Here is a 71,423-nt window from a genome sequence, read left to right as displayed (position 1 = left end):
CCATTTTTATATCAGATTTTTGGATTCTAAAAAGAGAGAATTAGCCCATTCTGTGATTAACCTATCCCGCATGGGAGTCTTATCTCTTAGTGTGTGTGTTAGGGGAGATATTTCCATAACTTTTAGATGGCCAAGAGTGTGCTTCTCTGATCCACATGTGCAAAGAGCATCATATCCCCCCATAACTGCCATTAGCCATTTATAAAATTACATTTTTTACCTAGTTATTATACACCAAAGCTTTTTTATGACGTGAAGTAATTTTTGATACCCCCAAAAGTCATAAATGTCAGATAACACAATGCAAAATAGAATAGAGCCTTAGATTTTGAGAGGGACGTATCCATTCTTAATTCCTGGGGTTTTATGAGAAAAACAGAGAATTTTTCCAAAACGGTGTTTGCGGTACCTCCTCTGTTTTTCCCAAGGAGTTCCAGGTGGTTAGAAATTGAACATCTGCTTTTAATTAAGCTGACTTTTAACCACAGAGCTCTTTTTTTTTTTCTTTTCTTTCTTTCTTTTTTTTTTTTTTTTCTTTTGAGATGGCATTTTGCTCTTGTTGCCCAGGCTGGAGTGCAATGGCGCGATCTCAGCTCGCCACAACCTCTGCCTCCTGGGTTCAAGAATTCTCCTGCCTCAGCCTCCTAAGTAGCTGTGACTACAGACGTGTGCCACCACACCTGGCTAATTTTGTACTTTTAGTAGAGACAGGGGCTTCACCATATTGGTCAGGCTGGTCTTGAACTCCTGACCTCAGATGATCTGCCTGCCGCAGCCTCCCAAAGTGCTGGGATTACAGGCATGAGCCACCATGCCCAGCTGAGCTCTTAAAAAAAAAAACAAAAACTTTTAAATTTCTTATTACCCAACTTTAGCCAGGCCAAACAGTCAATATTTCTGGCTTTTGAAATTTACCAAAGGTAAACACCCCAGGAGCTTAGAGAAAGGAAAATTTAAAACCATTTGTGGAGGGGAAGAGAATTAACAAATGTTTACACAGATATTAAACCAGAAAGGACTTATTTTTTAAGGCAGGAATTGATCCCTGAACCTGGGCCGCCACTGTGAAGAGACAAAGCCTTAGCTACTGACCTACAGCCTTGGGCAGTCTCCATTGCTCTTCCGAGAAGGAGCTCAGAGCAGCCGATTTTGAGCTTGTAAAGGCTTTTAACTGAGATGATTTTTAGGGCTAACTGACATGAACTCCAACATTCCTGTTCTCCACATGACAGAGACCAAGAGAAAGTACCGCCACATGATTACAAGAACAAGCTCCCAAGGACATGAAACAAGATGAGAGGAAAACATTATTCAGTGTTTTTTCCTCAGGAACCTGCAGCAAAGTTTGTTACTGACCAGTTTGCAAGGCCATTTTGAACAGCAGGCTTATGGCGTCCTAAGCCTGCATTCTATCCTAAGGTACCCCACTTTATGACAGAACAATAGAGAAAGATACACAAAGCACACCAGATTTACTACAGCTTAAGACTAGCCTTACAAATCCCTTTTCCTATTAATCAAAACTTTACAGAAGAGGTAAACTGATTTTTACCATTCATTCAATGGGCACAGAGAGAGAGAGTAGCTTGCAGAGAGAGAGAGAGAGGACAGAAGTCCGACTGGTAAGAAATCCTTTCCCTTTTGCTGGCATGCCAGGTTTCTGTGTTCCCTTTCCCTGAATGGCCCTACTGATCTGGCTCGCTACTCCACAGCCCTGGGGGCAAAGCCGCAACACAAAGGAAAATTATCTTTTTCTCTTCTGGCCAGAGCAAAATACGTGTGACAAAACACGGACATTAGCGTCTCTGCTTAGCACTCAATATCAAACTGGCAAAGCTCAAGCTTCCCCCGGTTGGGCCCCATCACTTTTAATCCAACCTCCAACCGGGAGTTTCAACTTGTGGTCTCTGCCCAAGACGTTCGCCCTGAGTAATACAAAAGATAAGAAAGGAAAAGGAGAGAGAGAAAAATCATCGCCTACGGCAGGGTGGGGAAGGTGAAGAGCTCAGGGAGGCCAGAGAAATACCCACCCAGTGTAGGGACACTGAAAAGTTCAGGCAGCCACTTGTCAGTAGCAAAGGGATCTTTTCCAGCAGTCCCATCAGCTCTCGAGTTTCCCCCATTAGTGAGCAAAAAGCCCCCCGTGTCCCATGATTCTGTACATGCATAATTCTGTCACCCATAGCCATCAGCAAAGAGTGCAAGGCAGATTAATCCAAAGAGAATAGCAGTTAACATCTCTTCGTGCCAAACACGTTCTTAGCCGAGAGGGACTTTACTGAGAAGGGCCTCTCACCCCCTAAACCTTAGGAAGAACTCTAACCCTCCTAAGTTGGGCCTTGAACCCAAGTTTGGTCAAGCTTTCTTGCCTTTTATTAGGAGGTGCCTTTAACCCACTGTGTCTTAGGAGAGACTCTAACTCCCCTAAGTTGGGCCTCTAACCCAATCCCATCCTTCACCCGGGTAAATGCAACCGACTTACCCAAGGTCAGCCAATCGGTGTGCAGTCTATTTCCTTTGGGTTGGGGGTCTCCTTAGTAACATCTCTTCCACGGTTCACCAGAAAGATTTTACCAGAAAGTGGTCCCAATCTAGACCCCAAGGGAGCGTGCTTGGATCTCACGCAAGAAAGAATTCAAGGCAAATCCATAAAGTGAAAGTAAGTTTATTAGGTAAGTACAGGAATAAAAGAATAGCTATTCTACAGACAAAGTAGCCCCAAGGGCTGCTGGTTACCCATTTTTATGGTTATTTATTGATGATATGCTAAACAAGGGGTGGATTATTCATGCCTCCCCTTTTTAGACCATACAGGGTAACTTCCTGACATTGCCATCGCATTTAGAAACTGTCATAGTGCTGGTTGGAATGTAGCAGTGAGGATGTCCAGAGGTCACACTTGCCATCTTGGTTTTGGTGGGTTTTGGTCATCTTCTTTACTGCAACCTGTTTTATCAGCAAGCTCTTTATGATCTGTATCTTGTGCTAACCTCCTGCCTCATCCTGTGACTTAGAATGTCTAACCTCCTGGGAAAGCACTCCAGCAGGTCTCAGCCTTATTTTACCAAGCCCCTACTCAAGATGGAGTGGCTCTGGTTCAAACGCCTCTGACAGAGGTGCATGCATTGTGGGAGCTGTCACGAAGGAGGTCAAAGTGTTGCTTTCACAAAAGGAGATGTGCCCTCTTACTTTGCTTACCTCAAAACAGCTGGGTGAGCCTAGACATCCTTGGGACCAGGACATTGTCTCGGCCTCTCAAGGGGTGATTCCAGGGACAAGGAGGGCAGGTTCAGCTCAGAGCTCCTGGGCAATCATCCTCCATCCTCACAGCCACCCCGGGGATGAACATTTCCCCCCATTTTCCAGACAAGATGCCCAAATCCCAAAGAACTTTCCCAGGGTCATCTCTCATGGCCTGCAGGAGGGACTGGAACTCAGGCAGGGCTCTGTCAGGCCTCTGAGCTGAAGCTAAGCCATTGTAACCCCTGCGACCTGCACGTATACATCCAGATGCCCTGCAGGAGCCAAGAAGTCTGGAGCAGCTGAGAAACCACAAAAGAAGTAAAACAGCCAGTTTCTGCCTTAACTGATTAACCAACCTTATGACATTCCACCATTATGATTTGTTCCACCATTATGATCAGTCGACCCTGTGAGATCAGTAGACCCTGTGACATTCTTCTCCTGGACAATGGATCTCATGATCTCCCCACCATGCACCTTGTGACCCCTCCCCTGCTGACAACAGATACCCACCTTCAACTGTAACTTTCCACTGCCTACCCCAGTCCTATAAAGCTGCCGCTCTCCTATCTTCCTTCGCTGACTCTCTTTTCGGACTCAGCCCACTTGCATCCAAGTGAATGAACAGCCTTGTTGCTTACACAAAGCCTGTTTAGGTGGTCTTCGATAAAGACACGCCTGATAGGCTCTTTCCTCTAGAGGGGGCTGGTGGGCACCCCCAAAACCATATCCATTTAAAGAGAAGCAAATGCAAATTCAACGAACATTGTTAAACTATAGGGCTTTTATTTACCCCTAGGTTCAAGTTCTGGCCTGCCGTCAAGTTTGTCAAGTTTTTAAAAATATGGATGACGATATGGCCACAGTATTTGGTAAGGAAGCCCCTCCTATCAACCTCTGGCCTGTATATGAAGGGGGCTGGATGGTTGTCTGTGGCTTTTTCCAAGATAACCTGGTACAAGCTGCGGACAGTGGAGGGAACTGATCGGTTTGAGGCTAGAATCACCTTCCCATGGCCCATAGATTTAGTGCTGACATCTAAGAGTCAAACTCAAGAAAGTAAGGAAGACAGAATTTTAGACCATTACACCTAAGAAGTGCCTGGGAGCCAAAGTGACGTCCGAGGACCCGCGGCATCTGCATCACCTGGGAGCTTGTTAGAAACGCCCAGCGGCAAGCCGGGCCCAGCCCTCCAGCACCAGCGCCACATTCAACCTGATGCCGCTGATTCCTTGCACCTGAGAGGCCCCGTGGCTGAGCTGTCCCCTCCTCCACTGCCTCAGCCCTACGAGCCCCCTGAGAAGATGGTGGAAACCACCGACCGCCTGGCCTCACCCCGGGGATGCAGACCATGCTGATTTGGCTGGACCTGGTGCCTCTGTGCTTCTCTAGAGTTCTGCAGGTAATGCTAAAATACAGCCGCTGTGTTTCTATTGGACGGCTGGGCCAGGGCCACTCAACAGAAACACAGCGCAACCCACAGATGTGCTTTTCATTGTCTAGCGGCCACATTAAAAAGACATAGATGATGGCCGGGCGCGGTGGCTCAAGCCTGTAATCCCAGCACTTTGGGAGGCCGAGACGGGCGGATCACGAGGTCAGGAGATCGAGACCATCCTGGCTAACACGGTGAAACCCCGTCTCTACTAAAAAATACAAAAAACTAGCCGGGCGAGGTGACGGGTGCCTGTAGTCCCAGCTACTCGGAAGGCTGAGGCAGGAGAATGGCGTGAACCCGGGAGGCAGAGCTTGCAGTGAGCCGAGATCTGGCCACTGCACTCCAGCCTGGGTGACAAAGCAAGACTCCGTCTCAAAAAAAAAAAAAAAAAAAAAGACATAGATGAGGCCAAAGTGGGCAGATCACGAGGTTAAGAAATGGAGACCGTCCTGGCCAACATGGTGAAACCCCTGTCTCTACTAAAAATACAAAAATTAGCTGGGCGTGGTGATGTGTGCCTGTAATCTCAGCTACTTGAGAGGCTGAGGCAGGAGAATCCCTTGAACCTGGGAGGCAGAGGTTGCAGTGGGCCGAGATTGCGGCATTGCACTCTCACCTGGCAACAGAGCGAGACTCTGTCTCAAAAAAAAAAAAAAAAAAAAAGACACAGATGAAACTCACTGCAATAACACTTTATTTCGTGTGATGATTTCAACATGTGATCAGTGTAAAATCATTACTGAGATGCTTCAGTCTTTCCATCACGCTGGATCTCCACAGTTTGATGTGTCCTTTGCACTTCACGGCCATTTCCGTGTGGACAGCCACACTCCAGTGTGTGAACGTGTGGCCAGTGCCCGCAGTTCTGGTCTGACCTCTCATTTTACATGTGGGGAAACTGAGGCCTAGAGCGCTGGGACTCAGAGCACGCGGTCCTGACCCCCACTCACATCGATGCCCTTGGGAAGCAGTCACTTCCAGGACCTCTCTGCCAGTGTCACCTGTGCAGTGGGGTCAGGAGTAGGGGCTGGGGGCCACCTTCCACCCGGCAGGGCCTGGGACTGCGGCTGCGGAGGCTGCACGGCCTCGAACAGGGGCTCCCGTGGGAACGCAGGGGCCCCCAGGTGCTGGGCCCCTTTCCAGGAGCTGCTGCTGTCAGAAGTCAGGCTTTGCTCCATTTCCACGTCTGGGTGGGAGAGTCTGGGAAAAGCTCTGCCTGCCAGCGTTCTGATGGGTTACGTGGATGGATGAGTGAGTGCCCCCGTGAATGAATAGACGTTCTCATTCTCGCTTCTGCCGCCCCGTCCGCTTTCCGGGTACTCAGTGGAACTGTCCCAGGTGGGAGTTAGGCTCCCCAAGGTCAAGGAATGGCTGTGACTGGACTCACTTTCCTGGTGAATCTGGCGGTTGCCAGATTCTGAGAGTTTTAGTCCTGAGACCAGCACCTGCTCCAGCCAGTGGCTCAGTCACCACCGACAAAACAGCGGCCTCAGGAAAGGACTCAGGAAGAGGAAAGACTGGCTGGAGTTTCTGATCGTTTTCCTGGGTCCTGACCAACTAAACCTAGAAGGAGGCGGCAGCTCCTACCCCCATCTGCACCCCCAAATTTCCTCTAGGTAGAAAGCTGAAAGCGTTGACGTGAGAATTCAAATCCCCATGGACGTCAGCAAAGCCCACCCAGGCAGGCCAGGCCCAGACTGTCCAGAGCTTGCCCCGGCAGGGGAGTTGCCACCATCACCTGCAATTTCAGAGCCTCCGAGTCAGGCAGGGGATGAGGCCTCACTAGGGCAAGAGAAGCCCAGGTCCCAGGCAGGCTTTGGCCAGGGGCGCTCGGGGCGGCTCATCAGACAGGCGGCGGGTGTTGGTGAGGGAGCGTGTGTGGATTTCTCTGGTCGGCTCTGAGTTAGAAGCGAGGACAAAAGCCAGAGGAGCTGTCGGTGATGAATGCACTCCTGGCCCTCTGGAGCTGGCTGGCACAGGGGTTGTGGTTTGGCTGCCTGAGTTATTACTAGAGGAGCTCTGATTTCCTGCAATTTGACTGTGGAGCAGGCCAGCCCCCTGGACGGGCTGCTGCAGATGTGATCAGCTCTGTTTCAACGGATGCGCTCGTCATTGTTTGTATTTTAGCCTCTCCTCTCTCAAAAAATTCAACCATCAGCAATTAGACATGGTTTTAAAACCTTGTTCCACCTGCTAGCTTCATCTCTACCTAAAGCATTTTTCTATCCCTGACCAATCTCCCCGTGGGTGGGAGGCCTGTGGAAGGGTCCAGGCAACCTGTCACTGTGGGCAGCTCACCGTGGGTTGGCTCGGCCTCCCGCCTCTCCTTGGCCCCCAGACCTGTGGCTGCTCTCCGAGCAGGAGCGCACCTCCCGGCAGCTGGGCCTCTATCCACCCATCTCAAGGACTCCCAGGGTGTCTGCAGCTTGAGGAGTTTGGGTCCCCAGGAGGCCACTCCCAGCTTCGGCCATGGAGTGGACTGGTTCACACTGGGCCAGGTCACGGACTGTGGGTGCAGTTGTTAGAGATGAAGAGTTGCAGAGAAAGCCCATCCTCATGGACAGGAGTGACTCCCAGTAACGATGGGGTAACTGAAGCCAGAATTGGCCAGGAAGTTCAGACAGTGCCCCAGGAGGACCCACTTCTTTTTTTTTTTTTTTTTTTTTGAGACGGAGTCTCACTCTGTCGCCCAGGCTGGAGTGCAGTGGCCAGACCTCAGCTCCCTGCAAGTTCCACCTCCCGTTCACGCCATTCTCCTGCCTCAGCCTCCTGAGTAGCTGGGACTACAGGTGCCACATCGCCCAGCTAGTTTTTTGTATTTTTTAGTAGAGACAGGGTTTCACCATGTTAGCCAGGATGGTCTCGATCTCCTGGCCTTGTGATCCACCCGTCTCGGCCTCCCAAAGTGCTGGGATTACAGGCTTGAGCCACCGTGCCCGGCTGAGGACCCACTTCTTAGCTAGTCAGCTGAATCCTGTCCCCTGCCTGCCCCCATCTGCCCTGGGGACCCATCTGCCCTTGGTGGGTGTTCTGTTACTGCTGACCTCCTGTGCCTGCTCACAGCTATAGAATCCTGACTCCTGGACATGGCTGGCTGGAGTGGGACAGAGACCAGGGACCAAGGCTGGGCCATCCTTGGCACCCCAGCACCTGGGCAGTGTCTGGTTCAGATGAGTGCTAAGTAAATGCTTGCCATTCAAATGCGTATCCACTCTTCTCCAAGACCCCTATCTCACTGGACACCATGACTGTTTAGGAACTTGGAATTCCTAAGATTGGTGCTTCTGTCCAATCACTGGCCAAGGTCTCCTCAAGGTGGAGGCCAGTGTTGCCAGGGCAGTGCCCCAGCTGAGACCACAGCCGGCCCCAGTGGACAGAGTGGGTCCTGAGTGGTAGCACCCAGTCCGTTGGCTGGGATCTTGGGGCACCTGAAGCTAAGAGGGAGGTGGCGCCGCCTCTGGTCTGGCAGTTCCACAACACGAGGGCACGTCCCTGAGGTTGTCCTGGCCTCTCCTCAAGCTCATGCCTCATGATCAAGGATGGTATCCACAGTGCCAGACACCTCATCCACTCCCAGGGCAGGAGGTGGGGGTGCAGGCCTGGACACTGGTTCCCCTTTTATCAGGAGGAGCAAATTCCTCACAGAGCTGGTGGACTCTTGCCGACCTTACAGGGCTGTAGCCCACCCAGCTGCAGGGGCCTCACTGGGGGCACACATTGCCAAAACCCAGCGCCGGGAGCGAGGCAGAGGGAGAGTGCGGCTGCTGGACGAGACACCGAGAGCCCAGGACGAAGCATTTTTCTCAGGCGTGTTGGTGGCATCTTCATTTCCAGTGGCATTTTCAGCCTCTTCCCCTTTACCCTCGCATTCCGCATGAGCTGGTCCTGGGGTGACCAGACACCCGCTTTGCCTGGGGCTGAGGAGCTCCTCGTTAAGGGACTTTCTGTGCTAAACCCAGAGGGCCCGGCAAACCAGGACCCACTGCCCAGGCCAGCACTGCAGCCTGGCCTGGCGACTGTGCTGCAGAGACAGCGGTGATTGTCAGGCGCTGCAACACCTGGCCATGGCCCAGGCTTCGTGCTGAGCGCCTCCTGCATACACTGCTTTACTGGACCCTCAGAAAAGCCCACAGGCAAATACAAACCCCTGTTTTACAGACAGAAAACCGAAGGTCAGAGCCGTGAGGACGCTTGTCCAAGATCACATTCTGGTGGAAGCAGAGCCCGTGTGATTTTTCTGGGTCTGTCATACACAAAGCTCAGGGCTCTCATGGTAAAAGCTCCCCAGGAGGACTCATAGGGACGTAAAAGAAGAAAATGAGGCCGCGTTGACGCAGAGATCAGGAGCGACGTTCGCTCACATGTGGAGGGCAGCTTCGGGAGAGCCTCAGGGATGGGACAGAGGGACCCAGGGCAGGAAGGAGACTTAGGACCACATGTGGGCCAAGCGTCCAGCCTTGTACCTTTGGGGGGCAATGTTCAGTGTCCAAAACATCCCCGTGGTCTCAGTTTTTCTGAAGTTATTGAGGGAGGCAGCAGCCTGCCCACCCAGAGAAGGTTCTTTCCAAAGTCAAGTCCCACATCCCCTGGGGTCCCGGAGTTCCTGTTTCCCATTCACTGTGTGCACAGATGACCTTGGGGGACAGGAGCACAAGGGCCAGCCCTGCAGGGCCAGCTCTAACGTGCTCTTGTGTGCTTCTCCCAAGATGAAATTCTAGTCCAGGAGATTTTGGATCTGAATAAAACAACATGGACCGAAATGCCAAGCACAGTATCGATATTGTCAACAATACATAAGGAAAACCGTGAGCACACCCCTTTCTAACCCGCTAATTGCACTGATTCCTGGAGCTCTGTGCTATTGAGTACATGACCTACTATTTGAGCATTAAGACCAGCTATTTCCGGGGCAAGGGCACATGGAGATGTGAACAATATGGTGTCTAAAACCATTTCTACAGCTTCCCGAGACAGAGGAAGTCAACCCTAGACTGGCAGAGATAATTCCCTTTACTCTGGGATCTCTGGAGTGCAGGTTCAGGCACGTTCTCGCCCTTGGGAGCCACTGCAGAAACGCAGGGCACAGGAACGTGAGAACCCTGCACTAACCAGCAGTTTCCAGTTCCTCCCACACACGCCCATGCTCTCACTTCACGCTCACCTAAGGCTTCTGAGAGAGCAGGGCAGTTATCATTACCCCATTTGACAGAAGGTAAAACCAAGGTGTAGCAAATGACTTGCCCAAGGCCACACAGTGAGTCATGAACAAACACAAAGAATGTGCCTTCACATGGGCAAAGACATATGCAAGTAAATAGAACACCACGTTTAGAACCAAGACAGAGTACTGAATCCACAGTTGCCAAGGAGAGAACTGGGAATCAGAAATCCCCACACAGTGCATGAAAATGTATTCAGCAGCGGGAAAGTTCAGCCCTCTCTTGAAATCTTGCGCCCAGATGTAAATTCCAGTTCCTAGGATTGGTTTACCTGCCATCTGCCAAGGTCCACACTGCTGGTTCAAGGGAGTCAGAGGACACCTGACTCTGTTTACACATTCACTTGCCAACGCACATGTCCCAATAGAGCTTGCAAATCATATTAGCATCCCATCCCTACATTTTAAAATAAAGCATGGGCCAAAAATGTTTATACCTGTGTAATCACGAAAACTTTTCCCCATTTTTTCCACGGTCTTCATCAAAGAAGTCCATATTAAAGAGGATGATGACAACAGCACTTCTCAGAAATATCAGAAAAAGCAACCCTCTTCTGGGAATACAGGCAGACTTTCCTTTGATTGTAATTTCAGCCTTGCAATTACGCCTGCCCAAGTCCAGCTGTAACGGAAGAGGCATGAGGCAGGCAGACGCAGGCAGAAACATCTCCTTTGTGAAGGATAAACCCTTGGTGGGTGAACGTGCCTGCTGCCCCCCGTTGGGCAGATCTCCCGGTCTCTGTCAGGACTGAGGGACCCCTAGCACCCCCCACCTCCTGCCGTGGGGCCAACCCTGGAAAAACCACAGCCCAGGGAAGCACAGCAGAAATGTCTCATGGGCAGGCAGATGTCAAGACAGGGAGGCAGGCACTGCCACAATGCCTGGCCCCCTCTCCCAAAGCTTCAGCTAAGTTACTTCTCCTTCCCAGGGCAGGTGCAGAGAAAGTCAGAGTGTCCCTGGAGGGTTCCCTCAGGAGCAAGGAAAAGCCTCCCTCCAACAGATGAGTTTGCTGCAAAAAATACAAGTGTGCAAAGGCTCAGAGGGTGAGGCACTTAGACTCCATAGGGTGTGAAATATCTCCTCTTTACCCTAAAGATTTAAATCCAGAAAGGACATCAGTGTATAGCCAGAACACATGTGCAGGATGTCCGTCGTATACCCCACACTCAGCACCAGGTCACAGCTCCCGAGCCTAGTCATGCTCCAGGCACCAGGGAGGAGAGCTTACTAAATACACATCCCTGGGTCAAGCATCTCTGTTGGAGCCCAGGAATCTGCATCCCAACCCATTCCCCAAACAGTCTCCCAGTGGGACAGCCTCCAGAGCTGGGAAGGATTGAACTGGAGATTTCCTGGGCTTATGCAAGAATAAGATTCTATTTAAACCTACCATTCTTAATATCTCTGAATTTTTCCCACTCATTGGCTTGTGCAAATTGCCTGATGGTTATCGGTTAAATATCACTGGGCATCTTCTTGCCGGTGGGCCCCATGGCAGGCGAAGTCACAGGCGAGTCTACAGGAGGGACCTCAGGATCCAGCTCTGTGAGTCAGACCCATGAACACACTGAAGGAATGAAAGGAAATAAGAACAGACTGAGGCCCTGAGGCCGAGGCTAAGATGGAGGCAAGGGGGGAAGGTCTGAGTCTGGGGAAGTGGTGGAGGAAGAGGGGACAGCATAAGGCACACCTTGCTGTCAGAGAAGCCACGGAGAAAGAGCCCTCCAGGGCCCCGGGGCCACAGCCACCCTCCGAGGGCACGGTGCTCATGAGGGCAGCCCAGGAAGTCAACCCACATCGTCCTGAGCCTCCACCATGTCGTTGCTGCCTCCTCTGCTCAGCCCTAGAGGCCGCTTCAAGGCCTCCAGGTGGAGCCTCCCTCCCTACGCAATTCCTGAACTCAAGACAGCACCAGACTCCTTTGAGCCCCAAATGCTACACTCTAGTGTAAATGAATCAATTGAATTGAATTGTTTTGCTCCTAACCACCAAGCCAAGACCAGCTGCATTAGGGACTGAGAGAAAAGAAAGGTAAGTGATGAGTTTGGGATGATGGGGAGGGCCAGTCTAGAAGAGGACGTGGGGACACACAGAGGCTAACATGACAGCCTGGTAGACTGGGGAGAGGGAAGGCGTGGTGCCTAGAGATACCAAGCAAAGGGAGGACAGAGGAGATTGGAGAGGAGGCTCCCCACACAGGGTCTGTGGTGAGGAACAGATACTCGGTGACATGGTGTTTCAGTCTGTTCTCGCGCTGCTATAAGGACATACCTGAGACTGGGTAATTTATAAAAGAAAGAGGTTCAACTGACTCACAGTTCTTCAGGGCTGGGGAGGCCTCAGGAAACTTACAATCATGGTGAAAGGGGAAGCAAACACGTCCTTCTTCACATGATTGCAGGAAGATGTGCTGAGCAAAAGGGGGAAAAGCCCCTTATAAAACCATCAGATCTCGTGAGAACTCACTCACTCTCATGAGAACAGAAGCAAAGACCTTCTGAGCTTCCCTCAGTAATTCCTCAATCGGTTTCTCATTCCATCCATCAGTGTTTTGTAGTTTCTTAGTAATTTTACTATCAGGCCAGCTTTTAGTTACAAAATTAGCCTTTAAAACGCCTTGCCCTACTGGGTCCTCTGGATCTAATCCTGAGTATTTTTTCATTTGATCCCAGAGCCTCTGCATTTCTGTCTCCTCTTTTTCTTGTTGAATCTCAAATGCTTTCAGGGCATTTTGTGTCCTAGGAATGGACTCTTTAATCCCCCTGATTATTTCCCTAAGGTCTTGCATTTGGGCCTGATCCCTGGGGTCATTGTTATCCCATCTGAGATTCGCATTTGGGAATTTCTGCTCACCCGGCAGGACTCCTGGCCCGGGATGATGCTGTCTCACCCAAATGGTCATGGCTGCCCTTCTCATTATTGCCCTCTCTTCTTCAGTAAACAGGATATTTGTGATAAACATTATCTTAGCCCAAGTATAAAAATTGGGTCCTAAAAATTGATTTAGCTGTTCTTCTAATCCAAGGGAATCTTCTAAAAGTGGCCTCATTTCCTTTTTAAAATTCCTAACCTCAGTACTTGTTAAAGGCACGCTCGTAAATCCAACTTCTCCCAGTCCCATAGGGCCTTCTTTAAGAGGAAACATGTTGGACATCTCCTATTTAGAGCGAATAGGGAAATTCTTAACGTTCTTCTTACATTGCTGTAATTCTTTGCTTAAGTTCAGATAAGGATTTAAGGGAGCAGTGGGTTTAGTTTCCTCATGGCCCCCAGATTTCTCTTCCTCCAGCCTTCCTGTTGTCCCCTGATCTCACTGTTCCTTATTTTGTGAGATGTATGGTGGGCGCGAGGGGAGGGTGCCCAAGTGTGTTAGGGCATCCCAGGGCTTTTTATCGGGTGAGGGCTCTTTACTATGCTCTTTTTCTTTTTCTTTGAGGGGAGCATGGGGGCTAATTCCCTGACCCAACAGATAGCATAACCTGTCTTTTCTTGTGAGGATAAGGTTTTATTATTCACATGTAGAATTAAACCTTGGCACACCCAATCCTCATCTGAGCCAAACTTAGGCCAAAAGACCAAAGGCTTACGAATGGGATCTTTGGGCTCAATAAGACAGCGATACTTTATCATCTTTTGCTTTTCCTTGTCCCTGGTTTGAGGGTTATACCTGCAAACCTGCAGCATTCTCCCCAATGGACTATCTGTGGGAATGTCAAAGGGAACCTCCTTAGTTCTCTGTTTCCTTTGTTCCCTAGGCCTAGAATTCCTGTTTCCTATTTTCAGTTAGTCTCTGTGTCTTTTCCCTCGCTATGCAGCCCCTGCTACAAGAGCTTTCTTGCACACCCTGAGAATTGCTTCGTCTGTCTCTGGCTGTTTCCCTTTGCGAGAGAACAGAACCACAGATTGGGACTCCACACTTGCTTTTTATTTAAGATACGTCTCAGTCACACACACTTGACCTCCAAAAATGCCCCACCACCAAGGCAATACTTACAGTCCGATTTTCCGACCTTGGCTAGTGCAAAAGGTTGCCTGGTTTCTGAGATGCCTGCTTTTTTCCCCGTGTCATCTCCACTGCCTCCTGGATAACAGTCTTGGGTTTGTCTGTGACTTCTGTGGGGAGCTGCTATCCCCAGACAGAGTGGGCCACCTAAAGTGGGTGGGACGTGTCTCCCCTCTAGGCTGGAGTCCCACTCCATGCAAGCACAGGTGTCCCAGATGAGCCCCCAGGTTGTGAGAAACAAACTCAACCCTTCAAACCTAAAGAATGGACTTAGAGACACAGGGAGCAGCAGAAGTGAGACTTTTAATGACAGTCTTGCAAGATCGAGGGTCTGGTGGACAGGCACACTCAGCACGGTTACCACAAGCAATTTATCCCCTAGTGTGCAGGTCCTTCCCCTGATTCCTCATAAGATGAGTACTATGGGGTCACAGTCTTCCCAGATGTTGCCTATTGGTCATTGGGTAGGGGCTTTTAGGTATATTTTTTAGGGTCACCTCACTACATTCTGTTGCAGCCCACAATGCATTGCAGTTATAGTTAGCTCAGGGGCTTTTTAAATATTTGACCTATGACCTAGGTAGGCAAGCTGGTAAAAATAGATAAAGCGAGCTATTTTGGAGGCTAATAAACTTTTATTCTAGACTAAACTTCTTTGGTTCAGGTGAGGGCAACTAAAGGGCCACAGCAAGCAGGCGCTGGCTATCAAAGCAGAGGCCTTATGTAGTGTGTTCTTCAGTAGTTTGTAGATCCAAGCCTATTCAAGGCACTTTGTCTTGGAAATGGACCACCACATACATTATTTCCTTCAATACCTATTAGGACAGCTAAATTAAAATACAGTGATAACACCAAATACTGGTCAGGAGGCAGAGAAGCTGGACCTCTCATGCATTGCTGGTGGGAATGTAAAATCGCACAGACACTTTGGAAAATTATTTGGCCATGTCTTATCAAATGAAGCACACAAATACCATACAACCCAGCAGTCACACTCTTAGGCATTTATCTCATAGAAATAAAAATTTATATTCACACCAAAATCGGTACACAGATATTCAGAGTGCTTTTATTCATAATTGTAACAACCTAGAAATAACCCCAAAATGTTCAACTTTGGTATATCCATACAACGAAATACTACTCACCAGTGAAAAAGTAACAATCTATGATACCAACAATCTGGGTAGATCTCAAAGGCAATTGTGTTCAGTAAAAAAATCACAGGGGCATTACTCTCAGTGGAAAAAGCCCACCTTAAGAGGTTATATACTGTGTGATTTCTACAACATTCTCAAAATGAAAAACCAACAGAGATGGAAAACAGATTGTAGTTTCCAGGAGCCGGGGACTGGGAGTTGGGGTGCAAATATAAAGGGGTATCATAGCCTGGGAAACATGGTGAAACTCCATCTCTACAAAAAAAAAAAAAAAAGAAAAGAAAAGAAACAGTATTCTCCTAGCAGAAGAAACAAAACAACTAGTTATGTGATTTATTGATAGATGAGATACACATTAGTCTCCAATATCCCAGTGCCATTGTATTAGTCAGAGTTCTCTAGAGGGACAGAATGAATAGGATAGATGCTCATATAAAAGGGAGTTTATTAAGGAGTACTGACTCACACCATCGCAAGGTGAGGTCTCACAATAGGCCATCTGCAAGCTGAGGAGCAGGGAAGCCAGTCCAAGTCCCAAAGCTGAAGAATTTGGAGTCCGATATTCGAGGGCAGGAAGCATCCAGCACGGGGGAAAGACGGAGGCCAGAAGACTAAACCCGTCTACTCTTTCCATGTTCTCCCGCCTGCTTTTATTCTGGCCACACGGCAGCTGATTAGACGATGCCCACCCAGATCAAGGGTGGGTCTGCCTCTCCCGGTTCACTGATTCAAATGTTAATCTCCTTCAGTAACACCCTCACAGACACACCCAGGATCAATATTTTCCATCCTTCAATCCAATCAAGTTGACACTTAACTATCACAGCCACCCAATAAAAATAAAATTTGAGATATATATGTTATTTAAACCTTTTCCCTAACCACACACCAAGAAAAGAGAAACAGGTGAAATTAATTTGAATAATATATTTTCCTTAACCCAGTGTATCCTAAGTATTATCAATTTATTATATCAACATATTTACACTTTTTTTTTTTTTTTTGAGACGGAGTCTCGCTCTGCTGCCCAGGCTGGAGTGCAATGGCCGGATCTCAGCTCACTGCAAGCTCCGCCTTCCGGGTTCACGCCATTCTCCTGCCTCAGCCTCCGGAGTAGCTGGGACTACAGGCGCCCGCCACCTCGCCCGGCTAGTTTTTTGTATTTTTTTAGTAGAGACGGGGTTTCACCGTGTTATTAGCCAGGATGGTCTCGATCTCCTGACCTCGTGATCTGCCCGACTCAGCCTCCCAAAGTGCTGGGATTACAGGCTTGAGCTACCGCGCCCGGCCCTATATTTACACATATTAACATACATTCAACATTTAAAATCATTAATGAGCTGTTTCATATTCCTTCACTTTTACTAAGCCTGGGAAGTTCAGTGTGTGTTTTACAGCACATCTCAATGGGGCACTAAAGTTTCACTGAGAACAGTGGAACCTTACTTAGATTTTAGACCATTACATTTGAAAGAGTTCCACGTACAGATCTAAGTTGTTCCAAACCTACTTAAGAATTTTCCGCCGGGCGCGGTGGCTCAAGCCTGTAATCCCAGCACTTTGGGAGGCCGAGGCGGGCGGATCACAAGGTCAGGAGATCGAGACCACAGTGAAACCCCGTCTCTACTAAAAATACAAAAAAAAAAAAAAAAAAAAAAAATTAGCCGGGCGAGGTGGCGGCGCCTGTAGTCCCAGCTACTCAGGAGGCTGAGGCAGGAGAATGGCGGGAACCCGGGAGGCGGAGCTTGCAGTGAGCCGAGATCGCGCCACCGCACTCCAGCCTGGGCAACAGCGTGAGACTCCGTCTCAAAAAAAAAAAAAAAAAAGAATTTTCCAATAACTGAATCAGGCTTCAGTTTTTAAGTTCACATTTAAATAAGTTAAAATTAAATAAAATTTAAAATTTAGTTCCTCAGTCTCACAGGCCACATTTCAAGCGCTCTAAAGCACCCTGTGGCCAGCAGTTGCTACAGACCACACAGCTTTCTACTGTCCCTTACAAGCAATTGAAAGAGATTTGCAAGTGTTACAGGAAAGGGGTCCCGAACTCCAAGAGAGGGTTCTTGGATCTCCTGCAGGAAAGAATTCAGGGCAAGTCCCTAAAGTGAAACCAGGGTTTTTAAGAAAGTAGAGAAATAAAAGAACTGCTACTCCATAGACAGAGCAGCCCTGAGGGCTGCTGGTTGCCCATTTTTACAGCTATTTCTTGATTATATGCTAAACAAGGGGTGGATTATACATGCCTCCCCTTTTTAGACCATATAGGGTAACTTCCTGATGTTGTCATGGCATCTGTAAACAGTCACCACACTGGTGGGAGTGTAGTAGTGAGGACCACCAGAGGTCACTCTCATCACTATCTTGGTTTTGGTGGGTTTTAGCTGGCTTCTTTACTGCAACCTGTTTTATCAGCAAGGTCATGACCTGTATCTTGTGCCAGCCTCCTATCTCATCCTGTGACTTGGAATGCTTTAACCACCTGGGAATGCAGCCCAATAGGTCTCAGCCTCATTTTACCCAGTCCCTATTTAAGATGGAGTTACCCTGGTTCACACGCCTCTGACACAAGGGCAGTTTTGACTGGGAAACAAGCAGCAAATGATTTGAATTTGTCACTCAATCCCTAAAGGCACAACTCCACTGTAAATTTAGTTTTACCTAAATTTATTCGTTAAAGCATTTAGTTAAATTCTGAGTATCCGCTGTGAAGGAGGCCTTGTCTCTCTGGGCCATCCATTCAAGGGGGCCAGGACAGTTAGTGAGAAATCAGATCATTCCAGAGGTATATGCTGGGAAGAAAGCAAAGCAGGCACTGCAGAAGACGACTCGGGCTGGGGTTCAGGCCATACCATTCCTCCGAGACGACATTTGAGGGGAGGCCTGAAAAACAAGGAATCAGCATTGTGAGTCTCAGGTGACAGCATTCCCAGCAGATGGAGCCCAGTCCAGGAACAGGAAGCCCGAGGCCTGCATAACCCCAGTGAGGGCAAGAGAGAGCAGTAGAAGGCTGGGCCAGAGGGGCTGCAGGTGCCCAACAGGGCACCAAGTCTCTATGCCGTTTGGATTTTGTTCCAAGTTCAATGAAAAGGCATAGGAAGGTTTTAAGCTGGCGCTATTATTAGATTCATATCGTAAAAAGATCCTCTGCCTGCTGGACAGGAAAAGCCGAGAGGCTACCGTGTCAGTTGAAGTGAGAGAGAATGGGTCAGGGAGATAGGAGGGGAGAAAGAAAGAGGCACGTGGACTTGAGATATATTTGGAGGTAGAACCCACTTGCAGGTGGTTTGCACGTGGCAGTTGGGAAGGTTTTGACCTGCAGGTGCTGGACTCAAAGCCCCTGGATAGGTGGTGGTGTTATTTACAGAGTTAAGAGAACACTATGTATGTGTGGGATGGGCAGCAGGTGTGGGGAGGGTGACTCAAGAATTTCATTTGGGGCATGAGTAGAGATGCCCCTCAGAGATCCAAATAGAGGTATTTACTAAGCCATGGGATTTGAGTCTGGAGCTCAGAGGTCAGGTCTAGACACATAAATTTAGAAATCACCAGCATGTAAGTAGTGTTTGGAGGTGTGGGATTAAATGACATTGCTTAGGAAGGAAATACAGAAAATGGAGGATTGAGGACCCAGTCCTGGGGTCTTTAAACATTTGGGGGTCCAGCAAGAGAGTTGATGTGTCATGGAAGCCAGGACAGAGTGTTTCAAAAAGGAGCTAATGGTCAACTTGTTGCGTGTTCCAACAAGATAAAGCCAGATAAGAATAGAGAATTGACCATTTGGTTTGGTAGATTTGAAGGACTATGATGAACTTCCCTGGCTATCCCTGGGAGTGTTGGGGGCTGATGTCCAGTTGGAAAGGGTTGAGGAGGGCCTGGGAGACAATGGCTGCAGACAATTCTTTGAAAGGGCAGAGGAGAGATGGGCAGGAGCTAGAACAGAGTATGATGAGAGCGTGTGCTTATTTTAAGGTAGAGAACCACTGTAAGTGGTTGCAGCAGCTTTGCCTGGTGAGGGGACTAATCCATTCAGTAGGGCAGAGAAATTACTGATTTCTGAGCATCTTGCTTATTGGACATTTAAATCTCTTTCTGGTAAATTGCCTGTCAATATCGTTTGCCCCTGTTGTTCCTCTCTCTCTTCTTGATTTGTAGAAGTTCTTTTTATATGCTGAATAAGAATGCTCTACAGTCACGCCCTTCATATAACCTTTTGGTCAATGGCAGGCTGCATATACAATAGTGGTCCCATGAGCTGATAATACTATTAATATATTTTGACTGTACCTTTCCTATGTTTAGGTATGTTAAATATGCAAATACTTACCGTTACGTCACAATTGCCTGCAGTATTCTGTATGGGAACATGCTGTACATGTTTGTAGCCTAGGAGAAACAAGCTCCACCATCTAGCCTTGGTGTGTGACAGGGCTGTACCATCCAAGTTCGTGGGGACGCACTCCAAGATGCTGAAATGAGGAAATAGCCTAATGGTGCATTTCTTAGAACGTATCCCTGCTGTTAAGCAAGGCATGACTGTATGTGTTAAATGAATTGCAAACAATTTCCCTTGTTCTGTAGCTTGTCTTTTGCTTTGAAAGAAGTTATGTTATTAATTAGTAACAATTGAAAGACATTATTATATTATTACTTATAACATAGGCAAGTTTGGACATTTCTATGGCTGTGCTTTATGTGTCTTGTTGAGAAATCCTCCACCCCCCTAAGGTCATAAAGATGTTCTGCTATGTTTTCTTCTAAATCTTTTTCCGTTTTACTTTCACATTGAAGTCTAATCCATGTGGAACAGATTTTTGAGTGTGTTTGAACTCTAATTGTTCCTCTGTCCTTGCCCACTACTCCTTGGAGTCAGGCTGGAGTGAAGCAGTGGGAAGGCACATCCAAGTAAACAGAAGCAACTCTGGGTTTGTGGCCCTGGTTATTCTCTGTGGAGTTCTCAACATCGTTGCCAGCACACCGAACCTGCAGTAAGTGTGGATCAAAGTCACAGGCTGAGGGCTGCTGCACATTGGAGAATGAAGAGGAAACAGCCATCCTACAGGGATGAACTCCCCACGGCCAGAGGTCAGAATGCTGCAGCCTCGGCAGCCTGTGTAGAGGACAGTGCCAGGTGAAGCAGTACCCCGGGGGCACTGGGTCCAAGGAGCAGGCCACAGGAGCCCAACAGGCACTGGGGACGCTCTCAACAGCTGGCCTGCACTCAGTGGTGCCCGTTTCTGACAACAAAGCCCCTAGCAGCCATTACCACTGCAATTTAGCCTTCATGAAAATGCAAAACGAACAAAAAAAAATCTAATAGCAATACCTAGTATCAGAAAGAATCGGGAACTGGGATTTTGGTGAATCGCTGTTGGCGGTGTAAATTCATAAAGGCACTTGGGAGAACAATTAGTACCCAGCATCTTCCTGGTCTAGAGATCCTTCCACACCCAAAAGTTCACCTGACCCTCACAATGACCTTTACCTGGACAGGAAAATTCTTGTCTTCCTTTAATAAATGAGGAAACTAAGGCAGGGCAGGGAGGAAACCCTTCCTCCAGCAGAAGAACCCCCTGTGCAATGTTGTTTGCAATATTCTTTTCAACCCAGCCTTCAGAAACAGGGAAAAGAAAAAGAAGGCTGTCACCACGAGAAACTGAACTGTCCCAGTAGTCGCCCACGGGCTCTGCACCGGGGCCGGAGCTGTGCTGTTTTCTTGTTTCCATCCCTGCTTCCGGCCACTCCCTAAAACACTTGGTTAGCCAAGCTTATAGAGTCAGCGCTCAAGTTTGGAAGAGCCAGGAGGGAGGCGGAAGGTTTTAGGCGCTACAGGAAAAAGGGAGACAATCAAACGTTTTTCTGCTAGGCAGAGCCCACACTGTGACACCAGTGATTTGATCTCTGGCTCCCCACGCCCTGGTGCTTCTGCATGGCTGGGACTGTTCTGCAGTCACTGTCTTATGCTGTGAGGTGTAAGTGGTTTTAAGGTGACATCCACTTCCTCTTATAATGAGACGGGTGGATTATTTTATCCTAGGCCATGAAGATGCCTATCAGGGTAAATGCTTTTGTTTTTAGAATGGTCTTAAGGAATAAATACAATAATGGCAATTTCAGGAAGGGTGAGGAAGATGTAAATCGCTTGAGTCACACAAGGTACCAGGGCCTGGTCCAGCCGGGAGCGGGTCAGTGGGCCCTGCCTCGAGGCTGGGCGCTCGGCTGGTGGAGGAGAGCATGTGTGGGGGGTGGGAGGGCACCAGCACCACTCCCAGGAAGATTGGCAGAAGCCATTTTAATAAGAGCAGTGACTCACTAGGGACTTTCCTCTATGGTAGCCACATGAGGAAGTTAAGGAATCGGTTGAAAACATTTTCAAGGACTGTATGGTTGCTAAATTAAAGGTCAAGATGTCAGCAAACCACCTGCGGGTCATCCTCCCCCAGCAGCTCCTCCAGCGGCTTGCTCTTTCTTTGGGGGGCAGGGACCAGCGGGTAGCCTGTTTCCTTTTCCTTCCTCCAACACCCTCGCCCACCTATCCCTCCCCACTCCACAGTCAGTCTCCCGCAGACAGGCCTGCCCTTGCTTCTGAGTAGAGCTGCGGACTTTTCCTTTTTTTTTTTAAATGGGTAATCGCTTTGCTAACTTAAAGTGATTTTGCTAATCACTTTTTTAACAAGACAAAAGCAAGACACAGGATGATTAGTAAGATTCTAGAATCTTCACATTCTTTATATTCAAGATCCCTGGTCCATGGTGCTTTCTCCCTTTCTGAAGGGAGCTATCAACTGATTTGAAGCTCAGTCTTCCATTTCAATTTCATGCCATTCAGGACATAGGCATTAAGGACTTAATATGGGCTGGGCACTGTCCTACTTCCTACGTTCGAGGGATACAGTAATGATGGAGAGAGAGAGAGAGACAGACAGAGATCCGTCTGTGACACTGCTCAGCAGAACACGGAGCATCAGCCAGAAGTATTTAATATTTTCAGAGCAGTCTCTTCTACCTGCTTAAGGGGCTCACCAAGAGCTCCCCTCCAGAGCAGACAGGGAGCAGCTGGAAAGACAACTGTTGGTTTCCACACTTAAAGCCCCCAGAAGCAAATCTCCGGTATGTTTCTAATCACAAGAGTATATGAATAGGGGGATGTAGTCTCAGGCACGCCTCTCTACTGTCAGGATTTTTTAAAAAATCAATCTCTTTCATGATTAGAAATAAGAGTAACATTTACTTGTCTGGTTTTTAAATTGTTTCATTTGGAGGTGACAGGAAATCCTGTGAGGGTAAATGCTTTTCTTTCTAGAACGTTCTTAAGGAATAAACACAATAATGGCAATTTCAGGAAGGGTGAGGAAGATATAAATCCCTTGAGTCACACCAGGTACCAGGGCCTGGTCCAGCCAGGAGCAGGTCAGTGGCTGGGCACCCGGCTGGAGGAGGAGAGCATGGCAGGGCCACCAGCACCCCTCCCAGGAAGATCGGCAGAAGCCATTTTAATAACTCGCTAGGGACTCACTAGGGACTTTCCTCTATGGTACCCACATGGGGAAATTAAGGAATCAGTTGAAAACATTTTCAAGGCTAGACACCTGGATCCTCCCGGGCCTGCCTGCAGGGGACGGAAGCTCCTGTCTTAACATTGGAAACAGCTTTGGAAAGGGAAGTGAACAGCACCGGAGAAGCCAGTGCACAGAGGCACCCAGAGGGTGGCTGGGGCCTCCACACCTCGGGCGAGAGAGATGGAACCCAGTAAGGACCAGCGTGTTATTTCCCGGAGCCGGACGGCTTCACAACAGAAATGTGTTGTCCTGCAGCCCCGCCAGCTGGAAGGCCCAGATGGAGGTGTCAGCCGTGCTGGTTCCTGCTGGGGCTGTGAGAGAAGGATCTGCTCCAGGCCTCTCCATGGCTTCTCGTGATTTGCCCTTGGGGTTCCTTGGCTTGTAGAAGCACCACCCCCATCTCTGCCTCCATCTTCACATGGTTGTCTTCTCCCGTGTCTGTGTTCAAATGTCCCCCATCCCTTTTGTTTTGTTTTGTTTTGTTTTTTGAGATGGAGTTTTGTTCTTGTGGCCCAGGCTGGAGTGCAATGGCCTGATCTCGGCTCACCGGAACCTCCGCCTCCCGGGTTCAAGCGATTCTCCTGCCCCAGCCTTCCGAGTAGCTGGGATTACAGGCATGTGCCAGCACACCAAGCTAACTTTTTTTTTTGTAGAGACGGGTTTTTCTATGCTGGTCAGGCTGGTCTCAAACTCGTGACCTCAGGTGATCCACCCACCTCAGCCTCCAAAGTGCTGGGATTACAGGCATGACGAATGTCCCCTTTTTATAAGGACACCAGTCATATGGGATTGGGGGCCCACCCTACTTCAGTGTGACCTCATGTCAACTATTTATATCTGCAGTGACCATATTTCCAAACAAGGCCACATTCTTAGTTCTGGGGGTTAGAACTTCAACACATAAATTTGGGGGGGACACAATTCAACCCAGATCAGAGGGAGTGGACTCTGGGACAGGGCAGGGAGCAGTCTTCCAGGCAGAGGTAGCCCTAGTGTCAAGGACGTGCTCTGGACAGCCCTGGGCAGTGACATAACAAGAAGTCCAAAGACAGGCAGTCGGCCCTGGCTGTAAGGACATCACCCAGCCAAGGGTCTGATCTGGGACTTTGCTTGCTGGGAGCATTTTCCCAGGTGTGGTCTGAAAACCTCAAATGGCAGAAGCCAATTTGGAAGGTTCACAGAACAAACTCTATTTTGATATCTATTTGTTTAAATGAGTAGGGAGAAAATGTAACTAGCACCACAAAGTAATGTTTTATTAATGAGAGGATATGAATGAAGTAGCTAAGTTTTAAAAAGGTGAACCAGTTTTAAGAAAAAAATATCAATCCTATGTAGATATAAAAGTCCACATAGGGCCAGGAGCCGTAGCTCACACCTATAATCCCAGTGCTTTGGGCTTTGGGAGGCCAAGGCAGGAGGATCTCTTGAGCCCAGGAGGTCAAGGGTGCAGTGAGCCATGACTGTACCACTGTACTCCAGCCTGGGTGACAGAGTGAGATCTTGTCTCAAAAACAAAAACAAAAAAACAACAACCCACATGCAGATGGTATCTGAACAAGTTTTGGAAACTTCTTGCATCCATTTTTAAGCAGATTTGCCCTCTCAAAAGATGGATCTGCCAGCGTAGTGGATGTGGATAGGAATCGAGAAGGGGCCAAGGAGAAAACAGCAAGGCTTGGAGGCCCACGTTGAATCCTGAAGGTGTCATCACAGTGGGCTCCCTGACCTCCATCCTCACAGCCAAGCTGCAAGTCTGACCCGGGTCCCCCCACTCCTCCACCCCAAGTCATCACTCCCTCCCTTAAATGGCACAACAAAACCCCTCATTGGTTCCCAAACGTTTTGAAATTAAAAAGCCACTCCTTAGCATGGCATGCTTAGTATGGAACATCAGCTGGGGCTTGCCTTCCTCTCCAACTCCACGTCCCTCAGGGCGCACTGCTCTGGTGTAATAACGACGCTCGAGATGCCCATCAAGGTCTGTCACACGTATGGACACTGTATCACTGTGCCATTCACACAACAGAGCCCTGCCCCATTTCTACAATTGCTCACACAATACAATCCTTTTTTGAAAAAAAAAAAAAAAAAAAAAAGAAATTCCAATCTAAAGGCAATCTTAGTATGTTTTGAGTTTTCCTGTTTTCTTTCACAGATTTGGATCGTATCTTCAAATGCCTAAGTTGGCTTGTGTATGGTTGCTTCATCAGATGAAAAAGATGTTATGACTCTACTCTTTTCTTCTCTTTGGAGCTTTTTAAAAATGAGAGTCCCAAAGGAAATCTGAGATTGGTAATGATTATGTTACAGGAAAGGGGTCCCAATTCAGACCCAGGAGAGGGAGGGTTCTCGGATCTCACTCAGGAAAGAATTGAGAGTGAGGCCACAGAGTAAAGTGAAAGTAAGTTTATTAGGAAAGTAAAGGAATAAAACAATGACTCCTCCTTAGTGCAGCCCGAGTGCCTTGGTTGCCCATTTTTATGGTTATTTCTTGATTATATGCTAAACAAGGGGTGGATTATTCATGCCTCCCCTTTTTAGACCATATAGGGTAACTTCCTGATGTTGCCATGGCATTTGTAAACTGTCAAGGCGCTGGTGGGAGCGTAGCAGTGAGGATGATCAGAGGTCACTCTTGTGGCCATCTTGGTTTTGGTGGGTTTTAGCTGGCTTCTTTACTGCAACCTGTTTTATCAGCAACGTCTTCATGACCTGTATCTTGTGCTGACCTCTTACCTCATCCTGTGACTTAGAATGCCTCAACCCTCTGGGAACGCATCCCAGTAGGTCTCAGCCTCATTCTACCCAGCCCCATTTAAGATGGAGTTGTTCTAGTTTGAATGCATCTGACAATTATAAGAGTTGGGAAAACCTGGGTGACCAACCATTTAGACCACTGGCATTGGGAATAGTCAGTAGACACCATCCTATCCACAATCCTCCTGCCACAGTTACAAGATCTGTCCTGGGGATTCATCACCATGTATATATGTCAGTCTACTCCAGTAGAGCTACATAAATATGTATACAGTCGAAATAATCTTTTAAAAAAACCCAGTCATCTGAAGCCAGGAAAGACGTACACTAAGTATCCCATCACTACAACCTATTTTATCTTCCTAGCCTTTAAGACTCGATGCAAAATAAATTCCAAAGTTAAAAAAAATCTAACAGTGGGTTGGAACCTAGGTCTGGATAGTATTCTAAGCTCTGCTGCAGGCATGCAGTTTGCCCTCGGGCAAACTGGCTGTGTTTCACCATTCCCAGAATGCAGCCTAGCCAGTAATCCCTCCCTTTCATTATATGGAGAACAAGATACACTCATGTCCCTTTGCAGAATGGGACGCCTCTTTCCTAAGAAAGATTGAAATCATTATCGGGGGATATATTTTAAAGAGATTAGATTAAAATAAACATGACATGTGAAAAGAAAAATGATTAAGTTCTAGAGTAAACAAAACCTGAAATGAGTTTATAGTCTATTCTCACCCTTTTGGTCCAAACAAAAAAGTATTGCTCGATTATTTTTTCCAGCCTCACTAATAGATTACAAACTCCTTGAGAGAAGATAGATTCTGTGTGTCATACTTTCCATTCATTAGCAATTGCTCACTGAACTGAAATATTTGCTACTTCCTCACTAGAGTGCTTCTCAATGTGTTTCATTCAGCATTGTACTCAACAAATGTTTGCTGTATGAAGAAATGTCTGTGTTGAGTAGTTACACCACTAGTTAACAATTTCCCTTTGTTAAATATTAGGTTTCTATTTTTTGTTTTACTAACCAATGCTGCAATAATGCCTTCTCGTGCATCAGTGTTTCCCTATACATCTAATTGCCTTGTTAAAGTTCAATTTCTGTGACGTAGAATTTTGCAAAAAGGAAGGAAATTTACACAGCGGAAAACTATATATACAAATGAAACAAAATACATGATTTTAAAACACCGCATATTTAGAAGGAAAGGAAATATTCATAAACATTGCGGTTATTCCTCAATAATGAAATCACTGATGCTTTCACAATCAGAATAAAATTACATATGTAAAAAAGTCCATGATACTGTCATTCGAAACAGGGAATTTAGTATTCCCTTACAGTTACACAGTTCTCAACAAGCCTTTTATTTTTTGCTCTGTCTGGTCTTCTGGCTCATCTCTTAAAGCTGCAAAAGTATAGTGTAGCCCACTGCACTTCGTTCCCAGGAAGGCGTCCCTCAGACAAAACCGAGGACTCTGTCCTGCTCTGTAAGGAACTAGGACTTGTTGATTCTCAGATTTTAATGCGAAGCCCTGCTCTCCGTAGGCGCTCCATAAATTTTAACCGGACATCTTCACCGCGCTCTACCGGGCCTCGGGGAGACCCGTGGCTCCCATCTGCTCTGGGCGCGGGCCCGCCGAGCCTCAACCTGCGCCCCGGGCAGCCGGGACTCCCCGCCCAGACCGGCTCCCACGCTGGAGACATCACGGTCCGCACCCGGGGCGCAGCCGAGACCCACAGCGCGGGCGGCCACCGGCCCCGCTGAGACCAATGCCTGGCCGCTCTACGCTCCCGAGCCCCCACACAGCCAGCCCCGTGACCTCAGAGCCCCGGAAGCCGCCGTAAGCAGCGGCCCAGCCAGGCCCCGCCCCCTGTACCAGAGCTCCAAGCGTTGATTCTAAACAGGCCCCGCCCCCGGCCGCCCCAGGCGTGGACTCAAGCCAGGCCCCGCCCTCTGTCTGCCTACTCCAGGCCCCGCCGCTCCAGGCCCCGCCCCCTGCCCGGACGCTTCAGCCGTCCCCTGGCCCAACCCCCTGCCCCGCTGCTTCCAGGCCTCCTCTGGTCCAGGTCCCGCCCCCTACCCGGCTACTCCAGGCATCCTCTGGGCCAGACCCCGCCCCCTACCAGCCGCTTCGGACGTCCGCAGCTCCAGGCCCCGCCCTCCACCCGGCTGCTCCAGGCGTCCTCCGGCCCAAGAACCGCCTCCTGCCCGGCCGCTCCAGAGGTCCGCGGCTCCAGGCCCCGCCCCCTGCCCGGCTGCACAAGGCGTCCTCTGGCCAGGCCCCGCCCCCAACCCGGTCGCTCCAGGCCCCGCCCCGCCCCCTCTGTGCGCGCTCCGCTCGGCAGCCTGTGGGACGCGACCGCGGCGCCAGTCTCGTTCCTTTGTGCTTCGGCGGCGGCGGCTTCTCGAGTCCTCTCCGACGCGTCCTCTGGGTTAGACAGCCCCGCGCTCTCCAGTGACGGACCATGTCGGCGGCGGGAGCGGGCGCGGGCGTGGAGGCGGGCTTCTCCAGCGAGGAGCTGCTCTCGCTCCGCTTCCCGCTGCACCGCGCCTGCCGCGACGGGGACCTGGCCACGCTCTGCTCGCTGCTGCAGCAGACGCCGCACGCCCACCTGACCTCTGAGGACTCCTTCTATGGCTGGACGCCCGTACACTGGGCCGCGCACTTCGGCAAGGTGGGCGCGAACGCTTTAAGGCGCCATTTTCCGCGGCTGTCCAGTGGGGGTCGGTGAAAGCGGGTCTGAGGTGCGGAGGGCGCGGGGCGTGCCGGGATCGCGGGGCGGAAGCGGGGTCGGCGGCGCCTGTGCCTCGCGGGGCCTAAGGCGCCTGTGCGGCAGCGCTCGCCGTCAGGGGCCGCGGCGGGGCAGCCGGGGGGCGCGGGGCGTGCCGGGAGCGCTGGGCGGAAGCGGGGTCGGCGGCGCCTGCGCCCCGAGGGGCCTAGAGCGCATGTGCGGCGGCGCAGTGTAGCAAGTTTCTAACAAGGCGGGCTCCAGGAGTCCCGGCGCCTGTCGGCCGGAGCCTGTGCGCGCGCGATGGCGCGGGGCCCTCCAGGCCGGGCGGGTGGCGCGGGCGACTTCGCAGAGCCGGGTATTATGCCGCGTAGTCGCCGCGGCGGCTTACGGGGAGCCGAGGCGGGGTCGGAGGCGTCTTTCGCCCTCGCGGTGCCGGAAAGAGGCGCGCGGGGAATGCCCGGGCGCGGTCGACGTTCTGGTTCGGCACACCCTCGCCGGGAGCCAAGGGCCGCGCTGCGGACGAGCTCAGCCGAGGACCGAGCTCCCCGGCGGGATTGGAAAGCTCGGGCAGCTGTGTGGGATGGAGGCCGGCTCTCCAGCTTCTGGGTTTGCCTTAAAGCTCGTAACTGGCCCCGCTTCAGGAAAATTAGTGACGGCTGTGTTTATCTGGGATCTAAATTACTGCAGAAGTGGTTAAATTAAGCAGAATTCTCTTCCCGTGGAGCCTTTACGTTCCCCTTTTTTTAAACTGAAAATTGTGAGGGAACACAGTGCTGCTTTAAGGTTTTAAAACATAGCTACAGTTTCCTCCTCTGTGAAGTCGCTGGGGTACTTGCTCAGAGAAATCTTAAAATGAGATTTCACCGTCCTTTTCAGAAGTGGCTGGTTTTAATGATTTTTTTTAATGATTAATATTTTTAATTCACTAAAATTCAGGAATATTTATAGTGTTTTTCTCGTAAATGATGAGATGGGGTTAAATGGTTTTGCAGAAATATGTGGGAGATAATGTGAAATAAGTTATTTTAAGAAGGCCTGGCCCTGGTAATGTCGTTACCAGCTGACAAAGTTGCGCTTTACCTTGCTGACCCTGGTGCTACATTCACAACGCAGTTGTATCTTTTGGGAAGCAGTTTCTGATTCTCCTTTTAAAGTGGAAAAGTCACTTTTCTTTCAACAAAAGAAATGAGAAGGAGTTTTGACTATCGGGGTGGGACAAGCAAGTTAATCCACCCTCAAGGGCTGTTAGGTTCCTATGGCACTGTCTCCGAAGTTGTGCAACCGTAGTACCAGCTGGAGGAAACAGGTGCCCAGGGGAAATGAGTTTCTTAACAAACAAAAGTAAAATGCCTCCCTGCGCTTCTGCCTGAGGCCTTAAATTTCCCGAGGTAGTCAGTAATCTGAGGATTTCCTCTCTCCAGAGTGTCTCTTGCTGTGGTTTATTTTTACACTAAACTTTAGGATTCCGTGCTTGCTATCCTGGTTGAGAATGACACATTACTGGGTGACAGTCAACAACGATCTGTAGAATGCTTAAAGCTTCATTACAGATGGTCACTTACAAAATTTAACCCAACGGCGCCGCCACTTGTCTCTGGGGATTAAAATAGCCATAACTGCTTTAAAATGGTAACTTTTAAGGTGTATTTTATCACAATTTTTATAAAAACACCGACTGAAATCACTTTTCAAAAGTCTGCTTCTATGGAACTTTGAGTAGTAGCTTTACCTTGGTCATCAAATGTTATAACAAGCAGTTACTTCATTGTTTTCAGCTGTCTGAATCATAGGGCTGTTTGGTCTTAGATACCGAAGGGGCCTTAGAAAGCCCCTGTCCGGGGTCCAAACATTCCCTTCTGAGAAGAAGCTGTTAGGACAGAAGTCAGGCCAGGACTCGGGGCTGCCGCTTGCGAAGTCTAGGCTTTCTCCCAGCCCTGCAAACGGCTGCCCTCTTACACAGGTTTCAGGCTCCTGTGCTTAGAAATGTGCCAGTGCTGCACAAGATCCCTAACCGCTGCTAAGACTCGTTTGTTTCCAGAGGACTAAACGGGTTGTTTAAAATCTCTGTTGTACTTTTTATGATACCATATTGAACAGTATTTTTCCGGAATAACAAATTCAAGTTTCTAAACTAAACCCAAGGGTAACGGGTTTAAGCCCAGCGAGCCCTCAGTGGATGATTTTTGGTACGCCAAGTGATTTTCATCCGTTTTATTTTCATTGGATTTGAGACTTGTTCATCTTATCGCTAGTTAATACTTCTATTTTCACCCAGTAAATTAATAAAGGCAATAAATAAAAATAGACGGCCGGGTGCGGTGGCTCACGCCTGTAATCCCAGCACTTTGGGAGACCGAGGCGGGTGGATCACGCGGTCAGGAGATGGAGACCATCCTGGCTAACACGGTGAAACCCCGTCTCTACTAAAAATACAAAAAACTAGCCGGGCGAGGTGGCGGCGCCTGTAGTCCCAGCTACTTGGGAGGCTGAGGCAGGAGAATGGCGCGAACCCGGGAGGCGGAGCTTGCAGTGAGCTGAGATCCGGCCACTGCGCTCCAGCCTGGGCCACAGAGCGAGACTCCGTCTCAAAAAAAAAAAAAAAAAAGAGAGACATCAGCCTGTACTCCCAGGTCCAAGTTGGTTGAAGAGAGTGTTTTGAGTCTGTGTACCCTTCATCTCACAGGAGTGTGTATTGAAAGCCTGACAGTGCTTAGAGAGATGGAAAAGGAAACCTTGAGGTGGGATGGGAGAGTGTCAGGTGATTTTGCTTCAGGTGAGGTCTCTCCTCTTCAAGAGACTTGCTTGCGGTCAGGCATAGCTTGTTCCCTAACTGCATTGTGATTGGAGTGAGGGAAAACGAGCCAGTGTAGGATCAGAGAAGGTGGGTTGAACAATTGCTTGGCACATGGTAGGCACTTGCTAAATTTGTTGAATGTGGTGAATTATTTTAGCCAGAGGCTATCATAGTATTGGTGCCTGGCCACAAAGTCTTAACTTGCCAGTGTTAGTCACCCACTAGGTGTGCTGCTCACTTACGCTGTAGGCTTTTTTGGGGGGTGTTTAAAATACAAATCATTTGAAAAGAGTAAAAAAATGTGGAGAATGGGGTTTCAATTGAGTAATCAATGAGTATTCAGTGCTGGCTTGTGTAAACGTGCACAGTTGTGCACACTATAGAAAATAGTGTTTGACTATGAGGAGTTTACTGTGGCTACACAAAGTTTGTGGGGTTTTTCGTTGTGTTTTGTTTTTTTGAGACAGGGTCTTGCCCTGTTGCCCAAGCTGGAGTGCAGCAGCGTGATCTCTGCTCACTGGAACCCCCACCTCCCAGGATCAAGCGATTCTCCTGCCTCAGCCTTCTGAGTAGCTGGGATTATAGGCATGCACTACGCGCCCAGCTAATTTTTTGTAATTTTGTATTTTTGAAACGCCAACATGGGGTTTCACAGTGTTGGCCAGGCAGATCTTGAACCCCTGACCTCAGGTGATCCATCCGCCTTGGCCTTCCAAAGTGCTGGGATTACAGGCTTGAGTCACTGCGCCCGGCATTACACAAAGTGTTGTTTGAGATGGAGACTTGCTCTGTCGCCCAGGTTGGAGTGCAGTGGCGTGATCTCAGCTCCCTGCAAACCTCCGCCTTCTGGGTTCAAGCAATTCTCCTGTCTCAGCCTCCCAAGTAGCTGGGATTACAGGTGCCCGCCACCACGCCCGGGTAATTTTTTTGTATTTTTAGTAGAGACGTGGTTTCACCATGTTGGCCAGGCTGGTTTCGAATTCCTGACCTCAAGTGATCCACCTGCCTTGGCCTCCCAAAGTGCTAGGATTACAGGCATGAGCCACCGCTCCCGGCCTACACAAAGTTTTTTAACCCACCAATCCCTTTAACATTTTTGTTTAGAATAGTCTGTGCAACATACATTTTTGTTGGAAGTCTTGGAACAGCGCAGTCTAATATTTTCTGATTTTGGCTTATTCAATTGTAGGGAAACCAAAATATTTAAATCTGTGTAGTATTATTAGTCTTTTTGCATTTTTCTATTTCTATCTTCCATTTTTTTCATAAGGACAAGGGAAAATGTTATTTTAAATGCTCTTTAAAATTTGCACGGCATTGGGAAAGAGTGACTTAATTTGATCTATTAAAAAACTGGTAACAATGCCATTTGTCACCATTATAGAATTTAGATTATTCCTGTAATATTGAACAGTGTACTGACATGTCTGCGTGTTTTCATTACCCCTCTTGTTTTCGAAGTTGGAGTGCTTAGTGCAGCTGGTGAGAGCTGGAGCCACACTCAATGTCTCTACCACGCGGTACGCGCAGACGCCAGCCCACATTGCGGCCTTTGGGGGACATCCTCAGTGCCTGGTCTGGCTGATTCAAGCAGGAGCCAACATTAACAAACCGGTAAGAGTGCTGGTGATGGACTTTTGCTTTTGCTTTTGGTTTTTGCAGTTATAATTATACATGGTATTGCTTTAAATGGAGGCCTTAATTAGAGTGTGATATCTTTACCTGAGGGCAAACTGGAGTTTATGTTTCTTCACTTGTTTGTGAAGGATAATAGACCCTTTCCATAGGAATGCTTTCTGTTCATAGAGTGCTTTCACCTGTTGTGTGATAAACTGATCCAGGGTGATGTGCCCAAGGTTATAGCTTGTAATTAAAGGAGCCTGGCCTTAAGCCCAGGTTTCCTGGCTTTCTACTCACAGCTGCCTTAGCCTCATTTCCACAGATAATTATAAAAACACTTTCATCCTAGAAAAAGCATGACTATTAAGTCAGCTCCAAAGTGAGCTTTAGATACAAGTTGATGCCTTGATGCAGATAAGTAGCTAAGTATCATTTACTAAGTCGGAAGAGTAAGTGACTTGAGGACTTGGTATTTAAGATTAAGCATACAAACAGGAACATAATCATGCCAAATTTTTTTCATGGTGTGTTTTCGGTATCAGTTCACCTAAACCATACACCCGAGCGTTCAGATTGTTGGGTACTTGGTTGTGTAAGACAAGCAGCATCTGATAACCATCAGGTTGTCTGACTGGGAGCAGTTCCTGGAATCAGTGTCCTTTGCTGAAGATGGATTAGTCCTTAGACTAATTTATAATTTTCTTCTCTTAAGACTCTGGGAGCTGTTTTTTATGCCTCTTTTACTCCTATTTTTAAATGCTTTATAGTCATCATGGTCTTGTATGCAAAGTCATCTTTGTATTTTTCTTTCCCAAAATTCAGTCCTTGATTATAACCAGGTATAAGGTTGTTGCTAGTCCCTCTCCTAAAAACTCAGCTGCCCATCTAAGCAGTAATTGAGAAAGATGATGTGTTTAGCCATGATTTAAAACAAGGATCAATGGGAAAGTGGGGTAAGTGATAAGAAGGCAGTTTGTCGCCTTAAGAGATACGAAGTGTAAAAAACAATGTAAGGGAAAGTGGCCAAGAGTTTAGGCCTGTTTGTTACTAAACTGAAACTTGGGATGTGGGACAACTCTTAAGGTTATGCTGCCACTTCCCTCCTTCCATCTCTGCATGTATGCCTTTACATAATGTATATTTCTCTGCTGCTCTGTTGCTTGTATTCATAAATTCAAGAGTTATGAATTAACCTACTCTATACCCTTACGTGCTGGGCATCGCCTTGTTTTTTTCCTTCTTCCCTACCTCTGTCCCCTGGTAGAAAGGGTAGTGTGGGCTTGATTCCTGGGGCAAGTCATTAACTTGATCTGTGGCTCAATCTCCTTATCAGTAAAATACGGTGAATAATTCCATGAATGGCAGTAATTAGTATGGAATTTGTATAATTTTTGTATGTTAATTTTCATGAAATTGTTACATAGCATCTTATTTAGAAAGGACTAGAGAAATTGTCTAACACTGCTTTCCAGACCTTTTTAAATGGAGAAGCCCCCTTTTCAAAGTGTCTTATGGCAGTTCAGTATTTTCGGTAGATAAAGGGAGTAGGGCAGAAAGTGTGCCGCTATGTCCCCCACCTTCCTCTCAGATGCCTCTAGATAACACAGATAACACCTTCTGGAAACCTGTACCACACTCTGCTTCTTCCCAGGCAGGATCCTAAAATCTTTTTCTTTGCAGCCCTCCCTGTCTACTCTGGGTAGACATTTCCAAGTCCTCACATGTGCCTAGGGCATATCATTTGGCATTGTTAAGCATCCTGGAATTTCTCCTTAGTGGGTCTTAGGTAGTTGTGGTCTGCTAGTATGTAGAGTTTACATCCGAATCTCAGGCATCATCTCACTTTATTATGTAGTGGGTGAATTTCGGCACCCAGTGACTCTTGAGGACACAATAGCCCTTTTGTTAGCTCCCCACCCTGCCTACCTGCTGACTCATCTCCAGGCAGATGGTTTCTCATTTCTCATGGAAACTCAGGAGGCCAGATCCAGGTCTTCTTTGTTGTTTGTATCCATTTAATTTTTTGAGCCTGTTGATGCAGTGTTTTAAGACAATTTCTAGTCTGTTAATCTTTTGGAGTGTTAGCTACTAACAGTTCTAAGTTCATTTTCCTCAAGGTTAATACCACAGACTTTTTTGGCAATCTGTAAGGTGAGCCTGTGAGATTACCAAAGCTCATATGCTGCCTGGAGGCCCATGTTCTCGGTTTCCCCAAGAGGAAATGAAGTCAGCTTTCCTGTGATTTTGTTTTTAGTGAATCTATATTGACTAGCCTTGGTGTGTAATTAGCAAACATTCTCTTTCATATGCCTCTTATAGAATTTTGCTGGCATTTGATGTTATCTTTAATTTTTCATGTCTAGATTAGAAATGAAATTTTTCTTTATGAAAACCCAGGGTGCCCAGCCTGTCTTGAGCATTCTGGCACTGCTCCCAGTTCCCTGTATCACTCAATTTGCCGTGGCTGTGATGTGACTGGGCTGAGCTGGAGGCCCGGGCACCTTCACCTGGCTCTTTGCTGGAAGTATCTTTTCTCTTGGCTACCTTCTCTCAAGGTGCCCGGGCTTTTCTTTAGTGTTTGCTCTGCCCTTAAAGATTGTCCCTGAAGAGCTTGGTAGTTTTGCTTTTTCTTTGTCATCTGTTAATATCCCACCATGACAGACCCTTACTTTTTTGTCTTGTTCAAGGATAACTTTAAAGACCTTTTTTCTTTTTTAGCTTTTTTCTTTTTTGGCAAAACTGTATCTAAGTCTCAGCTCCAGTTTTCCTGGGAATGTTTTTATGTAATTTTTATTTGTCTTTATTTTGTACTGCTTCTCTCCCCTCCCCACCTCTCTTTTGGGGAGGTTAGAGTTAGGTTTTCGCTTTTTAAGAAATCCGTGTTGGCTGGATAGTTTATAGCTGCATGGTTTTCTGTGTTTCTGTCTTCAAAAATGGATTTTTCTGTTTAGAGCTTTACATTGCTCTATATTCTCTTTAGACCTTTGTTTAAATAAATGTGCACACTTTTCCCTCCACCAAGCACTCGAGCCTTTCATACTCTTTATTTTTCTGTGAATTAATCTACTGCTGTTTTTTTAACTTTGGGTGGCCCTCACCTCATGTTTTTTCCTGTGAGTACGCGTTGGTGAAGGAGCTTAGCTATTTACTGAGTTTAGGAATGAACTGTTTTCTAAGTGACCCACAATTACTGCACTCCTTTTTATCTTGGTCTCTTAATTGTGTGGTAGTCTGCCCAGTTCAGCTTCCAGTGAGGTTTCTGTGTGAGTATTCAACAGGTGTTGCTGTGGAGCCCCCCAGGATTTCCCAGTCTTCGTTTTCCACCAGAAATCACTTTCTTCTCTTGATTGCTGTGTCTGATTGCCTTTCCTCTCTCTTGCTTAGCTGATAGCCTGTGAAGATGGTCTTTCACATTGTTTCATTCATGCAACGTAGACCTGGGTTGGCTGCTGATGTTCCCAGTGGCTTTCCTGGGTCTGCTCGCCTTCCTCTGCTTCTGTGTGTGCTTCACCTCCCCTCCGCCCCAGGGGCGGAAGTGCATTTTCTGAAGCAGGAATTGAAGCTTGGTTTGCTTTGCCTTTGTGTTCTTTTCCCTTTCCTCTAATAAATACTGAAAATAGACTGGGAATATCTACTAACTATTCCCTCTAGTAAATATTGAAAATAGATCAATCATTGAACCTTAAGCCATCTTGTCTAAGTTGTGGTCCCACTTCAAGTTCAAAGCAGAAGATTTATGATCGACATAGATGATGTTGACTCGGGTTGGCCTTGGGGTAGGCATAGGGGAAAGTGGGTAGCTGAGACCATACGTCAGCTCTTACGTGCCATTTCTTGGCCTCGATGACTATTTTAATGTGTGTGTGGTTGGTTGGTTTGGTTACTTATTCTGGGTTTATATAAAATACACATGTGCTAAGATCTGCTAACATCCAGCATAAAGTGATTTATAAATCACTGTTGAGAGCATTCACACTGTCACTACTGGAGAGGCCCCAAGATACTTGGTCATTGACCAAATTTTGCTTTTTGTTGTTTCAGGATTGTGAGGGTGAAACTCCCATTCACAAGGCAGCTCGCTCTGGGAGCCTAGAATGCATCAGTGCCCTTGTGGCGAATGGGGCTCACGTCGAGTAAGTGTTTTTCGTTTATTCTTTCCAGCTGAAGATGTAGTCGAGGATGTTTTGTTTAAAGGTAGTACCTAAGCAGCAAAAATCCTAGAACTTTGTTTTCAAAATTAGTAATGTAATTTTGCCTTTTAGAACAGTTGGTGTTAGTGAGGAAAATTGTGTGGATTAAATTGATCTCTAGAGGAGGGGGTTTGATTTCACAGCAGCCTCAATATTCTTGCCGAGAGAGTGTATTTGAACTGAAAGAACAGTTAACTATTTAGATTTGGAACTTGGCATCATTAGTTTGCCACCATTACTTTGCCACTAACTAGTTGTGTCACTGTGGTCTTTAAACTTTTCTTTGCCAAGTTTTGATTTCAAAACAAGAAGCTTGGATTGGATTAAAATATCTTTTCAGGCCTCTCTGGCTCAAAAGTTTCTGAAGAAAATTCACTTTTCTTTGTTTTGATTTCCACATCTTAGCAGATGTGAGAAAGTTATGTTTTAAAGCCTATTATAACTTAATGGTTGATAGTTCCTTGTAAAATAGGATTATTTCATTAAAGACCTCAAGCTTGCTGTAAGCTTCTGGTACTGGTGGCATTATTTTAAAATATCTTTTGTTTTAGCCCAGCTTACATCAGTTAGCTTATTTATGCTTTGATAGGACAATCTTAATGTTTACGTGTATTCTTTTAGAAGTGAGATCTTATATGCAAATCATTAGCTAGCCATGGCATTATACATTTATTTTAACTATTAAATTTATTTGTATTAACTTTTTCTTAAAGATTTATATTATAAAAATTTTTCTTCTGCAGTTCACAGCATTAACAAAATGGATGCGGTTTTCACCCTTAAATATTGAGTGTAAGCTATAGAGCCATAATAACCAAAATAACTGATATCAGCTTTTTTGTTTTACCTTAAATGTTACGAATAATTCATAAAGATTAATTATAAACCTCATTATTCTAATCAGAAATGTGAACATTTAGACTTTGGAGGAAATAAAACCCACAAAACTAGTTTAACCCTTTGGTTTCCATTTCATTGCTTTGACTCTGTATTATAGTAAATATTGAAAATAGATCCTAGACAGCAAAACCATACAGGTTCATGCACAACATGTGTAGGTACCAGAGGCTGTCAATCATCTGTGAATATCTTAGCTTCTGTTTTGTTAAGTTTATTGGCAAGATTCGCCATTAGTTTGGGCTGTGATCCTTATATAGTGATTTAGTATTATAAACATGGCCTCTATTTACTGTTACATTGCAGGGACTCTCGCGACTTCATGTATAGTTGTGACTAAAGGTAATGTTGAAACAATTGATAGTATGTTTTATACAATAGTAGAACATTGAGATGATTCTCAGTGGATTGCTTTAAAGCAAAGTTGTGCATTTTTCTTAGCTGTAGTTAGATTAAAAACTCATCTTTAATTTTAATAACAGAAGCTTTCATTATAAAATACGGAGTCATATGATTAAATTGCTTGTCATTTATTGAAACAGTGGATAATTAGAAGGTGATATTTTAATGACTTAACTTTCTAAATAATACTCTAATTGGTCCTGAACATTTTATTACAAAGGTGTTATATTCATTTTATGGATAGCTTAATCTTTTCAGCCAATAAATATCACAATGTCCTTTTTTCAGTAGGTGTCTTTTTAAAAATGAGAATCTTTTATTTACAATTCTGTCCTTGGTTACAGGGCCCTCAAGTGTCTCTTTTCCACCAGGTGTGGCTGAGATGGGCTCAGGTGCCAGTCTGTTTTTCCTTCTCAGTATAAGAGCCACCCCTCAAGACCCTGCATTATGGTGACTTCCCTGGACTGAGCTTTCATATTTTTTTTTACAAGAAATATTTAGCCTGAGCTACCTAGCCAAAAATAATTCTCAAAGTTATAAGCCTTTGGCCTGGAGATAGAGCACAAGTAATCATTATTCATTGCTATTGTATATGTGGTTATTTCATTTTAACATCTAGATAAAATGTCACTTTTGTCAGTAAGTTAATTTGTAAGTTGCTTCTTGATTTCTGCACATTTTTATACTTTACCCCATTTAGTCCACCAACGTGTAACAGTTTGAATCTCCAAAATAATGGTACTAGGTCTATTTTATTCCCTGTAATGCTGCTTATATGGTAAAGTGTAGTCCTAGCAAATCATAACCATTTCTTTTTTTAAGACGTTCAAGGAGCATAGAATTATTTAAAGTTACTTTTTTTTTTTCATTCAGAATGGACCAGATTATTAACTCTTCATATTACATGCTATAATATTTAGGAGATAACATAAATTTTTCCTTGTCCTGTGAATAGATTAAAAGCTGCCTTATATCAGTATTATTAAATTAATTTGCTCTTAATTCCTGCTTTGCTTTTTATATATCTGCTACATAAAGTGCCCAAAGTCTTCAATTGTTGTGCTTTTTTGGACATCAGGTACATAATTATAAGGGCAAGTACACTAAGTGTCTGTGGCTAGAACGGTTTGTTATATAACTTACTTGTTAATGTAGGTTGCATCTGTAAGATAACGCATTTCAGCTGCTGTGCATCGTATTAAATTTTCTAGCACCACACGTGAGTATGTTAATGGACTTTCTTTTTCTTTTCTTATTTTAAATCTTGAGTTTTGGTGCCAAGTTTTCTGTGTGTGAGGCTGTTTCTGGCTTATATGTTGGTCATTATTATTTACCATTGTTTAAATCTAAAAATTAAAATGCACAGGATTAAATCTAACTTGTGACCAAACTCAATGTTTGTATACTTTAAAGGACCTAAATCTCTGTGTGTGGAGTTTTCAGCAAGTACGTGAAGTTGTCACCATCCTTAATCTTGCTTATATAGTAGTTCCATTTTTCCACTACAGCCAGTATTTGAGTGCTGCTTGCTTGATATTCAGGTTTTGACTGGAAGAAGAGGATATATTACAAAAAGATTGTCATCTCATTTTTCTTTTGGACGATGGAACAAGTAACAGTATAACATTAAGTCTTAATGTGATTTTGGAAAAAGACTTGAAAACTTACTATCTGCTGATAATTAAAATCTTTTCACTACTAACATTGTAAATAGCAGAATTCGAGCCTTGGATTAGCTGTACTTTTAGTAATTTGGTACCAATTAATTTTGGCTAATTCGTCTTTATTTTCTTGAGATAAAGTGGAGGATGTTTCCATATCAACCAGCTAGTAAAATAGCTTTATACCACTGAGTAGAAATAAAGAGATTCAGAATGAAACCAGCATTCGTTGCATCTCAGGCAGATTTGTAGATGCATTTTAATACTACATTATACGGATGTTTAATGGCAAAGTCTCAGAACTTTTCTATAGGAGAAGATTTCTTTGGAAGCCATTTATTCTGTGGTAACCAGAGCTTCAGCTGGGCTACCTGTATTTTAACTTAATTATTTTTGTCTTAACTGGGATCATTAGATAGCTTGAGAAGCATCAATAGCCTTATATAAGCAAATTCAGTGACTAACTCTAGAAAAGTCTCCCCTGCCTAGTTTAGAAAGTGGCCACAGCTGGCTACAACAACAGCCTGGAATGTGATGTTAGTGGACTGTTTTAATGCCACGAAAACTGCTTCACTTGTAGGCATTTTAATTAAAATGGAATTGTCTTAGTTTGGATCATAATTGACCATTTATGACCCACCTTTGTTTACCATAGAGCCCGGTCTAGAAATCAGATTTTCATTAGGGCAAATACAGGTGATGAGCATATTTAATACTAGTGTTAAATTCATTTGTGACTTTTGCCCTTGGCAAAATGTAACCTAGATTTACTTTTAGCCGTTCATTTTGAAACTTGTGGTTTATTTTCATTTGTTCATTTTTTTTGCCTGTCAGAATAATATTTTAGTTACAAAACCTACCAGAATTATGACTCTGAATTCATATTTTCTGATTTTAGGTCCTCTGAATTCTGGTCATCCTCACATCCTACTTTTTGCTTCTGAGTTTTTGTTTTTTTTTTTAAAGAGACAGTCTCACTCTGTCGTCCAGGCTAAAGTACAGTGGCATGATTATAGTTCACTGCAACTTCAAACTCCTGGGCTCCAGTGATCCTCCTGCCTCCGATTCTTAAGTAGCCAGGACTACAGGCACATACCACCATGCCCAACTAATTTTTAAAAATGTTTTGTAGAGATGGGGGTCTTACTATGTTACCCAGGCTGTTCTCAAACTCCTGGGCTCAAGCAGTCCTTCCACCTTGGCCTCCCAGAGCACTGGGTTTACAGATGTGAGCCACTGTGCAGCAGCCTCCTTTTATCTAGTTGTCACCACAGCACACTTGTCTGGTCTTGGCTATTTTCTGGTTGTTAAAGTATTTCAGGATGGAGGAATCTCTTCCTGAGATAGCTGTTAAGTTCTGCCTGCTAGACAGGGACAGTAAGTGGGTTGATACCATTCCAGACTTAAGAAATTAAGTTTAGAATTTTGATTGTTTTTCACAGCAGCTTGATTAAAATACAGATAAAATTTCTTTACTGCTTTTGTAGATAGTGCTTTCAAATAAAACCAATGATTTCTAAATCCAAATGTCTTTTTCCCTTGCTAAATTATAGCAGGAGCATGCTAAATATTTCATCAAACTCCTGGAATGATGGTTTTACATTTTAATGTATGCAAACATAATTGTGGTTCAATTGCAGTGTAAAACTATCCTCAGTAACTTTGAACTTGAAAACTTGGCACCAAATTTATTTAGGTAGAAACTCTTTAAAATAGTTTCTTCCTGTTATTAACTGAAGGATATATTTAAGAAAGTCTTCATAATTAAATAAGATTTTGGATACCAAAGGGTTAAAAATACACGTGTTTCTTTTGCTGAAGATATCTTAGATGTTTGCTAATGTTTTGTCTGTACAAATGGACAATTTAGTAATGTTTTTTATCTTTTTTTAATGATTCCATGTATTTGCTTATTTCCATCTAGGAATAGTTACTAATGTATTTGAGATACAGCATACCAAATTTTAAAGTAACCAGAATCGTGAGTTGATGGTTTTTAGTCCATACTGTTAAACTTATGTTGAAATATTGACATATTTAAATTGGCTTCATGCTAAAAAAATTACCAAAGGTAATTTAAAAGGCAGTGTTTTAGAGCAATAGCTCATGGTCAAGGTGGTCACATGACAATGGCTTAAGCTCAGTCAGTGTGCTTCTGCACATTATGTGTGTCTATGTATTTTTAATCCAAATGTTGCCTGCAAATATGTGATCCCTTATTATTTAAGTTTCCTGTATTATGAACCATTGCCCGTTTTAAATCACACAGAAGATTCTGAATCTGTAAAAACTACACATGTCAATGTTTTACAGCTACGTAATTCGAATTGACTTGATTTTTTCAAGTAATCCTAGAAAGGGGGAGCATTCCATATAGAAACTGCTGAAACTGCCACAGGTGCTTCTCCGAAAACCTTACAGTTGTGGCATTGAATGTTCAGTATCGCTTCCTTTCTGCACACGAGGCATACTGTTGAGGTATTTGTTGCGGTGATTGGTTTTAACGCTAATCTAGGAATTCAGATAGAGATGCTTTAGATTTGCATGCTTTGCTTACCTAATTTATGATATCTACCTTTCTATTTGTAAACTAACAATAGCTAAGTTGAGATCAGAATTTTAACAGAAATATTATTTATATAAAAATTGTTATCTTTTATTGTCACATGGCATTAACAATAAGAAAACATCCTGGAGGTGATGTGACAACTTGGATTCTAAAAATTAAACTTCAGGTATTTCCTCATCCGTGGTTTTTCAAAATTAAAACAAAGTCGTTCTCATCAGAATGGCTTCTCCTTTGTTCTGGAATTGTGGCACTATAAGTGGAAACTGGTGGGACCCTGGCTGGCTTCAGAGTAGAACCTGATTTTTAAAGTTCTTTGGGGGAGAATTCTTAGATACAAATTTTAGTGAAAGTTCTTTTGGGGAGAGTTCTCAGATATCAATTTGAGTGTTTGAAGAGACAAGGTCTTCCTGTGTTGCCTAGGCTGGTCTCAAACTTCTGGCCTCAAGTGATCCTCCTGCCTCTGTCTCCCAAAGCGCCAGGATTATAGGGTTGAGCCACTGTCCTTGGCCTAGAGGTAATAAATTTTAATATTCTATTCAGAATAAGAAAATATAGCATATCAGCATTTGTGTCTTTAGTAAAGTTAATGCCGGTTTGATTTGTTTTTGTCAGTTATTTAACAGAACATGTAATTCACAGTAAAGATGATTCCGTTTTGTCCCACATTTTAATATTCCTGTTTTGAAAGAATAGTAGAGAGCATGTGGGTGGCCTGCTCAGTGACTGCTTTTCCTAGTCTTGGTGAATGTTACAGGGAGAGAATTTATAGATAAAAGCACAGCCATCATAGTTTCCACAATAAATTGCAGCACATTTAGCTTGCTAGCCTAAAAATCTGATCATGCTGAGTTTCTTTTAAAGAAAGTTAATTTTAGAACTTCAAACTAGAACCAGTTTGAACCGCAAGTTGACCGTTGTCTGAGTTTTAAAAATCTCTTCCCATTTTCAAAGATTTTTCAAATGGATGTTGGAGAGGACCAGGGAGGACAAGGCTATAGCTGTAGAACGACAGACTCCTATTCTCAGAAATGAACAGACACGCATTTTAGGTCAGGCACAGCCCGTGTATCCAGCTGCATCAAACTGGGAGTGCTCAGTTCAAAAGTGCGTGTTTTGAAGATTTCATCTGAAAATAATGTGTACACCTTCATTACCACCAGTTTGCATTCAAAATCGTTTTTGAGTCTTTTTAAACTCTTTCTTCTGGGTACTTTAATTTTCCCTTTGGAATAGTGTGCGTAAACACAGTCCAGATGAACTTTTGTCTTTACTACTGATACCTCACTTGAGGTTGACAGGAGTGGCCAGCAGTTAGTGCCTATGGTCACGTAATACACTAAGTCGGTACCTGTGGAGTGAAAATCCGGTCTCCATAAAAAACTTAAAAACAATGGCTGGGCGCAGTGGCTCTTGCCTGTAATCCCAGCACTTTGGGAGGCTGAGGTGGGTGGATCACCTGAGGTCAGGAGTTCAAGACCAGCCTGGCCAACATGGTGAAACCCTGTCTCTACTAAAAATATAAAAAATTGGCCGGGTGTGGTGGTGGGCGCTTGTAATCCCTGCTACTTGGGAGGCTGAGGCAGGAGAACCTGTTGAACCCAGGAGGTGGAGGTTGCGGTGAGCCGAGATTACACCATTGCATGCCAGCCTGGGCAACAAGAGTGAAACTCCGTCTCAAAAAAAAAAAAAAAACCCAGAAAAACTAGTTGGGCATGGTGGTGGTACCTGTGATCCCAGCTATTCAGGAGGCTGAGGTGGGAGGAGCACCTGAGCCCACGAGGTAGAGGAGGCTACAGTGAGCTGTGATTGCACCAGTGCACTCCAGCTTGGGTGACGGGAATGAGACCCTGTTTAAAACAGACAAAAAACCTGTGGAGTGAAGGGTAAAGGATGGAGTATTTAAAAAGTACTATGACAGAACAAAGTACTAGAAGTACTAGGTTTGAGTGTAGATAGAAACACAGAACCTGTAAATCAAGTGTTTCATTTATGTGTCCAACTCTTGCTGAATTTTAGCAATTAAAACATGAAAATTGAAATACTGCTTAACAAATAGGAAAGCACATATGAACATAGAATTTAAAGACCTGAACCTCTTTTATGATCTTTAATGATTATTTGCTCTAATCTTTGACTTGGAAACCCAAATTATTTTCAGTCTAACGTATTTGAAATTTAACTATTAAAAAAGTTTGAGGAACTCAGACTTTGAAGTTAGGGCTCCCTTTTTCCAGATAAAGCACATTGCCTGGTTTATTGCAAGGCACTTAGAACATGTAACCAAAAACACTCAATTTAGGAATAGGAATGATTGTTTCACAGCTAAGTGCTCTCTCAGGGTCTTTTTTTTTACGCCCCTCTCAAGTTTACCTTTATATATTTTTCTTGTTCTTTAATATTTTGTGACAGATTTGGCAACTTTTAAAAAGTTACTGTTTTATTTGAGTTGAATAGTGCATAAAATTAATAGATGTTTTCAGAAAATCCATTATTAAGAGTAGAGGAATATTAAGAGGAGAAATATTATTCTAAAGAGAATCAAAACCACAATGAGAGACCGTCTCATCCCCGTTAGAATGACAGTTATGAAAAAGACAGTAACAAATGCTGATGAGAATGCAGAGACAAAGGAACGTTTAAACACTGTTAGTGGGAATGTAGACTTGTACAGCCATTGTGGAGAACAGTATGGAGGTTCCTGAACACACTAAAAATAGAACTACCATATGATTCAGCAGTCTTACTACTGGGTATATATCCAAAAGAAAATTCATATACTGAGACATCTGCACCTGCCATGCTCATTCCAGCACTGTTCACAATAGCCAAGATTTGGAATCAACCTAAGTGTCTGTCAGCACATGAACAGTGGTATGTGTACCCAGTGGAATACTATTGAGCCATTAAAAAAACAAAATTTTGTAATTCTCAGCAAGATGTATGAGCTTAGAAGACATTATGTTAGGTAAGCCAGGCACAGAAAGATAAATACGCCATGTACTGTACTTACGTGGAAGGTAAAAAAGATCTCATAGAAGTAGAGAGTGGCTCATGCCTCTAATCTCGGTGCTTTAGGAGTCTGAGGTGGGAGGATCACTTGAGGCCTGGAGTTTGAGACCAGCCTGAGCAACATCTCTTTCAAAATTAAAAGAAAAAAAAGTAGCCAGGCATGGTGGCACATGCCTGTATACCTAGCTACTTGGGAGGCTGAGGCTAAGGAGGATCCCTTAGCCCAGGAGTTCCAGGCTGCAGTGAACTACGATTGTGCCACTGCACTCCAGCTGGGGCAACAGGGAGATACTCTGTCTCTTTAAAAAAGAGTGGTTACTAGATGGAAAGAGTAAATTCTAGTAGTGTTACCTTGCCCTGTAGGGTGACTAGTTAACGGTAATTTTTTATTTTTATTTTTTATATAGCTAATTCAATACAAATGAAAAGTGTTTGAGGTGATGCATATGCTATTTTGTTTTTTTTAATCCCTGTATGTTGTATTGGAATTTACAGTGTACCCCATAATAACAGAGGAATATTTACAGTATCTATTTGGTTAAATGTTATTCAGCAGTTCTGGCCTGCTGCCTTTTTTTGTATGACCTGTGGGCCAAGAATGGTTTTTACATTTTTAAATAGTTGAGCAAAAATCAATAGAATAATATTTTCTAGTATATAAAATCAGATGAAATTTCAATTTTAGTGTTCATAAATAAAGCTTTATGAGAGCATAGCCATGCTTAATTGTCTTGAGGCTGCTTTCAGCCTACAACAAAAGAATTGAGTAGAACTGAGAATGTATGGTCTTCAAAGTCTAAAATAATTACTACATAGTCCTTTTTAGAAAAGTGCCTTCTGGAAGATGATACTTAATGATCATTTCAGGCCAGTTTCTATAATGTGCACTACACAGTTGAGCGACCACTTGCAAGGATTTTAATGTGAGCAGGGATAGTGGAGGTGATGAATGTAGGTAAGGAGAGGAAATGAGAATGAAGACTTTCAGGGGCAAGAGATGGTGGTGTCGTTTTGTGTTGTGTTCCTGAGTCAGGTACCAACAGATTTCCTCAGAGAAGAATATAAATGCTATCAAGTTAAACTGTATGTTGTATACATTCAGCCCTTGGTAACAAGGGAAATGATGAGTTGAAATGTTCTTGTACCTCACTAGCAGCAGAGAAAGGGTGCTGGATATTTCTGTTTCTGATAATGCTGCATAGATAGTGCCACTTAAATGTAGAGCAAAATTACAGTCTCCTCTAATTCCTCCAATTACCGTGTATCCTAGATTCTGATACCTGTCCAATACAATTTCTAGAACTTTTTGATCTCCCCATCATGTCTGCCTTCTAGTGCCCCAAAATTATGTGAGCTGCTAGAAGTTGTTTGACCTGTGATTGTTCTTGCTTCCTTGGTCCTTATACACGAGTAGAGTATATAGCATGAGTGGGCCATAATCCATCTTTTGAGCTCTTTTAGTAAAGTAGGTTTTGAGATAATACCTAAGACCCCATGGAAATTTGGTTGGTCTAAGTAGAGGACAAGCACATGTTTAACTACTTTTGGTAGGGGAAAAAGTGAAGTGGGAGAGCTTACCAGTGCTATCTGTGTGTAGGCTAACACTCTCAAACTTCACAGTCTCCAGGAATCTCCATATGTTGGCACTATTTTGTTGATTATTTTTCTTTAAGGTTATATTTCTTTGGAAGATCAGTAAACTTGCTGTTTTAACCCAAATTCAGTGTAGTCTTCAGCTTCTGAATAAGGAATAAAAGTATTGAACGTGCTTTGGATGTTCTTTTAACAACTTCAGAATGTTGGCATGCCCGTTGAGCATCTAAACTTCCTTCAGCGAATTGGTATTTATTTATTTATTTAGAGATAGAGTCTCACTCTTGTCGCCCAGGCTGGAGTGCAGTGGTGTGATCTCGGCCCACTGCAGCCTCTGCCTGCCAGGTTCAAGCGATTCTCCTGCCTCAGCCTCCCGAGTCGCAGGGACCATAGGCATGAGCCACCACAACACTCAGCTAATCTTTTGTATTTTTAGTAGAGATGGGGTTTCACCATGTAAGCCAAGCTGGCCGCAAAGCTCCTGGCCTCAGGTGATCCACCCGCCTCGGCCTCCCGAAGTGCTGGGATTACAGGCGTGGCCACCGCGCCCGGCATGGTATTTATGATTCTAAGTGCCATTTCAAAAATCTGTTTGCTCTTTTTTATCCTCGGGTCCACTAAAGAGGAATCTTTACTGTGGGGTTTGTTTCATATTTTTATTTGTTCTAATACTAAGTAGTAGCTTCTCATGTCTCTATTTCTTGATTTTGGAGAGCAAGTCTGTGCTTATCTGTAGAAATAATCAGTTTATAAACTTATGTTCTCCTTGAAGAGTTTTTGAATTTTCATGTGGAAACTTATTTTTCTGTTCACATTCTTGACAGAGTAGACCCTCCCAGGTCATCTGCACTTCTGATATCTTTTGAAAGTGAAATAACACCATTAATAAAAAGTTCAGCTATATGATTAAGCTGTCACTTAGTATATTTTCTATTTCAATAACAAGGTGATCTGATTTTATACAAAGTGTAATTAATGTAATTCAGTCTGCCCAAACTTTGGTGCTTCCTTTTCATTGAATTCATATATCAAAATAAAAATATGCAATACTAGAAAATACGGCCGTTCATAGCCATGAAGTCTTACTGGCTAATAAAAATACCGACTTTAGTCTCTAATCATCCTGCACATAGCTGCCTGACATTTTTAAGAATTTTGTTGGTTTCTGAGATTCTCAATTCTCTTACACCTGATCAAATAGGATTTGGGTCTTTTTTCAAAATGTGTAATACATTTATGCTTTAAAAAGTAGAGACACGTTTAGTGAGTGTCCATGCCCACTTTTCATTTCTGAGGTCAGAGCTTTATGATGTCCAGAAATAACGAATACAAGAGTATTGTTCTTATAAATAAGAAAATATTATTTGTCCCTAATTCTGTAGTTTTCACTCTCAAATGCAGGGTTTGTTTTTGTTTTTGTTTTGTTTTTTTGCATTAACAGTAACCCCAAGAAAAGCATCAGGGTTTGAGAGACACAGCACAAGGCCTTTATTTCATCATGCTTTTGCTGTGGATGTAGTGTAGCTTGTTGAACAGGTATGGAAGGTGATTTTGCTGTTAAGTACTTCTCCAGTTTGTTTATCAACCTGCAGCTAACAGGATGTCTGCTTTTTTACAGGTTTATTTCACAGAGCAGTGTACATTCTTGTCTTCCAGGGGAACTTCAACATGGAGTTACCTTTGATCCCTCAGTTTTAATTCAGTGTCTAAAGGTTTACAAGTTCAACTTACTCTATTTTATTCAGCTCTTTCACTTATTCTGCCATCACTTCCTACTTTAATCTGAGTTTTAGCTACTGTAGAAATCCCAGACCTTTCCTTTTTAGTACTATTAGCCAGGTAAAACTTTGGTTCTTGTGAGTGATAAGGATGAGTTTTTAGGACAGTATTCAAAGCCTTTTTAAAGGAACCAACTACTCAAATGCTCTAGAATGCCAAAAATGTAATACTCTTGCAAGTTTTTCCAAGCAAGGCCAAAACAATCAAAATCTGACAGAAAAACACAGCTTTTCAGCTCTGGAGTCTGGTGATAGTTACTTCAATGTCAGGACATCCTTCTAAACTTCCACTTACAGTGTCACATATACGCATAAAGGCTGGCCTGTTGGTAAGCCATTACTTTTATTTTTAGGAAGACAGTTATGAATGCCATGGACAATTTCAGTACATGTTTGTTTGTTATGATTTTATTCACGCTAAAGGAATGGGTTATTAAAATTAAGTGCAGATAATATATAATTCAGTTTCAAGTCTGAAGTTAGCATAAATTTAGATTCTTCAGACTAAATTTAAACATAAAACATGATTTTGAGAAGTTAAATAGGAAGATGCCTTTTTAAAACGTTTAGCATATTTATTTTATCTCCCAAATCTTGCTTAGAAATCAAATGTGTATAAGAGAAGTTAGTTACAGAGCTAGATTGATTAACTACTTCTTTAATGAAGATTTGCTATGAATTTGTTTACTCTTTCATACCACCCTCAGATAGCTAGTCAGTTCAGCAGGAGCAGAGACCAGGTGAGCACGCGGACGGGGTGTAATTCAGTGTTTTTGTGTTGTACAGCCTGAGGAATGCCAGTGGCCTGACAGCAGCAGACATTGCACAAACCCAGGGTTTCCAAGAGTGTGCCCAGTTTCTCTTGAACCTCCAGAATTGTCATCTGAACCATTTCTATAACAATGGCATCTTAAATGGGGGTCATCAGAATGTATTTCCTAATCATATTAGTGTGGGAACAAATCGAAAGAGATGCTTGGAAGACTCAGAAGCCTTTGGAGTAAAGAAAGCTAGAACTGAAGGTGAGACCACTTTGTGGGTGGGAAGAGCACACTTATTTTTCCTTTCTTTAATATGTTTTCTTTTTATGGCTGAACGCACCTTCGAGATGAGACCTTCACTTCAGGTGGTAATGTGCCTGGTGGATTGTGCGGTGACGGTGGAGATTTCTCCTGTACTGCCACTGCGAAGATGGGACACTTAACAAAAGGGGATGTGAGGGAAATACAGCCCAAGTGTAAATGTCTGTGTGGAACTTTTTGAGCACCCATGTTTACCTGCCGTGAATTAGATTTTTTAATCTGTTGTATCTGTTCGAAATATATCTATTAAAGAAAATCTGCCACTGTGCCTGATTTTTTTTATTTTTTATAATTTGTTTCTTGTAAATGTTCCTGGGCTTATAAAAATTGCTGATGGTCCGGCAGTAAAACATTTTCACATTCGGGAAGGTAAATGTTTTCTGTACTATTTCTGTACTATGATTTGACCTCAGCTGGTCTCTGTACCCCACATGGTAATACGTGTTCATTTATCACAGCAAGATCTGGTGTATAATTTGATCTTGAGGATTTAAGTCCCTAAGGTAAGTTATTTTCATTGTAAGTATTTTTCCACCCTTTTTTAAAAAGATAGTCTTGCTCTGTGACCCAGGCTGGAGCGCAATGGTGTGATCTCAGCTCACTGCAATCTCCGCCTCCCGGGTTAAAGCAATTCTCCTGTCTCGCCTCCCAAGTAGCTGGGATTACAGGTGCATGCTATCACGCTGGGCTAATTTGTATTTTAAGGTATGTTTGAGTTTGCAAATAAGCAGCCAGCCAATCACTCTTGAAGTTGAAAACATCTCCCTTTCCTATAGGAAAATCATCTGTATCTATAAGATGTCTTAGGCCAGTTGTCATGGCTCATACCTGTAATCCCAGCACTTGGGAGGCTGAGGCAGAAGGATTATTTGAACTCAGGAGTTTGAGACCAGCCTGGGCAACATAGTGAGACCATGTCTCTTTAAAAAAAAAAAAAAAAAAAAAAAAGTCTTAATAAGGTAAATGTGACAGCTTGGCAGGCGTATTTAGTGGACATGGAAAGGGAGAGGTGGGAGTGTAAAGTAATGAACCAGATTGTGAGCTCAGATTTGCTGAGGATAAGCAGTTTTGCCTGTTGGTTTTAAAAAAAATCAACTGTACAAGTTATAGCATAAGAAAAACTGAGTGACTATCAGTTAAGCACTTAAAAATGTAGAGGTCTTGGTTAACTTTAAATTTCATGAACCAATATCATCTTTTCTACCTTATTTTAATGAGTGTGTCCAAGTGAAACATTTTTTTCCCTATAAAGTTGATAAAATGTCAGTATTATGTACTTCACAACTATTTAAATCTTGTCACCATAAAAATTCCTGTGATAAGACTTTTTGTAGTAATGTATAAACTTAACAGTTTTATAAAATTCAAGATTTTTATGAGTTAAGCATTTCCAGAAAGATGCTAAAATCGTAAGCATGACATGAAGATCTGCGTTAAATTCAAAATGGTCTTTTTTAATGGTGATGTATTCAGCATTGTCATTTATTTGTACCATGTTTTAACATATTTTTTCTAATGTGTTTTCAAAGCCTTTTAAAGAGCATCCACTTTTTTAAAAAATCCTTTGTCATTTCCTTTAAAGCCTGGTTAATATTGTAGAGTGGCCTTGTGCCCTCATGCACGAATTGTACATGTCTGTCCGTGTATGTCACTGTATAGTCCAAATGTCCTTGAAAAATGATTTATGCTTCATTTTCTTATTGCTGATAAATCTTAAATTCTGTTAGATCACTTAACATGCTAATTGGACTCAAAATGCACCTAGAAGAGTTTGTAAAACTAGTCTCAGGGTTTCTAAGGTCAGTTGAATTGGCCAGTACCACGTTGCTTAATTACCCTGAAAAGCATTTCTGAGGATTCCTTGTTTCCTAATCCTCGATAACTACATACATTTGGTTTAAAGAGTCCTGCTGATTTCCGGGGATTTAATTTTCTTCCTTTAGAAGGAGGATTTGTTTTGGTTGACCAGTGATTAGAAGTTCACATTTTGCACATTAAACTCGCCATGCGGCCTTCCCAGACCATACATTCCTGGTCCTAAGCCTGAGGGTGCTAATTTAGACAAACATAGGGTTGGAGCCGGCACTTCTGCTTCAGTGTTGCAGGTAATCCGCAGACCTAACAGGTTGAGCCACTGTTCCAGGTACACAGGACATGACTGATGTTTCTGTGATTATCACAGTAGAAATATTTCAGCCAACATGCACATTACTTTAAAGCCACTCATCTCTGGTTTTCCTAATTTGCATACTGACTGTGACTTGACTGATTTCCTGGAACTTCTAATGGTTCTGTCTTTTATGTAGTTGACAGTCCTTCGATTTGCCCCGCACGTCACAAGAGTGTGTTGTGTATATTTTTTTATTTTGTGTTTGTGTGAGTAGAGATGGGCATCTTCAGCTTACCCACACTCCCACCACTCTTTTCCCTGTGGGAAAAGGTGATTTTTCCCCCCCTTTTACATTGCATACTGAATGTGGTATGTTAGGTATTGGGAATCATTCTTGATCATTGAAACAGGATTTTTTTTCTCCCAATTACCTGAGTGTTCTGCATGAAATTGTTCTTGGTTTCAATAGATACATAATTATTTCCATTATTTGGCCAGTTTTTTAGTTTTGAATTAAAGATACATTGCTTTAGTTTTAATTGTAATTTCTGGCATCTTGTTTTGATTTTGTTTAAATGTGTGTGTTTTAAGTTTTGCTTAATCTGAATTACTAGGTTTTTGGTTCTCATGCCAGAGTTAAAAAAAAAAAAAAAAAAAGATAAATTGTTTTTTCCTCATTTAACACATGCATATAAAATACTTTGAGTAACTTCACATATAAAAATATTTAGAAGAGTTTAAGCTGGGTTTTTTGTTTTGTTTGGCTTTAAAAACAAGTTACAGGTGCCAGGGATAATATCGTGGCTGCATAACTTTTACCAATAAAACGTAGTCTGTTCCGTTTTCCTAGAATTTAAGAGTTAACAAATATTGAGGCTGTTAGTGTGGAATTTATATTTACAAAAGTAATTACTTTAGAAAGTTTTCTCTCTTAAGGAGATCCCTGTAAAATTCACTCTTAAAAAAAAGCCAAAACACTTGTCTGAATGTTAACCACTCTTCCCCACAAAAAGTAGTATCTCTGCTTTTAGTAAACTACCTTCAAGTATTTTAAATTGGAGGAATTTTCTTTTGGAAACTGATCTAAAAGATCTCAAGTGAAGAATAAAGACTTGGCCTTTCGTATTGCTTGAATATTACCTGTCTTGGAAGTTATGCTACAAGAAGTCAGACTTTAACTTTCATAAAGTTATTTGCATCTGTATCAAATGCAGTTTAGTCAGAACATATAATAGGTGTAGACATGAACTCTGGAGGGTGAAATACAATCCACAGTTACTTAAGCAGTTTGTTTTGATGGAAAGTATCTTGGGATAATACTTTACCCAGTGTGGGATTTCGTTCATTTTAGATGGCGCAAGGAAGTATCAGTCTTTACATTTTTGTTTTCTGTTTATCAATCATTTGCTCTGATGGTATGACGCATGGGCGTCGGGATTCCAGCTGCACTGTATAAAACTGAGTTCAGGTTTGCTAGTGTTCTTGGTTAATCTTCAGGAATAACCCAATGCAATTATTTTTATATGTACTCCTTGGAAACTTGTCAAGTTTTTCAGTGATCCTGGTTAGAAAAGAATGCCAGTCCCTTCCATGAGTGAAAACTTCATTTTGCTGATTGATAATTGTTTTGGATGGAGCTCAAGAGTTGTGGGGAAGAAGTGGGGGAACACAGTGTGAATTTAAAAACTGACCCAATAACTTCAATTTCACAATTGGGACAACATTTGCCCCAGAAGTAGGCTGTGGTGACAGCAGATCTCAAGCGTTAAACTGACTTAACAGCTCGGTTTTAATCATAGGCATATTATTGATTGTAGAATCTCATTCATACTGTGAAGGTATTGAATATAAAAACACCTTACAGAAAGAAATATCTACAACCTGATGATATAGAGGTAAAGTTACTGGTGGAAAGTGTTAACACTTTCCCAGAATGGATTTAACCTGGATAAAGGATCTCTGCCTTTTGTCCTTAACTGTTCGTGTTGAACAGGGTTAAAGACTATTGGTAAAGGAGGGCAGATATGACCGGCTGGTTTGTTAAATGATAGATGGTAATTGCTTGAAACTTGAGAGGAAATAAAATGCCTCCCAGGGGTAAATTTGTAATTTAGTTCCTTGTAGTTTAGTTACATATTAGAGCACTGTAACTGCTGACATCCTTACTGTTTTCAAATTTGCAGTATATTTGTTTATAAAAATTTGGCCAGGATGATAGAACACACCTACCTAATTGTGTTCAAATAAGGAATGATTGTTTTTTGTTGATCCCTGAAGATGTGACGTCTTGAAATACAGTCTGAATTACTTCCAGTCCAGACAGTGTCTGCGTTTTCCACTGTTAAACGTCTCCATTTGAGCAAACTTAACGGGCCTGAGTTGTCCTCAGCACAGTTGTGGACACCCCAGTGGGAAGCAAAACCAAGACTGGCACACTTGATCACAAGCTGCTTTTGTATTTGAGCCAAACCTCCAGTCCGCCCTAGTCTGTCCAGAGCGCTCACTGCCTTCCTCTGTCCTTGGTTGCTGCTGCTTCCTGCTGCCTGGAGTCATCCCAGCCCTCTGCACTGCTGGAATCTGGGCCCTGGTGGGTCCCACAAAAGGTCACCTTGTAATAGAAAAACATTTTGGTTTTAACAGGACCTTAAAAAGTTGAGTAAAATGTGCTCTACAGCAGAACAAACAGTAGTTCCAGGTAATGACTGGTGGGAAACCGGGAAGGCAAAGCATCTTTCCTTGCTGCTTTAATGAGAGGACATTGAGGCTTCCCCAGCGGAAGCAACAGCAGGATGCACTCAGTTCAGTGGAAAGGCCACAGGCGGGAGGGGTCCTGGGCCTTTTGGCCACAATTCAAGGGTTGTGGGTCAACACCTGGGACCCACACAGCACCTAGAGGCACAGTAAAAGGTAGATTACAAGTCTAGGTCATGTTCTCAAGCTTCACCTAAGTTCATTGTGTGAAACTACTTGGCAGTTTTTGACTTGTAACATGTCTCCTGCTTTACTCTTGGGAAATATAACCAGTATGGCTCGGGTCTTGGGAGTAATGTCCTGTTGGCTGATTGGAGCCCCTATATCCCAAAATATGACTGTTCATAGAGTGCCTTTTTTTTTTTTTTAATGTAAGATTAAAGTTATGATCAGGCATTTTTCCTAAACCTTAGATGTATCTGCAGGCATGCCTGTCAGTTACAGTCCTGTTTCCCTGTGTGTGGGTATGAGTGGAGCCCCCGCAGTGTCTTCACCTGGCCAGCACTCCCACAAGCCTCTGTAGTGGCACGACCTTGATGTCCAGGTGCGTTACTTCTGTAATGCGGCAGACCTTCCCGAACTTGAAACTAAGACTTTTTTCATGGTTTCAAGCTGCTGGATCCTGAATAGCTCATAGTTGCAGTTACTGGGAACTGCCTTTAGGGGTTTTGTGCAACCCCCAAATTTCAGATGAAAATACAAATGCAGACTGTTTAGTTGCCCTGGGCATCAGCCCCAAGTGGAGCATCTCTGTGTGTCCCCCAGGGTCAGGAATGTGGGTTTCTCAGCCAGAGGCATGCTCTACTGGCTTTAGTTCTCACTTAGGAGGTCAGGCAGTGACCACACCTGGACATGGCTGTATTTGTGAGCAGGGAGGCTGGAGGTTTTGAGCTAGTCCTAGGTAGGTTTCCATCCTGAACGTTGTGTCTCAGGTGTACTAGAAGCCTGTCTTCCCAACAGACACCTGCTTTTAGTCAAGTAAAGACCCTTTGTAAAAAGTGGTCTTGCTAACATTTTCAGAAATAATCATTGTTTAAGAGTCAATAGGAAGATAGGAAAGGATAGTGCTTCCTGAGTAAACTGATGACCTTGGAAGACATGTTTTTCTGAAATTGTACAGGCCACCTTTCTCAAATGCAAGATGTAATTGATTCCTTCAGCAGTGGCAACAGGTGTGTGGGAGCAAATGCCACAGTTGGCAGGGTCTTGGTTGTGGGAGGAAATGGGTCCAAATCCAATGTTCTTCAAATTTTGAGAGGCCAGTTTCAATTTTATGGCTTACAGCATAATTTAAAGAGAAAATTGCAGGCTTAGTATCTGTACCAGCCAATTGAGAACTTATGTATAGCTACTAGGAATGAAGGCGGCACTCATGAAACAGCATTACCCAAGGCTCTGGGACAGCTGGTTGTGGGAACTACACTGTATAGAGAGGCCATATCTATGGAGATAGAATGAAATTCTAGGGTGTCTGTTGGCATGATTCCCACAATCGGAATCTTGCTTGGTAAAAGATGGAAGCCTTTCATTCTTACCCTGTTTTGTTAGAGAAACCATCTGCATTAGTAAAAGATGTGGCTACTCAATGGAGCAGTTTCTGAGAGGTCCCTGGCCGCTGTGAGCCTTCTAGTTACAGGATGAATTGCTGGGAGCTAGTGTTTTGCCCGCTTTCTTTTCCCTGGGCTGCCCTTGGCACGGCTCTAACGGCCGCCTAGTGGCGCCTCCTGCACCTGCACCTGGCACGGCCAGGCCTGCCTGGATGGTTGTGATTCCTCGGGTTGTATTACAGGCTGCGCCGGCTACTGATCATTTGTTTTTGTTTACCTTGTGTTTTTGTTTCTCCTGGCTAGTGAGTGGGCTTCATCTGTTGTGAGTACTATGCTAGGTACTGGACCTAGTGAAGAAGATAAACACCCCAGCTTTCGTGAAGCTCTTCTCTGTTGGGGTTTTCTAACCTGCTTTTCAGAGGTGTGAAATTGCAGGCAACCCCTAGTTGTCACTTTATCTGGGGAACATTGGCATCTGAATGCCAATTGAGTGTGTAGGTATTTTAAGCTGTCTGCATTGTATTCCCATCAAAGTCCACCCTTTTGTGCAAACCGTGTTCGTGGTTGGCTTTGCAGGATTGCAGCCTGTGGGAGGAGCGAACGCTGACCTGCTCTTGGCTGCAGGTTCTCCGTGTATGCATGCCATGAAGGCTCCTGGAGGTTGGGACGACTTTCGCACACTTGGGAGATCTGCTCTTCCACCACCCCACGATCCCTTTTTTTTTTTTTTTTTTTTTTAAGACGGAGTCTCACTCTGTCACGAGGCTGGAGTACAGTGGCATGATCTCAGCTCACTGCCACCTCCGCCTCCCGGGTTCTAGTGATTCTCCTGCCTCAGCCTACCAAGTAACTGCGACTGCAGGCACTCGCCACCACACCCGGCTAATTTTTGTATTTTTAGTAGAGACGGGGTTTCAGCATGTTGGCCAGGATGGTCTTGATTGCTTGACCTCGTGATCCACCTGCCTCGGCCTCCCAAAATGCTGGGATTACAGGCATGAGCCACCACGCCCAGCCCTTTTTTTTTTTCTTTTTTTCAAAAGATGCCCTGCTTACACACTGATCTCTTAAAAGTGCATGCCTGAGTCACAGTGAAAGTGGAGCCTGGCCTGTGGGAGATTTTTTAAAGCTTTGAGTAAGGACTAAAATCCACCATTTAATGCCTCTGGTTTTAAAGCACCTGTATTTTAAGAAGGCTTTTGGCCTCCTACCTATTCAGACTTCTGACTACCCCCAATCTCCCCAGCTACACAAATCACACTGCTGTTTCTCTCCCAGATACTAATTCAGAAATCGGGTTTCTCATCCTGTACATTAGCATCTTTGTAGAATAATCCAGATCTAGTATATACAGTATAATCAAAAATGAGTTGTGTGCCTCTAAAATTAGAGCTAATTCAAGCTGCAAAGTTCCGTTCTCCCTATTTTTAAATGTTTATATGAAAGAGGTATTTAGCACTGAAAGTTGCTATTTGTGGTGTGTATTCTTTGGCCCAGAAATAATTCTAAGTATCTGAGTTAACCAGAAATACACACAAAAATGCATTTATGAGTATGTTAATTGTGGTGTTCATGATAGGAAAGAAAAGGGCTAAGCAGCTCAGACAGCTGCAGGGAATTGGGTTAGGTGAATCGTAATACAGTCATAGGGCAGAGGAGAGATTGTTTTGAAATTAACTGATACAACATTTATGCCATGGTAAATGAATAAAGCAACGTGTAACAGTGATTTGTTAGAATCCTTTTTGTTTAAAACACATTTTTAAACACTAGAAGCCGTTCAGACACGTGGAGCTGCTTGTAAGAAGTGAGTCTTGCTAGGATTCGGAGGCGGAGGTGCTTGTGCAGAATTTATCACATGGGGCATTCGCATCTCCACAGTGCAGAGGATGGTAATCTTGTAAGTGAAGTGCCCATGTAGCTTTAACTTCACATTTCTAACTCTTTCTGTATTTTGGTGTAATTATTTTACTGTATTTTGGTGCTCAGATCAAATGCCACTCTGGGATAGTGCTGACATAGTAGTCTTGAGTCTCTCAGCCTTTACATTATTTTTTTGTTAATGGAAAAGGTGGATTTTTTAAAAATCAGGATTGTTTTAATTGTATGTTAATTTAAGAATTGTCTTAGTATTTTTGTTTGTTTTTAAAGTCTACTGAATTTGAAAATGGAGTTTAGAATTGTTTCCAGGTTATATAACCACTTTATGTCCTCTAAATGGCCAGAAAATTAGAATTTTTGCCATCAAGTAAATCTGTAATAGGTATCTGAAATTCCATGACTTTAAAACACTGCACATGTCAATAAATTTTTTTGATTGTGGAAAAGTTTTTCAGTCGTGTGCTAAGCTCATTAGTGACCTGTCAATTTTTTTTTTATGTGATTAAAGTGTTCAGTGCCCACACAAAATAATGTAAACTGTGTGTCTGAACACGTATCTTGTTACGGACAAAGGAATCTGAAACAGTCTTTGTTTTCTGTGCAGCTCAAAGCTTGGATTCTGCCGTGCCACTCATGAATGGCGACACAGAAGACGATGCTGACAAAATGCACGTTGATAGGGAGTTTGCTGTTGTAACAGGTGGGAGTGGACAGTTTCCTGTTAGCTGCAACAACAATCCAATGGTCGAAGACACCAAACAGCAGGAGAGTGGTTCTGTTGGACCAAAAGAAATAGAAATATATACTGTGTCAGCAATGCAGACCCCGTGTCGTTGCAAGAATCAGTATGCGTATTATTTCTAACATGAGTTTTTCTCAGATGTTTTGCACTGTGTTGTCCAGTGTCTTTTTAAAAATGTTACACTATAATTTGCATATCTTGGGCAAGTTTGTAGATACAAGGATCAGTGTTTTGGGTATATTCTATGAACATGAAAAATGTAAGTGCAATCTTTCTATTCTGATTTGAAGCTGTTGCTTAATGTGCCTTGCTTATTTTTAATGAGGTTTGCATTTTTAATTTTCTGACATATGGCCTTTGGGTGAATATACCGAACATGCTACGGTTAATATTTTCAAACCAATATACCGCAAAGAGGACGACTAGCAGTAAACACTGAGAACTAGTCAGTGTGGTTCTGACTCCACCCGGTCACTCCAGCATGGAATCTTTTACCCAGGACTTGGTTGCTTTGGTTTCTGTGGTCTTCATTCTGAGTCTGTTAAAATGGTAAACACTGTGTTTCACAACACACATTTTATACATTAATGTTTTTAGTATATTAAAACAGTATTCCTATTTCCAATTTTTAAAAGGCAGAAGAAGCTCAGTTCTTATAGCATTTAGAATATCTAAAATGATTTGTCCATTTAGCTATTGCTTTTTTTCTGCTGCTCTTTTATTCAGGTAACTACAAAAACATTTTTAGCCATTCTCTTAACATGTAAATATATTTAGAAGTAGATTTTTTTTTGAGTTTATTATGTCTTTATGCAAAATTCATAACTGGGGATGAAAAAAAAAAGAGTATGTATTTTGTTCCCAAACCCACATGAAAAAATCATTTCTGTTCACTAAAGTTAAAAGAAAATGTGTTCATCTTTCTGAAAGCTACAGAATTGCTGGGGTCACCTTTTTCCCAGTAGAGAAATTCAGATCAGTTAGTATATTTAAAATAATAGGTTTTCTGTAGTCAGGGACTATTTGACCTTAAAGATCCATAACAAAACTCAAATCCTGCGTTTTTTAAAAATGACCTTGCTACCTGCTTTTGAATTGGCAGAAGTGGCCACCCTTTATTCATCAGACATTAATTCTTTGTTAAACTATATCCAAGCTGGAACGTACTTTTGAAAAACCCAGCCCATCCCATTTACCAGATGCCAAGTACATACACCCCGTGTTTCCCGTCATTTGATTTATGACACTCTGACTGAATAAACAATGTGTTAAATCACTAGAGATTACTCGAGGTTTTCCTTATGGGACATGGCACTCCACGTCCACTAGAAGCTTGAGGGAGCTGCCTCCATAGTCCTTTGAGAATCAGACCAAAGGCTGCTCTCCTTTAAACACTTAAGTTCTAATTTTTGTTTGGCTAAAATTATTTCCAAAGAATACATTTTTGAACAACTATGTACAGCTATCTTTGCATTTTAAATGCCCCTAGTTTGAGACTCAGGGGAGGGTCAAGTGTCCTCACCCCTGGAAAGGACTCGGGTAGTAGGGTGCTTGCTTCTAAATCCCGATTTTCTCTATGGGATTGGCTGGAAGGGGGAAGTAGGATCTTGTCTGAAACCTCATCCCCAGCATTGTGGTTGGATGTTGGTGGGATCCGGGGGCTGGCCAGGCACACAGTGAGAAGGGAAGTGCGGGTCTTGGCCGGCAGCTGGGAGCAGAGGAAGGGAGAGCGTTGGAGGTTGTGATGTGTGTGCTGTGCCTCGGTGGGTCTGAGGTGCCCGCTGTTTTATTAGATTCTCTGTAACAACATGAGCTTACCAACCAGCCTTGATTTGGAGATTAAATAATAGAACAGATTTAGTTTAACTGGGCACTGAAGTAAAATTCTACTTACTTTATTCTTAGTAAAAACTATACATACAATAAACAACTGTCAGGGTTGCCATCATATTTGAGTTTTGTCACCTAGGAAAACATTGTTTATACTTTGTTTTTGAAAAAAATCGTATGAATTTCCCCTGGAAATAACTTGTTTTATTTCTGTTTTTATTTTCTATTTAGTCCTTGAAACACATGTTTTCTAGTCTAGGATTTTAGCCAAATAGAAAAGCTATCACTTAATTTGGGGGAAAAAAATCTATCGACCTATGAAGAATTTATAGCAATTACTAAAACTATGTTGCTTAAATATCCAAAAACTGGATAATTAATGGAATATTTAGATGTTTCCATTCACTGAACAAGCCGTGATCCTTTATTGGCAGGAAGACTTGCAGGACGTATCAGAAAGCTCTGTCAGAGGTACGCAGGCGGTGAGATGGAGGGAAGCCCTCCGTGGGAAGAGTCGCGCAGTGTGTGACGTGTTAGGGTAATCGGATGTGTTTAAGCTGCGTCCTTATTCTAAAAGTTATTAGAACTGAGCTCTTCTAGATTTAATATCATGCTTTGCTTTGGTAGTGAAGAACATTGAGATAAAATCTAGTATTACCAAGTTAGAGATAATTTTAGATCATCCCTTATACTGTTATGTGAATTGTTGTGAACATGAATATTACTGATTCTCAAGTTCCAGTATACAGAAGAATGACTTGTCGTTGCCTGTCCTGGTGTGCCCAGATGTTCCGTGATGGACTCTTTATCCCATAAGACATCTCCCTCTTGATAGATGTCTGTATATGCAGATTAAACTATCAACATTTTTTCCAGCAAAGGTGGTTTTTGAAAGTAACCTAATGAAACCCTGGCTGCCATGGTCATTTTAATTGCTGGACTGAGAAGAAGCGACTACATGTTGTGCTGTTGGCCCAGGCCTGCAAGCGTGAGGACTGTTGGCAGTTACAGTTCCTCGCTGTGGTTGCCGGTTTCTCTGTATCCTGCCAGTGCTCTCATGTGGCATTTGGCAGAAGTACTACGTAGATTTCTGTGCTCCTGAAAAAAAATAAAAATAAAAACTTAGGGGTTCCTTTTAATAGCCCTGATTTGAGGCTCAGGGGAAGGGTCAACAGTCCCTACCTGATTTATGAGATTTTTTAAAAACCTCATGTGATGCTGTTGTACATAGTTCAAAGAGCTTCCTTAATTCGCTTAATTTACCTTTTTTTCCATTTTCGCTTGAGAACTAGAGAAGTTTGTGTTCTATTGGAACCCTCTGTAGAACACTTTACACTCAGTTCTGATGGACCTTTTTAGGGGCGATTTTTAAACCACTCTCGAAAGTAGTCTTAAAATGAGAGCACTTTATTGATGGCTTTTCAGGACTGTGTTGGTATTTTTCATGCAGTGTATTTGTCAGCTTACATTTTTCAGTTGAGCTACCCGATGCTACTGACATGCATGTGATTTTCCTATCTTACCAGGCAAATACTACTGTTAACGTTTTAATATTAAGTCTACTTATGCACATTCATTTTACTTTGAAAAAAAACTGGTTTAAAAGGGAAAAAAAACCCCAAAACTAAAATTCTTTAAAATTGTAATGGCAATGAAGCATTTTATAGTTTCTCCTCTCTCACTGGTTCTGAATTTTGGTGACAGGTGTATTTCTTAATGCAGATATGAAAAACAGTAGCTCCGTATCGAATACATTGACAAATGGATGTGTCATCAATGGACATTTGGACTTCCCCTCCACGACCCCGCTCAGTGGGATGGAAAGCAGGAATGGCCAGTGCTTGACAGGATCTAACGGAATTAGCAGTGGATTAGCCCCAGGACAGCCGTTTCCAAGTAGCCAGGGTTCTCTCTGCATTAGTGGGACTGAGGAGCCAGAGAAGACCCTGAGAGCTAACCCTGAGTTGTGCGGTTCTCTGCACCTGAACGGGAGTCCAAGTAGCTGTATAGCCAGTAGGCCTTCCTGGGTGGAAGACATTGGGGATAACCTGTACTACGGACACTACCACGGGTTTGGGGACACTGCCGAAAGCATCCCGGAACTGAACAGTGTGGTCGAGCATTCCAAGTCTGTGAAGGTGCAGGAGCGGTACGACAGTGCCGTGCTGGGCACCATGCACCTGCACCACGGCTCTTAGAGACACTGGCCTGGCTCTTGGAAATGCAGGAGTCCTTCCTGGTAGCCAGCTCAGAACACCGATGTAGCAGCAATTTGAACGAATGTCACAACTTGTACTATTTTTTTTTATACTTTAACTTTCTGAAAAAGTAAACTTCGACAAGTTCCCAGCGACTGCTTGCTTGTGCATGAGTAGGGCTTACTAAGTGCATAGATGTTTCTACAGTGAGGTGTCCTTTTTATAAGATGTACTTTTGGAGTTTTTCTGATGCCAGTCTCAACATTGTCTTTTTAATACTGTCACCAGATATTGCCGTTTTTCCTTTTGTTAAAACGTTATATGATCAAGATAAATTGGGGCGGTAAATGAGGTGCCTGGTAATTTATCTCTTTGCACATGGGCATCATTTTAAAAAGCTTTTGCTTCCACTGTTTTCTGTAGAATTTGACAGAACCCAACTATTTCCCTATGCAAGGTACAGCCTTACAAAGATTTCTGCAGTGATTTGTGTGAAGAAGAGAACGTTTGTCTTTTTCAGTGAAGCTTTGCAGATCACCATGTGGTTGAAGGTTTTAGTTGTAGACGGTGGTCCCTCCTTGGTGGAGATCACTGCCTTGGGCTTCATGAAAGCAGGCCCAGCCTGGGGCTGCGTTCTGATTCACTCTTTTTAATTCCACATTTCCTACTTGGTCTCTGGAAATTTTACCACACGTAACAGATTCCTTTATATGTAGTGGAAGTTACTATTTGTAGGAACTGTCAGGTCAAAGTATTTAACTGACTTTTGACATGTATTTTCTTTTTTCCTTGTTTTTGTTTTTTGGGGTTTTCTGCTTTAAGATATATACCACTATGTATATCCAGTTAACTGAGAGAATTTTTACTCTCTTCATAAAACTGCATTAAGTTTTTGATTTTGTAGAACTTAGCTTTGGTCTAGGCAACTAGTGGTTATACTGTGCAAATATTGTAATGAATTTTTACTTTTTTGATTTTTGTAATAAAAATTGGTGCAGATAGAGAAAATGTCAAATGAACAAACCAGTGTTCTAAGAGTGTTACTAACATTTTGTTTTGAAACTGTCCTTCACAAATTGAATAAAAAACTCTCACACACTCAGTTTGTCCCTGGGGTTTCTCTCCGGGCTTGGGGGCCAGCAGGGTGTGGATACCTGTGGAAGGAATGGGAAGGGAGGAGGAGTTGACTATTGTTTCCTTTTGCTTATAAGATTTTACTTGACTCTTCTGACACTCTTCATAGGGTGTTTTTTCCCATTTTTGAGTTTCTACTCTAGTTTTATGGGCCCTGTTGGTGCTGAGCCTCTGTGGAGGAAGGATGAATTGCATGTCAGTTCAGCATCATGCCTGGGTGCTTATTTTCATAAAAGACAACAACCATCATGTTCTAAACTTCTTTGGTTTTAGCAAGTGTTCATTAATGTAAGCCTTTTAGGAATATGAATTACAGTTATAAATAGCACCAAAATAGCCATTCTGGCATGCCTATCTATGTTATTTAAAACATTCGGCCGGGCGCGGTGGCTCAAGCCTGTAATCCCAGCACTTTGGGAGGCCGAGACGGGCGGATCACGAGGTCAGGAGATCGAGACCATCCTGGCGAACACGGTGAAACCCCGTCTCTACTAAAAAAAATACAAAAAACTAGCCGGGCGAGGTGGCGGGCGCCTGTAGTCCCAGCTACACAGGAGGCTGAGGCAGGAGAATGGCGTAAACCCGGGAGGCGGAGCTTGCAGTGAGCTGAGATCCGGCCACTGCGCTCCAGCCCCAGCGACAGAGCGAGACTCCGTCTCAAAAAAAAAAAAAAAAAAAAAAAAAAAAACATTCAATACATCATGCATATTCTTGTAAAAACTTAATAGACCACAATGAGAGAGCATTACGCTTTGGTAGTTTCGCAAAAATTACAGTGAGAACAGGAGGAGAATGCATAGTGCTGTCCAGGCCACCGCCCCCATCCTATGGCAGACACTAGTAACCAAGCTTACAACTGAGATTTGGCCTCAGACTGATCCAAGAAGCCACCCAAACTACTGAGTTTTTAAGAGATGAAACTTGATGCCGTCCCGTTTGGACTGTTTTCTAAGGTATTGCAGATATTCTATAGTGAGTTAATTTGCTGAAAAACGTTAAGTGAATCTCTGAAAACACACTAAATATACTTTTGATTAGTCTTGAATTTTTGGACAGAATATGACTGCTTAGGAACAAAAATATTGCACAGAACCTAAAGTAGGGCAACATCCACACACGAGTGGATGACTGAAGTAGTTTGTCATATTCTAGTTTAGAGTCATTTACACTAGTATATTCAGTTCTTATTTAGCGATACATAAGGAAATGGTGATGATGGAATTAATACTATGCCTGGAATTTGCTTCAAAATATAAAAATATGAGTGGAGCCCATGCTCCCTGGTGAGTGGAGACAAGGATCAAACAGTTGGTGCGAGCTGATGTTAAAGCTGGGTAGTGGGTATGTAGAGGTGCATTAGTCTGTCTACTTTGTATTTATTTGAGACAAGTGTTTTTGGGGTATTTTTAGGACTTGAAAGAAAAATGCTGTATTAAAAAATATGGTTGTCATTTTAACATTGAGAATAGGTTTTTCTGTGTCCACCAGAATTGACGTTTATACTGAAAGAATAGCTCCCTGAGTCTTAGCCTTTTTGGCCTGAAGATACTTTCCCATGCATGCATTCGTTTGTTCTAGTAGAAACAATTGGAATATGAAATAAAACCCATTTACAGTGACACCCGAACCATAGCATACCTAGGAAATTATCTTAAGATGTTCAAGACCTCTACACTGAAAACTATAAAACATTACTTGGAGATAGAATACCTAAATAAATTTTTGGTTGAAGTATGTGGAGAAAATCTGGCCTTACACAGATAGGTAATTGCAAAAAGGGATATTTGACTCGTCTTTGCAGTTAATTGTGAGTGCTTGATGCCACGCCCAAACTCTGTAGTGGTCGTGGGGCAGGAGAATAGGAAGTTAGGGTAACCAAGCGCTAAGGCATAAGCAAAAGAACAGCAGGTACAGCCAGTTCTAGGCGAGATGAGGCAGCACTCAGGCCACAGTCTCCTACCTGTGATAAGACAGTCTCTGCTTCAGCCTGATTGGTTGCAAGCCAATCTGTCATAGGATGCAGCCAATTGGAGGCCTCTAAAGGGCACCTAGGGGTGTTAGTTACCAAATTCTTTAGCTTAGTGACTCTTGAGCCTGGCTCAAGTTGGCTCCCATTCTGTGGAGTGTACTTTTGCTACAATAAATCTGCGCTTTTTTTTGCTTCTTTCGTTGTTTCCTTCTTTTATTGCTTTGTGTGTTTATTCAACTGCACCAGGAACTTGGACAACTCGCAGTCAAGACCTTCAGTCCAGTAACAGTAGTTTCTTAAAGGCCAGTTGCAATGTTGAATCAGGACCCACATCAGTGAGCTTCTTGTATCAGGTTGCAGTAGAGTCCATCTATCTTTCACTTAGAAAGGACCTTTAACCCATGCGTAATTTTGTAACTTTATGCATTATTTGCTTGGGAAAGATCTTTTAACTGACTTCTGCAAGTCTTTCAAGTGTTGAAACTTTCATTAATATGAAAACATTGATCACCGGCCAGGCACAGTGGCTCACGCCTGTAATCCCAGCACTTTGGGAGGCCGAGGCGGGCGGATCATGAGGTCAGGAGATAGAGACCATCCTGGCTAACACGGTGAAACCCCATTTCTACTAAAAATAAAAAAAAAAATAGCTGGGTGTGGTGGCACGCACCTGTAATCCCAGCTACTTGGGAGGCTGAGGCAGGAGAATCACTTGAACCCGGGAGGCAGAGGTTGCAGTAAGCCGAGATCACGCCACTGCACTCCAAACTGGGTGACAGAGCAAGACTCCATCTCTAAAAATAAATAAAACATTGATCACCAATAATCTCAGGAAAGTCAAAAGTTGGAAATTGTCAAGCACATGGTACTGGATATAAGTTTTACAACATTCTGACTTACGCTGAAAAACTCAAATTTTATCACTGGACACAAATACTGTCAGTTTTCCTTGAAGTAGAAGGTTCACTGGGTTAATTTCTTTGTTTTTGTTTTTTTTTTTTAAGTGGAGGCAGGGTCTCACTCTGTCGCACAAGCTGGAGTGCAGTGATGTGATTTTGGCTCCTTGCAGCCTTGACCTCTTGGGCTCAAGGGATCCTCCTGACTCAGCCTTGAAGGTAGCTGGGACTACAGTAGTGCACCGCCATGCCCAGCTAATTTTTTTTTTTTTTTTTTTTTTTTTGACATGGGGTCTCACTATTTTACCCAGGCTGTCTCGAACTCCTGACCTCAAGCAATCCTCCCACCTTGGCCTCCTAAAGTGCAGGGATTACAGGCTTGAGCCATTGCATTATAACCTTGTTATTTTTTTAAAAAATCACATAGCTTGTCAATCATTATTTCAAATGAAAATGACGTTTCTGAAAAAGCAACTGGATACACTTATCGCACAATCAGCCAGAGATGTGCTTTTCCTGGAGACAACCGTACACAACAAATCCTTTACGCACACTTTCTTTACATCACACAGAATGCGTGCTGTCAAAATTTACTCATTTTTGCTGCATTGAGGGCATTCTTAAATGAAATTGACTTTTTTCTTTTTTTGACTGCACAGCAGTGAAGAATATAAAGGTGACCAGGTCGGGGCCGTTTTTGCTAAGGTGCTAGTAGCTTTACCCACAGTTTCTTTTGAACCCTCACAGTGCAGATGTCAACACTGAAAAAGGCAAGTCACATCTTGGTAATGAGACCGTTTTGATCTTGGGGACCCCTGAAATGGGGTCCTGGGGACCCCGGGGTTCTGCAGGCCACAGTGAGAGAAGTGCTGGAATGTTTCGAATGATGAGATCTAAGCAACTAGTGATAAATACTGGAAAATGTAGACTGGGTATTCATTGAATTACCCTTTTTGACTTTTCCATAGGTTGGGTTTTTGGGGTTTTATTAAGGACGAGAAAAAGGTAGAATAATTTCGAGACAGAACGTGGGAAACATTGAAGAGTTTCCCGGAAAAAGGCGAGTCAAGAAACAGGCAGCGGGTGGAAGGGGAGGAGCCATCGGGAGGGCGGGAACCGGGGGAGGGGCGCAGGTGCCGGTGGAGGGGGCTGAGCCGGGCGGTTCCAGCGCGGCTCTGCTTGGGGGAACCGCAGCCGGGGTTGGGGCGAATGGGGGTCCCGGGGCAGTGGGAGGGTAGTGGGGGCTGCGGCAGGGCAGGGCTGGAGCTGGGAGCTGTAGGTAGACACCACCCCAAGTGTCTGCACTGAGCAACGTGAACAGTGACCCCGGACACAGCTGCAGCCAGGGAGACCCTGAGCGTGCGAGTGTGTGATGATGCGTATCAGTGTGTGCAAATGCATGAGTGAGCATGAGGATGTGTGTCCGTGTATGAATGTGAGTGTGCCAATGTGTGCAAGGACTGTGGGGGTTTGAGAGTGTCAGTGTGGGAATGTGGGGGGAATGTGGAGGGAAGTGTGTCGGGAATGTGTGAGTGTGCAGATGCGTGTATGGGAATGTGAAGGGAAGTGTGAGTGTTGTGAGTGGGAACCTGGTGTGTGTGAATGTGTGAATGTTTATATGTGAATGTACGTGATGTGTGTGGATGTGGATGTGGTGCACGTGTGAATGCTGATTTGTGTGACGTGTGCGCAGATGTGTATGTGTGATGCATGTGGATGTGTGTAAATGTGTGTGGCTGCTGTTCATGTGTAAATGCTGTGTGTGACGTTTATGAATGCATGTGTGCAGATGTGAATGTTTTATATGTGTGGCTGGTGTGCATGAGTGGTTGTAGTGAGACTTGTGTTATGTGTGTGCACGTGTGAACATGTGTGTGACGTGCATGTGTGGATGTGAATGCTGCATGTGGGTGTTGTGTCGAGGTGTGGGCATGTGTGCGAGTGTGACGTGTATCTGTGGATGTGTGTGAACGCAGGTATGTGAATGTGTGACTTGTGTATGTGTGGATAAACGTGTGTGCGTGGGTGAATGTTACGTGACATGTGGGTGTGGATGTGTGAATGTATGCACTTGTGTTAATGTGTGACTTGTACATGTGTGGATGAATGTGCATGTGTGAATGTGACTTGTGTGGGTACGGATGTATGCACTTGTGTGAATGTCGTGTGACTTGTACATGTGTGGATGAATGTGTGTGCGTGTGTGAACGTGTGACTTGTGTGGGTGTGAATGTATGCATGTGTGTGAATGTTATGTGTGTGATGCGCAGATCTGGAGAATGGATGGAAGAGCAGGCGCTTGGGGAGGGGGGAGGATCAGAAGCCATGGGGAAGGGTGGAGGGAGGGGCCGTGGGGGAGGGGAGAGGCAGAGAGGCCATCAGGGAGGGGAGGCCGGGGTGGGGGGCACCTGCACACCATGAAGAGGCCCCTGAGGGCAGCTCGGCCTCCTGTTGGGGGGCAGGAGGGAAGGGCCAGGGTGGGCTCCGGCGGGAAGGCCCAGGCAGTGCAGAATCATGGGGCTCAGGGGCCCTGCTGGGGCCCGCTCAGGAGCCTAGGGGCCTTAGGTCTCAGGAGATGGGCAGGGGAGATGGGGCCGGAAAGGGGCCATGAGGACAGAATGGGTTCGGAATCGGAGTCTGCCGGGCAGGAGTCGCTGGGAAGGTGGGCATCTCAAGCCCTGGAGAAGCTTCCACTCCGCGGAAAGAGGAGAGGACTGCAGCTCCTGGGTGTCTGGGGCAGGACGTGGATGGGGTCACATTTTTCTCTGTTGGGAATAGCACGTGCGAGGCGTGCGCTCGGGCTTTGAAGGTTGCAGGGTGGGGAAGGGAGGCCGGTGAAGCGCTGAAACCATCCCTGAGGGACTCTGAGTGACCACTTTGTGGTCAATCCACAGGGAGAGCTGAGGACGAGGCGGAGGCCCCACAGGTGAGGGCCAGGTGAAAAGTCCTACAGCTGCTGCGTGGCTGAGCCTCGTGGGCGGGCAGGCAGGGAAGGGGTGGGCAGAGGGAGGGGCGCCATGGGTCCCCCAATTCTCTGGGCATTCAGCAGAAAAACCGGCAGGGCTAAGCCAGGGAAGCTGAACTAGAAGTTTCTAACCTGCACAAGCAGAGCCACATAGGTCAAGAGGACTCTGGGAGGTCCCAGGGCTCCGGGAAGTGCAGGCTTGGGAAAGGGGTCTCCACCGGGAGTTCAGGCCTCATCCCAGTAATGGTCGCAGCCCCCGCATGACCAAGTGCCCCAGTACCTGGGCGGGTCCGCAGTGCGGCAAAGAGGGGTGTGTGCCTCTTCCGCAAGGTCTGGCAGAGGCTGGGGGGTGGGTACCCGCCCAGTACCTGTGCTGAAAGGTCACCTCAAAGGGGTCCCCGGGACATGACCAGGGCTGCAGAGTCCCCAAGGTTAGAGCTGGTCAGTGCAGCACGGGGCATCCCCCTCAAAACACAGCACTGACAGCAGCAGCAGAGCATTCAGCTTTGAGGCAGGACATCCCACCCGGGGAGAAGCCCCTTCCTCGGGCTCACGTTCTCGTGAGATCGTAGTGCAGTGTCAGCCAGGGCTGCAGTCTCATCTGAAAGCTCCCCTGGAGCCTCTGCATCCAAGCTCATGCCCATGGCTGGTGACTGGACCCAGTTCCCTCCTGCTCCCCCAGGTCACTGAACTGAGGGCCTGAGTTCTTTGATGGTTATTGGCCTAAGGCCACCCTAGCTCCATGCAGGGGAGGGCAAGGGCCTCTCCACCAGGCACCCTGAAGAGTGCTCACCCACGGCAGGTAGAGGCAGGAGGGCTGGGGAAGGGCAGAGGACACATCGGGTGTTTCATTTTATTGCCTTTTTTGTTTTCAAACCGAAAGATCTGAAGCCAGTTTTCTTAAGAACATTCAGCAAGTTTTCTTAAGAACAAAATAAAAAAGACAAACTAGAACAGTCCTGCTTGGCTTATCTTGGCCTCACCTTAACCCTCCCTTTCCTGCCATCTTTCTATGGCTCCCCTCTGCCAGGTGCCCCCTGAACTTTAAGATTCCAGGACAGTTTGAGAACTACTTCGATTTTTCTGTTTTCCCATTTATGAAGGCCACTGTGCTCTCACCAGGGAATTTAATTACAAGGTTTTTAGAAACAAAAATTGCAATTCAGATGCATCAGTGAATCAGTCCTATTTCCTGTCTGCTAAAGGATGTCTTTTCATTACCATCATCTACTGTAGGGCTTTTCTGACAGTTCATATAATTCAAGATAATTGAAGCCAACTTTGCAAGCAAAACGACAGGAATCACTACATGAAACAGCACATTAAGTCTCTGATTCATAACAACGGCACTATTTCCTTAGTGGTTTTAAAATTCTCTCGGCTGGGTGTAGTGGCTCACGCCTGTAATCCCAGCACTTTGGGAGCCTGGGATGGGCAGATTGTTTGAGCTCAGGGGTTCAAGACCAGCCTGGGCAACAACGTGAGACCTTGTCTCTACAAAAAATACAAAAATTAGCTGGGCTTGGTGGCGCATGCCTGTAGTCCCGGCTACTTGGGAGACTGAGGTGTGTCAATTGAGAAAAATGACAAGACAAGTCTCAATCATTTTAGGAGGTTTATTTGCCAAAGTTGAGGACGAACACCCGGGAAACAGTCTGTACCTTTCTCCGAAGATGATTTTGAGGGCTC

At 44.3% G+C, this 71,423-nt stretch overlaps 2 protein-coding genes across 7 annotated transcripts in view; both read left to right on the top strand.

The window, feature by feature from the left end:
• The first annotated feature begins 27,711 nt into the window (after positions 1 to 27,711).
• ANKRD10 (ankyrin repeat domain 10) lies at positions 27,712 to 63,868 on the top strand. 6 transcript variants are annotated; one of them, XR_001440913.3, is made up of 7 exons: positions 27,712 to 28,059; positions 32,372 to 32,524; positions 36,572 to 36,663; positions 48,470 to 48,563; positions 49,416 to 49,651; positions 58,605 to 58,700; positions 62,295 to 63,868. XR_001440913.3 is itself a non-coding variant. In XM_028837092.2 (6 exons), exons 1-6 carry the CDS (start codon positions 27,850 to 27,852, stop codon positions 62,768 to 62,770), a joined length of 1,281 nt encoding a protein of 426 aa, XP_028692925.1. In that variant the 5' UTR covers positions 27,712 to 27,849; the 3' UTR covers positions 62,771 to 63,868.
• A 7,472-nt stretch (positions 63,869 to 71,340) lies between these two features.
• Positions 71,341 to 71,423, top strand: part of LOC106994381 (putative uncharacterized protein encoded by LINC00346) — a 6,795-nt gene continuing 6,712 nt past the window's right edge. Inside the window, exon 1 of the mRNA XM_077974022.1 lies at positions 71,341 to 71,423. This exon is cut by the window's right edge and continues 6,712 nt beyond it. The gene's annotated coding sequence lies outside the window, so the exon portion shown is untranslated.

Source organism: Macaca mulatta, chromosome 17 (genome assembly GCF_049350105.2).
Source record: "Macaca mulatta isolate MMU2019108-1 chromosome 17, T2T-MMU8v2.0, whole genome shotgun sequence".
NCBI lineage: Eukaryota > Metazoa > Chordata > Mammalia > Primates > Cercopithecidae > Macaca > Macaca mulatta.
The sequence above is the reverse complement of the archived record's forward strand: the minus strand, read 5'-3'. Positions and strand labels throughout refer to the sequence as shown.

Bases quoted from the DNA above. Each gene is read 5' to 3' on its own strand.
- ANKRD10 (XM_028837092.2), top strand. From the start codon at position 27,850: ATGTCGGCGGCGGGAGCGGGCGCGGGCGTGGAGGCGGGCTTCTCCAGC. The intron at 49,652-58,604 runs GTGAGACCACTT...TTTTCTGTGCAG, and splicing joins AAAGAAAGCTAGAACTGAAG to CTCAAAGCTTGGATTCTGCC. The intron at 58,701-62,276 runs GTGGGAGTGGAC...TTTTGGTGACAG, and splicing joins GGAGTTTGCTGTTGTAACAG to GTGTATTTCTTAATGCAGAT.